This window comes from Mya arenaria, chromosome 17, assembly GCF_026914265.1.
Source record: "Mya arenaria isolate MELC-2E11 chromosome 17, ASM2691426v1".
NCBI lineage: Eukaryota > Metazoa > Mollusca > Bivalvia > Myida > Myidae > Mya > Mya arenaria.
Window position 1 is genome coordinate 8,160,308 of NC_069138.1, and position 72,089 is coordinate 8,232,396.

Sequence of the window (72,089 nt, forward strand, 5' to 3'; positions counted from 1 at the left end):
GATTCCTGGTAATTACAGTTTTGTTAAATAAAACTCGCATCTAAGAGAAAAAAAAGCTCTACTTAAAGCATACATACATTACATATATCTAAAACAATTTTTTTCATTCACGATTAAGTCAGTTATAATTATGTAGAATGACGTTGGTGAAAAAGAAATAATTCATTCTGTTTAAATTCAATATAAGATTTTTGAAAAGCAACCCGATCATGCTGTGTCACTTGGGAGATGAATGAAAATATATAAGCTAAATGGGTATGGAGAACACAGATGATACGCAAATATGCTATTAATATTATATAAGCAATAGTATAGATGGGATAAATAAAAAGACATATTAATTTGATTATGACTGTAGCTGCAACTACAGAAAATATAAGAAATTACGATAATTTAAATGACGATAATAAGAAAGAAGAAATAAAAAAATATAAGAGAAAATGCAAATAATAGTAAAAACTAATCTTAAAATTGTTTTCAGAAATTAGCAATTCATACATTCAATTAAACTAAAAATAGCTATTAAAATTACAATCAAAACATGTCAAAATTTACAATAACAGATCAGTAACTACTATCTCACTATTTTGTATTCGACATTTTTAGTCAATGGGTTATTATAACAAATGAATGATGGTGTGTTTTTGTTTTGATTTTTAAATAATGTTTGACTTTTATAAAGATGAAATAATTTATATTTATGTAAGGGTGAAATGCCAAAAACGGTGCAATATATCAAAAAAGAAGAGTCCGAGGCATGCTGACAAATAGACTGTTTAAAGCGTTTCACTTACATAAAACATGAGAACAACGAGGTCCAAATCATGAATTTCAACTTATTTGACACTGTCCGACCCATTGTAAATATACTAATCCTATAAAATAAGATATGAGGAGTTCCAGTGAACGACGACGTCCAAATAATTTATTTCAAGGCGATATAGTCACCTTTTTGGACACTGTCTGGCTCATTGAAAATATAAGAATCAGAGTGAATAAACTAGGTTAATAAAAATAATTTGCCCTTATGTGTACGGAAAATACTTATATTTGATTTAAAGCAATATGGAATTATAAAATTTTATGTCAGGATGTAAGTTCCATAACAATTGGGTAAAACAACTATAGACCCTTGCCATTGAATACAAACTTCCCTAGATTTGACCTAGTGACCTAGTTTTTTTACCTGAGGTGCCCATATTCACATATGTTTAAGGCATTTTAGAAACGATTTATTTAAAATATATGATAATCTTGGTTATGTATTTGTATGTGGTGATTTGAGATATAAAAAACAATAAAATAAAAAAGGCTATGTTTTTCACGACAAATACAATTGTTACACTGATAGTCACGATTACGAACTTGATTTAACCCCTGACATGGCCTAAATCGAAAGTTCACATTATAACCACGGAAAAAAACTATTAGCAAAGATTCCTTAAATACTATGCTACCCATGTTAAAAAACACCCTACTTACACGCTTTTAGATTGATATTATGTGATCGAAAAACTTATTATAAGAATAATTTCAATTAAAAGAAGAATATTGATGAATAAAAGATATTGAAATATTATAAGTCTAATCTTCCAACAAATCAAAGAAAATACCACTATGTATTTCATGAATATTTTGAAACACTCAGTAATAACACATTTGATAGTACAACTCATGATACAGAAGATTTAATAATACTGATTCAAATGAACTAAAAAAAATATTTTCAAGAACTGGATAAATCTACAAAAAAATATAAATTATGAATGCTGTTAAATCATTGAAACTATGTTAAGCCTATGGCAGTGATAATATGTTGAATGGATATTCTATCGAAACTGTAGATATTTTATCTTCGCATTTATGTGATTTGTTTAAAGATGCACTCTTACTCCCAAGTAAAATTCACCACATTTAATAATATTGTTTTAATTTTCCAAAAAGGATGAATAAATAGCCGAAAACAATAGTTCTAATGAAGGATTTCGAGTTTAATTTGTAAGAAAAGAACATAAAACACGGTATTTCTACCTTATGAGACTATAGTAATATATATGCAAAAAGCTACAGAAACATGCTTAGTAGCAAAAAGTTTAAATATAAACCCGGTTTAGTGGCAATGGGCAAACGCCAAAGACATAGAACACAAATTCACAAACAAGAAACATAGAACAGCACAAAACTCTACAAACAGCACAGTGCATAAATACTTGATATATAATTGGTATGTTTATCAAGAATTGTTAATTACCGCCTTGGATCGGTCAGTTAATTGTAAATTTACTGGGGTTTAAACCAGTTTATGTGCACAAACCTCACTCTTATCCCAACAATTCTTAATAAAGATAAAACGCAAAAGGTAAATCTTATCAAAGTATGCATTAACTTGAGGAAACTTATCAATAAAACGAATAATAATAAAAAACGAAAAGGTAAACCCCAAGTACTTCAATGATTAGAGATCCTAACTCTATCTGCAGACGGAGGGAAACAATTCAGAGCACCTAATGCAAAGACTTTTCAAAGATACGATGCAGTCATCGTTATAAACCAAAAACATCACACACAGTCTGCCTTATAAAATAAAAGGTTTAAAACTGTGTGATCATAGAGTTTCATAATAAAAAGCATCATTGTACTAAAACTGGGAACAAATAAAGAAAAACATTATTAAAATTAAAAGCGACATGTATATGCCGTTCTCTCTTTCCAAATGATTTGAAAACGTAAAATATTTGAAGAATATTAAGTCACAGCCAAAATAATCGGAGTCAGTCAACACGTGTCCGCCAAAAAAGGTTTTAAAGATAACATGGATTAGCAAATTGTTCATAAAAATCAAAGCACTGAAAGTTTAGTTATGAAAGGATGCTATATTCAACCCAATATTTTGTTTCAGGTAATCATCTTCAAAACAAAGAAGGCAAGTGCTCTTCAAAATATTGCCTTTATATCCACGGTTTAAATAAAATCCAAGTAATTCATTAAGTCTATCTGCCCAACTACCTACTGGAAACATTTTAATTTTACGAATTTTCTTTAAAACATCACCATAAAAATCGGGATGAGCAATACTATCAGTAATACTAAACCACAGTAAATCTTTAAAGTGACACTCTTATTCAAAATCAATACATACACATGTAAAACTAACATAAATTTTGAGCGATACATTCTCAACTACTTACTAAATAAAGCATTTATTATAATTATAAATTACTGTTAACAATATTATCGCCATGTATTTAATAGCTGAAAACGCAAAAATATTAAATGATTGGTGAATGCTAAAATATTTACTGCAATCCACTATGGTCTCATAAGGTAGAAATACCGTGTTTTCTGCACATTTCTTTAAAATTAAAAACTGTATCCTTCATAAGCATCATTGTTTTTGACATTTGCTGATCCTTTTTGGTATATTAAAACGATTGTGTTAAATGTGTTAAAAAAAATTTGGGAGTAAAAGTGCATCTTTAAGCATTCACCAATCATTTAATATTTCTGCGCTTTCTGATATTAAATACGCGGTTACAATCTTGTTAGTAGTAGTTAATATTTTCAATAAATGCATTGTTAGTAAGTAATTAAAGGTTTATAAGTCAAAAATAATGTTTGTTACACTAGTTGATGTAGTGTTTTTGAATAAGAGTGTCACTTTAACAATATATTTATTTCACAAATAAATAATTTGCAGTCCTAAAATATTTATGGAATCCCGGGAAAATCTATAATACAGGCGTGTATGGCCTAACATTAAATTAGTAACTGGGACTTGCAATTACACACTGAAAACAAACATATGTTTAATGTGTTTTGAACTGAGATATTTGTTAAGCAGACAAAATAAAGATTCCTTTTAAAATGAATTAAAACTAGAGTAATTGTAGTGGCCGAAAATCAGTTTATCATCAAAAAATAAGTATACTTTACCAGTCACCAAGTTAGTTATCAGAAAGAATGGTTTAATTTACAGAAAATGTTTAAATGAATCCTTATAAAAGTTAAACATGCAGTCATATCATTCTTATCTTGACGATATACCTCAAGATCTACCCGAACCCGCACGTAACAGTCGTACACACCCACATGTCTTTATCAAACAAAAAACATACTCCAATCCACAAAATGTAATTTATCCACATTAGATATCCATTATCACATAAATTAATGTATGTACTGTTCAAATAAGGACATGCACAGTCATACTAAGCTTGCTTATGGTTTCATACTTTTAAAAACTTTTCAAAACTTAGGCAGCAACAAATCTTGCCATGCCTGCAGAATTGAGTGGAAGCTGAAAATACAAAACCCAAACAAAAATGACTGACCAATCAAATTCTTGGAATGAACCATGCCAAATTGGTTATTAGGGCAAATTACATCAATTCGGAAGTGAATACTCACTGTACATCTTGGCTGGCCGGTTTGCGCAATCGTTAGCGCACTCGCTTTTCACCAGGGAAAACCGGGCTGGACTTTTATATCTCAGCAAAAAATGCTAAAAAGAAAAAAAATGACAGTACGAAAAAAATATGCGGCCATTCCAACAAGATCGAAAAGGAATGTTATTAAGGTTTGTTTTCACGATCATTATATGCGGAACTGAAGGAAGTTCGAGGTCAAGCACTATAAACATCGAAACCGCGAGTTCGCCTTCTCTTTTGTATTTGTTAGTAGCCCATATTGATGATATTGAATGTTACAATTTACAAATTGCAAACAACCATTTGTCTAGATCAGAAGTGTTCTCTGCTTCGTGCCCATCGTGTTTATTTAAACACCATGAATCTGGTTATTTACATGCTACTGGTGGCGTGAGTAAAATTAGGTAATGTTATGTATCTAAAATTAGACAGATTTTAACAGTTATTTCTGTCACGCTATTTTTGTGTCGCGAAAGTAGTTCTAAGACTTCACACCGTACTAGCAAGATACAAAATCAGAAAAAACAACACTATGGTGATGAGGAATTTCAATACGGCGTGTTTTTCTGTTGAATATGGAAAAAGGAAAAATTTAGGCATATCATAAATCTAGAATCGTCCGAATCACGAAAATTCTAAAAATAATCAATACTTGAGAGTTTTGCCAAATTGTAATCCCGAAATGGCTATAGAACGTCTTCATTAACAATATCAACTAGGTGTTCAATTATGTCAGAAGATAGTAGTATACATTAGGTACTTTGATATAACTTGTAGTTTACGTCACTTCTTAATTTTTCTATACTATACATAATGTATATCCCTAATAATTTACACCCGGATGAATGCCGAAATGGGGGAAACACTGTTAGAATAAATATTTTTGATTTTCAAGGTATATTACTGTTATAATTATTGATATAAAACATAGCTACCTACAGCGGACAACAATTTGTAGATATTTTGACAGCATTTTTCAGTGTGTATATACCACGTTATAAATTGCGTCATAAATGCTACGTCGAAAGGCAATGTTTTGCTTCGAATGAAGACTCTTAACAAAGATAACTTCACTATTTCTTCACCATTTTAAATGAAACATAGCGCAGTCTACGCAGCTTACTAAACTCTGCCTTTGGTCTTTTACCAGAGTTTGATTGAGAGTTTAGTTTCTTAAAAAACTTCAACAAACCTTTTCTCAATACGGCCGTCTTACGGAGCACTGTCAAAACATTATTTTCGAAACAGGTTTGTCGAAGTGTTTGATAAAACTAATCACCTTATCAAACTTCGGTCATAAAACGGAGCGTAGTAGACTGCCCTTTGTTTCATCTAAAATGGTGTAGTAAGAGAAAAGTTATCTTTGATTTAAGTCTTTATTTAAAGCAAAATGTTGCCTTCCGACGTAGCATATATGACGTAATTGATCACGTGGTATGCACACACTGTTATATATGCCTGCGATAATTTGGTCGATCGGTGTTCTTTCCATCATATATAGAAACATAATTAGGAACTACAGTTTGAAAATTCAGTAGCAAACAGTGCGGTTACCGTTGTATTGTGTGGGAAAATAAACCCAATAAACAGCAGATGTGATTGTCTATCAGCTCTTTTCTCCCGATTCGGACTTTTGCATATTTTGAGATCTGCTAGCATATTAACTGCACTTCGTTGCTTACACACGCTGTAGGAACATTCTCGAATTTCGCACTCGTAACCATACCTTGACTTTGGTGTTTCAATTTCACCACTCTTTGACTGGCTCAGCCAATGGAAGCTTGGAGTTTATACAATACAAGGGTGCTCTTCAAGTGACCTTGTCATTGGTATTAGGTTTAGTAATTTTGCTTAGGTTCACACCTTCAGGATGTCTCAATATTTGAATATGGTTTTAAAATATGTTCATGAACCAAAAACAACTACTTAAACAAATCAAAGGTGCTGATTGCAAGCCCTGTTAACAAATCACTGAAAATGTTCCGACTTAAATCGAATAGATCAATTAAGCAACTTATTCACTTGTTTGTTTTTCGAAGAACAAGTGATAAAGAAACCAAAAAGAATTAGACATTCACGTGAAACTTGGTACACATGTTTCCAGAGACAATACACACATATATAACAAGGTCAATAAATGTACATGTGTTGCTTGTATGCAGATGCTTTGCGATGTGATCAGTGCTAATAATTATACCACCTACAGGAAATCCATGTTAAAACAATGGCCAGTGTGTAGATTGGGTGAATTCATTCATCTGTGACTATGCAGTAACTGGTTACTATGGAGATCGGTGACAGGTGGAGACAGATTACTGTGCGGGTGTTCCATGTCATAACAATGCTACCTGTAGGGATGTTGGACTCATATTTGAGTGCCTGTGTACAGAAGGGTTTACAGATATGGGCGACTCTGAGTTTACTTTACTTTTGTGGTGTTTGCAAGTTTACTCTCATGCTAATAAAGCATTTATTTGACTTACTTTCAATACTGCAATATATTTTCTAATACGGAAATAAAACCATATAAACTCAAGTATACTGAGTGTATCACTGTATAGTCTAATAATGAGTGCATCACTGTATAGTATAATAATGAGTGTATCATTGTATATTCTTATAATGTGTGTATCACTGTATAGTCCGATAATGAGTATATAACTGTATAGTCTTATAATGTGTGTATCACTGTATAGTCCGATAATGAGTATATTACTGTATAGTCTTATAATGAGTGTATCACTGTATAGTCCGATAATGCGTGTATCACTGTATAGTCTGATAATGAGTGTATCACTGTATAGTCTTATAATGCGTGTATCACTGTATAGTCAGATAATGCGTGTATCACTGTATAGTCTAATAATGCGTGTACCACTGTATAGTCTTATAATGAGTGTATCACTGTATAGTCCGATAATGCGTGCATCACTGTATAGTCCGATAATGCGTGTATCACTGTATAGTCTGATAATGCGTGTATCACTGTATAGTCTTATAATGCGTGTATCACTGTATAGTCTTATAATGCGTGTATCACTGTATAGTCCGATAATGCATGTATCACTGTATAGTCTTATAATGCGTGTATCACTGTAATATTGAGTATACTTCTGTATTATCTAATAACGAGTGTATCACTGTATTGTCTAAACATGAGTGTATCACTGATAGTCTAACAATGACTGTATCACTAAATTGTCAAATAACGAGTGTTTTACCGTAAATTCGAATAACGAGTGTATCATTGTTATATTAAATAATGAGCGTTTCACTGTATAGTCTAATAATGAATGTATTACTGAATATTCTAATAATGAGTGTATCAGTGTATAGTCCAATATTGAGTGTATCACTGTATAGTCTAATAATGAGTGTATCAGTGTATAGTCCAATATTGAGTGTACACTGTATAGTCTAATAATGAGTGTATCAGTGTATAGTCCAATATTGAGTGTATCACGCTATAGTCTAATAATGAATGTATCAGTGTATAGACCAATATTGAGTGTACACTGTATAGTCTAATAATGAGTGTATCAGTGTATAGTCCAATATTGAGTGTATCACTGTATAGTCTAATAATGAGTGTATCAGTGTATAGTCCAATATTGAGTGTATCACTGTATAGTCTAATAATGAGTGTATCAGTGTATAGTCCAATATTGAGTGTACACTGTATAGTCTAATAATGAGTGAATCAGTTAATAGTCTTATAATGATTATATCACTGTATAGTCTTATAATTGATATATTACTGTAAAGTCCAATAACGAATGTATCATTGTACAGTCTAATAATGAGCGAATCACTGTATAGTCTTATAATGAGTGTATCACTGTATAGTCTAATAATGAGTGTATCAGTGTATAGTCCAATATTCAGTGTATCACTGTATAGTCTAATAATGAGTGCATCAGTGTATAGTCCAATATTGAGTGTACACTGTATAGTCTAATAATGAGTGTATCAGTGTATAGTCCAATATTGAGTGTATCACTGTATAGTCTAATAATGAATGTATCAGTGTATAGTCCAATATTGAGTGTACACTGTATAGTCTAATAATGAGTGTATCAGTGTATAGTCCAATATTGAGTGTACACTGTATAGTCTAATAATGACTGTATCAGTGTATAGTCCAATATTGAGTGTATCACTGTATAGTCTAACAATGAGTGTATCAGTGTATAGTCCAATATTGAGTGTATCACTAAATAGTCTAATAATGAATGTATTACTGAATATTCTAATAATGAGTGTATCAGTGTATAGTCCAATATTGAGTGTATCACTGTATAGTCTAATAATGAGTGTATCAGTGTATAGTCCAATATTTAGTGTACACTGTATAGTCTAATAATGAGTGTATCAGTGTATAGTCCAATATTGAGTGTACACTGTATAGTCTAATAATGAGTGAATCAGTTAATAGTCTTATAATGATTATATCACTGTATAGTCTTATAATTGATATATTATTGTAAAGTCCAATAACGAATGTATCATTGTACAGTCTAATAATGAGCGAATCACTGTATTGTCTTATAATGAGTGTATCACTGTAGAGTCTAATAATGGGTGTATCACTGTAGAGTCTAATGATGGATATATCACTGTGTAGCCTAATAATGAGTGTATCACTGTGTAGCCTAATAAGGTGTATAACTGTATAGTCTTATTATGAATGTATCACTGTGTAGTCTTATAATGAGTGTATCACTGTATAGTCTTATTATGAGTGTATCACTGTGTAGTCTTATAATGAGTGTATCACTGTATAGTCTTAATATGAGTGTATCACTGTATAGTCTTATTATGAGTGTATCACTGTATAGTCTTATAATGAGTGCATCACTGTAAAGACTTATAATGCGTGTATCACTGTATAGTCTTATTATAAGTGTATCACTGTGTAGTCTTATAATGAGTGTATCACTGTGTAGCCTAATAATGAGTGTATCACTGTATAGTCTTATTATGAGTGTATCACTGTGTAGCCTGATAATGAGTGTATCACTGTATAGTCTTATTATGAGTGTATCACTGTGTAGTCTTATAATGAGTGTATCACTGTATAGTCTTATTATGAGTGTATCACTGTATAGTCTTATAATGAGTGCATCACTGTAAAGACTTATAATGCGTGTATCACAGTATAGTCTTATAATTAGTGTATCACTGTATAGTCTTATAATTAGTGTATCACTGTGTAGTCATATAATGAGTGTATCACTGTATAGTCTTATAATGAGTGTATCACTGTATAGACTTATAATTAGTTTATCACTGTATAGTTTATAATGAGTGTATCACTGTATAGTCTTATAATTAGTCTATCACTGTAAAGTCTATAATGAGTGTATCACTGTATAGTCTTATAATTAGTGTATCACTGTATAGTTTATAATGAGTGTATCACTGTATAGTCTTATAATTAGTGTATCACTGTAAAGTCTATAATGAGTGTATCACTGTATAGTCTATAATTAGTGTATCACTGTGTAGTCATATAATTAGTGTATCACTGTGTAGTCATATAATGAGTGCATCACTGTATAGTCTTATAATGAGTGCATCACTGTATAGTCTGATAATTAGTGTATCACTGTATAGTCTGATAATGAGTGTATCACTCTATAGTCTGATAATGAATGTATCACTGTATAGTCTTATAATTAGTGTATCACTGTATAGTCTATAATAAGTGTATCACTGTATAGTCTGATAATTAGTGTATCACTGTATAGTCTGATAATGAGTGTATCACTGTATAGTCTGATAATGAATGTATCACTGTATAGTCTTATAATTAGTGTATCACTGTATAGTCTATAATGAGTGTATCACTGTATAGTCTTATAATGAGCTTATCACTGTATAGTCTATAATGAGTGTATCACTGTATAGTATATAATGAGTGTATCACTGTATAGACTTATAATGAGTGTATCACTGTATAGTCTATAATGAGTGTATCACTGTATAGTCTATAATGAGTGTATCACTGTATAGTCTTTAATGAGTGTATCACTATAGTCTTATAATTAGTGTATCACTGTATAGTCTATAATGAGTGTATCACTGTATAGTCTGATAATTAGTGTATCACTGTATAGTCTGATAATGAGTGTATCACTGTATAGTCTGATAATGAATGTATCACTGTATAGTCTTATAATTAGTGTATCACTGTATAGTCTATAATGAGTGTATCACTGTATAGTCTTATAATGAGCTTATCACTGTATAGTCTATAATGAGTGTATCACTGTATAGTATATAATGAGTGTATCACTGTATAGTCTTATAATGAGTGTATCACTGTATAGTCTATAATGAGTGTATCACTGTATAGTCTATAATGAGTGTATCACTGTATAGTCTTATAATGAGTGTATCACTGTATAGTCTTATAATTAGTGTATCACTGTATAGACTATAATGAGTGTATCACTGTATAGTCTTATAATGAGTGTATCACTGTATAGTCTGATAATTAGTGTATCACTGTATAGTCTGATAAAGAATGTATCACTGTATAGTCTTATAATGAGTACATCACTGTATAGTCTTATAATGTGTGCATCACTGTATAGTCTTATAATGAGTGTATCACTGTATAGTCTTATAATGAGTGTATCACTGTATAGTCTTATAATGAGTGTATCACTGTGTTGTCTTATAATGAGTGCATCACTGTATAGTCTTATAATAAGTGTATCAATGTATAGCCTTATAATGAGTGTATCACTGTATAGTCTTATCATGAGTGCATCACTGTATAGTCTTATAATGTGTGCATCACTGTGTAGTCTTATAATGAGTGCATCACTGTATAGTCTTATAATGCGTGTATCACTGTATAGTGTTATAATGAGTACATCACTGTGTAGTCTTATAATGAGTGCATCACTGTATAGTCTTATAATGAGTGCATCACTGTGTAGTCTTATAATGAGTGTATCACTGTATAGTCTTATAATGAGTGTATCACTGTGTAGTCTTATAATGAGTGCATCACTGTGTAGTCTTATATTGTGTGCGTCACTGTGTAGTCTTATAATGAGTGCATCAGTGTATAGTCTTATAATGCGTGTATCACTGTATAGTGTTATAATGAGTACATCACTGTGTAGTCTTATAATGAGTGCATCACTGTATAGTCTTATAATGAGTGCATCACTGTGTAGTCTTATAATGAGTGTATCACTGTATAGTCTTATAATTAGTGTATCACTGTATAGTCTTATAATGAGTGTATCACTGTGTAGTCTTATAATGAGTGCATCACTGTATAGTCTTATAATGAGTGCATCACTGTGTAGTCTTATAATGAGTGCATCACTGTATAGTCTTATAATGAGTGCATCACTGTATTGTCTTATAATGAGGGTATCACTGTGTAGTTTTATAATGAGTGTATCACTGTGTAGTCTTATAATGTGTGCATCACTTTATAGTCTTATTATGTGTGCATCACTGTATAGTCTTATAATGAGTGTATCACTGTATAGTCTTATAATGAGTGTATCACTGTATAGTCTTATAATGTGTGCATCACTGTATAGTCTTATAATGAGTGTATCACTGTATAGTCTTATAATGAGTGTATCACTGTATAGTCTTATAATGAGTGTATCACTGTGTAGTCTTATAATGAGTGTATCACTGTGTAGTCTTATAATGGGTACATCACTGTATAGTCTTATAATGAGTGTACCACTGTGTAGTCTTATAATTAGTGTATCACTGTATAGTCTTATAATGAGTGCATCACTGTATAGTCTTATAATGAGTGTATCACTGTGTAGTCTTATAATGAGTGTATCACTGTGTAGTCTTATAATTAGTGTATCACTGTATAGTCTTATAATTAGTGTATCACTGTGTAGTCTTATAATTAGTGTATCACTGTGTAGTCTTATAATTAGTGTATCACTGTATAGTCTTATAATTAGTGTATCACTGTGTAGTCGTATAATTAGTGTATCACTGTGTAGTCTTATAATTAGTGTATCACTGTATAGTCTTATAATGTGTGCATCACTGTATAGTCTTATAATGTGTGCATCACTGTGTAGTCTTATAATGAGTGCATCACTGTATAGTCTTATAATGAGTGCATCACTGTGTAGTCTTATAATGAGTGTATCCCTGTGTAGTCTTATAATGAGTGCATCACTGTGTAGTCTTATAATGAGTGCATCACTGTGTAGTCTTATAATGAGTGCATCACTGTATAGTCTTATAATGAGTGTATCACTGTATAGTCTTATAATGTGTGCATCACTGTATAGTCTTATAATGTGTGCATCACTGTGTAGTCTTATAATGAGTGCATCACTGTATAGTCTTATAATGAGTGCATCACTGTGTAGTCTTATAATGAGTGTATCACTGTGTAGTCTTATAATGAGTGCATCACTGTGTAGTCTTATAATGAGTGTATCACTGTGTAGTCTTATAATGAGTGCATCACTGTATAGTCTTAAAATGAGTACATCACTGTGTAGTCTTATAATGTGTGCATCACTGTGTAGTCTTATAATGAGTGCATCACTGTATAGTCTTATAATGAGTGTATCACTGTATAGTCTTATAATGAGTGCATCACTGTATAGTCTTATAATTAGTGTATCACTGTATAGTCTTATAATGAGTACATCACTGTGTAGTTTTATAATGTGTATCACTGTATAGTCTTATAATTAGTGTATCACTGTATAGTCTTATAATGAGTACATCACTGTGTAGTCTTATAATGAATGTATCACTGTATAGTCTTATAATTAGTGTATCACTGTATAGTCTTATAATGAGTGCATCACCGTGTAGTATTATAATGTGTGCATCACTGTATAGTCTTATAATGAAAGCATCACTGTATAGTCTTATAATGAGTGCATCACTGTAAAGACTTATAATGCATGTATCACTGTATAGTCTTATTATGAGTGTATCACTGTGTAGTCTTATAATGAGTGTATCACTGTGTAGTCTTATAATTAGTGTATCACTGTATAGACTTATAATGAGTGTATCACTGTATAGTCTTATAATGAGTGTATCCCTGTATAGTCATATAATGAGTGCATCACTGTATAGTCTTATAATGAGTGCATCACTGTATAGTCTTATAATGAGTGTATCACTGTATAGTCTTATAATGAGTGTATCACTGTGTAGTCTTATAATGAGTGCATCACTGTATAGTCTTATAATGAGTGTATCACTGTATAGTCTTATAATGAGTGTATCACTGTATAGTCTTATAATGAGTGTATCACTGTATAGTCTTATAATTAGTGTATCACTGTATAGTCTTATAATGAGTGTATCACTGTATAGTCTTATAATGAGTGCATCACTGTATAGTCTTATAATGAGTGCATCACTGTATATTCTTATAATGAGTGTATCACTGTATAGTCTTATAATTAGTGTATCACTGTATAGTCTTATAATGAGTGTATCACTGCATAGTTTTATAATGAGTGAATCAATGTATAGTCTTATAATGAGCGTATCACTGTGTAGTCTTATAATGAGTGCATCACTGTATAGTCTTATAATGAGTGTATCACGTTATAGTCTAATAATGAGCGTATGACGTTATAATCTAATAATGAGTGTATCACGGTATAGTCTAATAATGAGTGTATCAGTGTATAGTCTAATAATGAGTGTTTCACGTTATAGTCCAATAATGAGTGTATCACGGTATAGTCTAATAATGATTGTATCAGTGTACAGTCTAATAATGTGTGTATAGTCTAATAATGAGTGTATCACTGTATAGTCCAATAATGAGTATATCACTGTATAATCTAGTAATGAGTGTATCACGTTATAGTCTAATAATGAGTGTATCACGGTATAGTCTAGTAATGCGTGTATCACTGTATAGTCCAATAATGAGTATATCCCTGTATAGTCTAATAATGAGTGTATCACGTTATAGTCTAATTATGAGTGTATCACGGTATAGTCTAATAATGAGTGTATCACTGATAGTCTAATAATGAGCTTATTACTGTATAGTCTAATAATGAGAACAGAACAGAACAAAGTTTATTTCGTATAAAAGAGTTCAAATTATAATGACAATGATATAAATCAAAGAGTACCCTTGGTCATTGATAAATTGAATATTCTGCATATATACATGGCGTTCGGTAATACAATTAATAAAAGCCTGAAAAAAAAAGAACAAAGAAACAATTAAATAAACACTGTTTAAGCTATATTTCTTTAAGTTGTCTTGTGTATATATATCAACGTGATGGTGTTCGTACATATGTCATTCATAAACAATAACATATTATATTCAACGAAGTACATTTAAATATTCAATATTTTGAATCTATACATTATGAAAAAAGTGCAGTTCACGAAATGACAGGTAAGGGAATAACAATTAGTGTTACAGTTGAGCATTTCTATTCATCAATTCAAAAGCCTTGTACACAACATGGATACGTTACGTAGTAAATGTTTATTTTCTGAATGTAAAAGTAAGATAGCTTTTAACATAAAGGGTCGTTGACGATAATATCTAGGTATGTAATTATTTCTTTTCTCAACATTCATCTGGCATTCATAAATAAAATGGAACTCGTCTTCAAGTACATTGCATATAGGGCAAAGCCTTTCATTCAAGGGAGTTTAATTACATCTACCCACTTCTAAATTCAATCTATGTGCGCTCATTCTTAATTTACAAAGTGCAATTCTATTTTTTGGGATATTGACGCAGTTCAAATAGGGTTGGAAATTATAATTAACGAAAGACTGTAAAATCTTCCTTTTGAAGGGTCATGGATCCTACTTACAAGGTTATGAATAAAAATATCTATGTTAAGTGTATCAATGTATAGTCCAATAATGTGTGTATCACTCCAACCCAATTTCTCGAATTTATAAGGCTTTACAGGCTTAGGTAGCGTATTTCAATAAGCGAAAATACATAGAGGATATTTTTTTATTTCAGTGTAAGATCGCATTTTATTTCACGAGTGTCATAGAAAATCATATTTTCACGAGTGGCGAAGCCACGAGTGAAAATGTAGTTTTTTTATGATCACGAGTGAAATTAAATACGATCTTACACTGAAATAAACAAATTTTCTGTTTCTTTTATGCTTATTTTCGGAGTTTTATTTGTTTTTTATTTATTTCTGAATTACCCCCTTTTTTGAAGAGGGTGGGCTTTACGCCGCTACCGGTGGTGCGCCCCTCATGCATAATTATAGCTGTCAACTTTTCTACTTTCGGTTTGCTGAGAAATAGTTCTCTGCTATTCATTCCTATAGCTTAATATTCGCTCGTTTTTTATTGCAAAGCTTAATAAACAGTAAACAATGAAGTATTATTGGTGCACATATGTTCCAAAAAATAATGAAAACACTTTTTATTTTAAGATGGGCATGAATACATAACCAAATTACTACGCCGATATTTAAAGAATGAAAATTTGGAAGGTCAAATGTGTTAGTAAAACAAATGTGGATACACATTGGATTTTAACCATTCTTCTTAGTTTAAGACTGCATGTACACGTGTTTTTATAGTAAGTTAATATTCAGTCATCTTACTGTAACGGTCCGCTGTAAGCGGCCGAAGGTGCGTTCATAATAATATTCCGTATAAAACAGAAGTACGTTCATACCGGATGTAAACTTGGTTGGTAATATGCAAATTAGCAAAGCCCGGTCTATGTGAGAATAGAGAAGTTAGTGTATATAAAGACCAGTGGACCCCTTCAGGGTCGAGCATACTTTTCCCTGAAGGGATCTGTTGGTGTTTGTTTGGCTCGCACGTTACATTACTGTCAGAGACCAGTCTGTTTCGCTTTTAAATGTTTGTTTTCCAGATAAAAAGTAAATGCCACGCTAGTTTGTTGACACATTTTGAGGTGTGGGTGGGGTAAAAAAATATCGGATCTATCTGTAAATTGATGTGTGAATTCTCCAGGAAGCTCATTTACGTACTACAACGGTTAACAGTTCAAAATACATTTGAACGATGATATAAAATTTTATTTATGTTCGAACAGTTGTTTTTGACTGTAATTTGTTTGGTATGAAAGCAAATGTTCGAACATTCAGCTTCAAAGATCAGTAAAATGTTTGATAAACGGGATAACCGGTAATAAACGGTAAGTTGTTAATTTCCAATATATATTTTTTTAAATTTATAAAATATTTCTTTATTTATTTTTTTAACATTTGATAACATAATTTACTGAAGTCCAGTGTTCTGTTTTGATCAAGGCAAGTACATGTTACAACAAAGCAATTTATAAGTAGTTCTGAAAGTTGATATTTTCACTCCTTATTTTGCAGTGAAAATATCAAATTGATATTTTCACTGTTGTTATTTCACTGTTAAAACCCCATATTTCATCGTAAAGCATGAAAGAAATACTTTTATTGATTTTTTTTAAATGAAATATTTATCATAAAGATAATTCCTATCTTAAGTGTAAAAAATCTTAAACACTAAATTTTACGCAAATTATTGAAACAAAAAAGCGAGCTTATCGTTATCCTCTTATACGGGATAATAAAATGTTTCCAGAAAATAGGGGCATGAGGTGTACGAAAATAAAAAAAAAACAGTTAAAAAAAAACAACTAAATGAATATGGTGCGGACTATTTTTTCCGAAAAGGAAATGTTTATATCTCCATGCCCTGGCTGAAAGTTTAAAGGAGATTACTCCAAATACTAGGAAGAAACTCGTACTTATAATAACATGGTTGTCGCAAACGCGTACGTCAAGCATATCAAGAAAAATATGTCAGTAATGAATATTTCAATAAAAATCTACAGGGACACACCCAGTAGTCAAACATTAAAAAACAAACCCTATTTAGAGGCATAATGCAATTCCATACACGATAATGAACTAGAGACTCAAACGAATAAAGACCGTTTAATTTATACCAGCTTCTACATACATATGTCGCTTTTTCATTCGTGTATTTATCAACAGATTGCATTTTAAAATGTGTTGTATTATGTAGATCCATTATCATCATTTCAGTCTGATATATTTATAGAATATATACATGGATGGTATCAAATCACATTGAAAGTACAACATTAATGATGAATCATTTATTTCTTCAATAACTCATTTTTATTTTATTGTATTGATCGTTTGTAAATATATAATCACTAAAACACAAATAAAAACAGCTCGTGTAGTATTTGTTTGAAATCAACAAAAACGACATGGAGTACAACTTTAAATGTGAAACTTCTTTGTTTGTTTGGAATTTTGTCTGAATAAGCAATGTCACGATATTATTCTTATCGGGTACACACGGATTATGATACAACATAATCTTGTGAACCGCACTTACAATTTAACAAACACTTTTTGCTAGCATCATCAAAGCATTATAAATAACCATTCTATAGAATGTTTCATTATTCTATTTTGAACACTTTAATGGTACTGCTGAACGGCATCCCAACATACAGACAGCGTGTTTTATCACACACCGCCACACTTTGCGGGTTGCATATACCATTCTCCTTCCCCACCAGCCTAGTGACAGAGCCGGTCTCCGGTGACACTAGACACACAGTGTCGGAACGATAATTACACACGTAAACACAACCTTGGGCATCCACAGTTAATCCGCATGGAGACATTAGATTGTCTTCATCCTGTAGAACACCGAGCACATGACCATCCCGCGTCAGGGCAGCCACCGTGTTCGTCTCCTGGTCAGATACGTATATTGTGTTGTGATCAGGGCTAACGGCCACGTACTGAGGATTACTGGGCACACTCTTGTCGTAATAGTTAGTCTGGAGCAACTGCTGCACGTTGGCCTCCATGTCCAGTATTTGTACTTTATTGGGTATATAACCCATATATGATACTATGAGTTTGTCATCACTGTACACTATTCCAATACATCTTGAATCAACGTTTATCTTTTTAATAAACAAAAACTCTCCAGACTGAGATTTCACCTCGAAGAAATGAATTTCACCATCGTACGGAAATGTCACAGCTACTCGACTACCAGGTAGTGTTGTTATATCATATGGCCCGTTTACTTGTTTATCATACCTCGATATCTGCGTACTCGTGCTCAAATCAAAACAACGCAAACAATTATAATCATCGTCCACCGCCACCAGTAATCTGTCCTCCACCACGGTCATTCCGGTTATGGAACCTTGCTCATCGTCACCGTCTGATTGCACCAGCTCTATGTCGGCCACGTGCCTCAGGATGAGGTCAGTCTGGATGCTGTAACGGTAAATGCATACGTCGATAATAAGAGGAATGTGATAAAAGTGTGTACAAAGAGTAATATTAGGATGTAAAATAAAAGCAAGCCATAATCAATGTTTTGATAGTTAAAAAATATTATGAAATATAAAAATAAATGAATATGAATATCCATTAAAGCGAATTGTTGTAATGTATCCCAACTATGTATTGGCTTAAACCTTTACAGTGATGTTAAAGGCACATATTACATTAATATTATATTTTGACGTTGGCGAACAAAGTGAGAGCGAAAATATGTATGAGAGTTTTTAATGAAATTAATGCATGCAAATGAAATCTGATAACATAAGAATATCGATGAAATGTTCTGTCTGCTTTCCTTTTCCCCGGACTTTATTTACAGATGCTTGTATTCTTTACTATAAAAAGATCGATTTCACGCACTGAGCTTTGAATGTATCATTATATTTTAGATATTTGGGCGATTCCACAGAATGGTGAACTTGTTTTTTCATAGCTCATAATGATAAAATTTAACCTAAAATGCACATGATGCATAATTTGACATAGCCGTGGTGGTAGCGTGCTGGACTTCTAATTTAGTGCATAATTTGACATAGCCGTGGTGGTAGCGTGCTGGACTTCTAATTTAGTGCATAATTTGACATAGCCGTGGTGGTAGCGTGCTGGACTTCTAATTTAGTGCATAATTTGACATAGCCGTGGTGGTAGCGTGCTGGACTTCTGATTTAGTGCATAATTTGTCATAGCCGTGGTGGTAGCGTGCTGGACTTCTGATTTAGGGAATAAGGGACGTGCGTTCGAAACTCATTATTTTTCTCTATCTTTTAATGTTCTAATTTAAAAACATTCATGTACAACACACTAATTGTTTTTTTAGTTTTCATCAAACATATTATGACAATTTGATTACAGCTCAAATTATAATTACTATGATGCTGCGATTTTAAATTATATATATTTAAGTTCGATGAAAAGCATTGTTTCATATATTGAATGGAAATGGAAAATGAAATGAAATTAAGAAAAAGGATGGAAGATATGTTCAGAATAATACAAAGGAAAATAATAAAATTGTAATGGACTTAAGTCAAATAATGGAAAGCGAAGATAATACAAAAATATATAACATTAAAATGTATCACTCTTAACGGCTTCGTACTCGCAACCTTAAGCTTTACAGCCTAGCACGTTAACTTTTGCCATTGTTATATGCGTTCCGGTTGTTTATATAAAGAATTTATTTTTAATAAAATTATTATTTACCACTGTTTTGAAATTTTAGCCCGTTATCACTTTCAAACCAAACGTCTGTGCGCACAGGATTTGGACACAATATAAAAGACATAATTTCCGAAATAACGTTACGTGCGCATATAATTTGCGAGTTTTTCTAAAAAGGATGTTGATGTTTCGCTACCGGCCTGCCTGCATGTTTTATAACGCTTGATGGTTGATGTTCGAATACGGGCCGGACTACATGTATTATAGTGTCTGATGGTTGATGTTTTGCTACCGGCCTGCCTGCATGTTTTATAATGTTTGATGGTTGATGTTTGAATACAGGCCTGACTACATGTATTATAGTGTCTGATGGTTGATGTTTTGCTACCGGCCTGCCTGCATGTTTTATAATGTTTGTTGGTTGATGTTTGGCTACCGGTCTGAATACATTCATTAATGTTTGGCCACGGGCCTGTCGTACATGTATTGTAGTGTATGTTGTTTGATGTTTGGCTAAGGGCCGGCCTACATGTATTATAGTGTATGTTGTTTGATGTTTGGCTAAGGGCCGGCCTACATGTATTATAGTGTCTGTTGTTTGATGTTTGGCTACGGGCCTGTATACATGTATTATTGTGTCTGTTGGTTGATGTTTGGCTACGGGTCTGTCTACATGTATTATAGTGTCTGTTGGTTGATATTTGGCTACGGGCTTGCCTACATGTATTATAGTGTCTGTTGGTTGATATTTGGCTACGGGCTTGCCTACATGTATTATAGTGTCTGTTGGTTGATATTTCGCTACGGGCTTGCCTACATGTATTATAGTGTCTGTTGTTTGGAATTTGGCTACGGGCCTGTATACATGTATTATAGTGTATGTTGGTTGGTGTTTGGCTAAGGGCCTGTATACATGTATTATAGTGTCTATTGGTTGGTGTTTGGCAACGGGCCTGTAAACATGTATTGTAGTGTATGTTGTTTGATGTTTGGCTACGGGCCTGTATACATGTATTATACTGTCTCTTAGTTGGTGTTTGGCAATATGCCTGTAAACATGTATTATAGAGTTTGTTGGTTGATGTTTGGCTACGAGTCTGTATACATGCTTTATAGTGTATGTTGGTTGATGTTTGGCTACGGGTCTGTCTACATGTTTTATTGTGTCACTTTGTTGATGTTTGACTTCGGGCCAGTACACATTTATTTCAGTGTCTATTGATGGTGTTTGGCAACGGGCCTGTCTACTTGTATTGAAGTGTATGTTGTTCAAGTTTTGACTAATGCCGTGCCTACATATATTGTGGTGGCTGTTGTTTGATCTTTTACCTCGAGCTTGCTTACATATATTATAGCGTATGTTGTTTGATGTTTGACTTCGAGCCTGCCTTCATATATTAAAGTGTATATTGTTTGATATTTACCTCAAGTCTGCCTACATATATTATAGTGTATGTTGTTTGATGTTTTAACTCGAGCCTTCCTGCATATATTTTAGTGTATGTTGTTTGATGTTTAACTCGAGCCTTCCTGCATATATTTTAGTGAATGTCGTTTGATGTTTGACTCGAGCCTTCCTGCATATATTTTAGTGTATGTCGTTTGATGTTTGACTCGAGCCTTCCTGCATATATTTTAGTGTATGTTGTTTGATGTTTAACTCGAGCCTTCCTGCATATATTATAGTGTATGTCGTTTGATGTTTGACTCGAGCCTTCCTGCATATATTTTAGTGTATGTCGTTTGATGTTTGACTCGAGCCTTCCTGCATATATTTTAGTGTATGTCGTTTGATGTTTGACTCGAGCCTTCCTGCATATATTTTAGTGTATGTTGTTTGATGTTTAACTCGAGCCTTCCTGCATATATTTTAGTGTATGTTGTTTGATGTTTAACTCGAGCCTTCCTGCATATATTTTAGTGTATGTCGTTTGATGTTTGACTCGAGCCTTCCTGCATATATTTTAGTGTATGTTGTTTGATGTTTAACTCGAGCCTTCCTGCATATATTTTAGTGTATGTCGTTTGATGTTTGACTCGAGCCTTCCTGCATATATTTTAGTGTATGTCGTTTGATGTTTGACTCGAGCCTTCCTGCATATATTTTAGTGTATGTTGTTTGATGTTTAACTCGAGCCTGCCTACATATATTTTAGTGTATGTTGTTTGATGTTTAACTCGAGTCTGCCTGCATATATTTTAGTGTATGTTGTTTGATGTTTTAACTCGAGCCTGCCTGCATATATTTTAGTGTATGTTGTTTGATACACTGCAGACGGACGCTTTACTGCGCTGCTATGACAGCTAGCTTAAAAGCGAGACAGTGTAACACGCGCTTGTCTTCCGTTTTACTACTAAATCGCTGAAAACGGAAATAAAAGGTGAGTGTATCAGTTGTTGTTGTTTTTTTGTAAATAGCTATGTTTTCTAAGATGACAAAGATTGATATTTTTTATTATTTTATTTGAGTCAGTAATATTATGTTTTTATAAGAACTATTTTGAAACAATCCGTGTTTTGCCTGGGTGCAAATACGTAACCGCCCTAGTCCGCTCGTTTTATACCTGTTCTGTTTGAGTAGTTGAATCCGTTAACCACACATTTTTAAAACTTAAAATAGTGTTCATTGCGAAAAAATGGCATATGAAAAAGCGTCCGGTAATTTGTACGAACGCCCTGGATTTCGTTAGCCAATAGGCCTTTTGAAGAGCCTAAGGTAACGTAGAGGTGACAGGAGTGTACCTTTGTTATCTCGTGACCACGATATACTATCTTATTCTCATGACTTATTTATCTCTTGGCCAGTACGTGTCATCGCTATGCCATCGTTAGCAACAGTGAACATATGTGTTTGATAACATCTCCGAGTAAGCCCAATACCATACCGTCCAGATTCCGTACATACGGAAATAGCCGATATATGATGAAAAAAATACGATTGTCGGTTGACGGAATTCAAACTAGAAAAGATCCGTAAGTTTTCTTAGTACGTAACATCTGAGTCTTACTTCTAGATAAGATAACATTTTTAATATTCAACTTGTACACTCCATAGACGACAATCCTAACACGCTGTTATTACATAAACTGATAGGTATCTTACATTGCATGCTAAAGGTTCAAATGAATAATATCTCAGCAGATGTTGCGAAGGCCATCTGGCAATTCGAGTAGTTCAAACCGGTTTTTCGTGCAAAGATTATATAAAGCAATGTTTTAATAGTTATTTCATATTTGAAAGATCATAATACCTGACGCTGTTTGTTATCACAACTTCGTTAAGGATAATTTTCTGGGCGTCAACTTCGACAATATCTGCAAACAATATGTAAATACAAAACTCTTTCGTCTTCACATGTGAACAATTGAAATATTGGATTCATTTGTTTGGGAGAAAACAAACTGAATCCTTCCGAACAACTTACATTTTTTGAAACGTTAAATGATTTATTATAGTATACCTTGGAAAAGTGTTTCAACAAGTGGACGCATCCATGTTTTAAATTCTTAATATCTACGTAAAGCATTATATTAAGTTCAAGACAACAAAAATATTGATTGAGTAACTGTATACATACACCCTGATGGAAACATTTCCAAGACGTTTTGAAAAATCCAATGCATTCCTGTTTTCCGAAGGCACTCATGCAGCCTCGTCTTGTCCATCACGACCGCAATGTTTGGTTTCCCATTTTGCACCATCGGCTTCATAAAGTCGAAGGTCTCCAACCATTGGTTGGATCTCAACATGTCGTATACATATTTCCCCGCCATGTCAACTACTACAACTACGCCCGTGCTGTCGAGTTTTGCGTGCATGAGATCGTCCCTGTGGGACACATTCAGAAAGGTCGGGAAAGCCTCTGTCAAGTAGGCAATGCATTTTGAAAGGCCCTCACTATCTGTAGCCGACAAAACCACACAGTGTTTATCGTTGAGTTTGGATAAAATCGTTCTATAATTTGTATCACTTGTCTTGGGTGTTGTTTTCTGAAGATCTTCTGCATAATATTTACTCATCTCTGCAATGATGATTGGCTTATATACAGATATTTGAAATTGGCAAAAAGAAATGCCTTAACTGATCATTAGTTTATAGTTTAGAGGTTGCGTACGTATATAAATAACCTCAGTAAAAGTGGTACAAAGTGTTTAAACGCATTGCGCATAAAACTACGAATCTTATATACAGGAGTACATTGCCCTCTTTATGTCGAAGTCGTTTGGACCTCGGAAAATAAAAAAATGATTGAAACACTTTGCAAAAAATGTATAACTAAACGCTACACATTAAAAAAACACATAACCAGAACATCGATATACCAGAGTTTTGACTGAATCTTTGAGCTTTCAAGTTGAAAGTTAAAGGGAAACCTATCGTTGTATCTCTTTAACCATCACAGTAAGATTAATCTCATAATACGAAAAAAACTTCTATCCGTAAATTGAGGTCCGAAAGTTTAAATATAAACCACGTTTAATGGCACAGGGTAAACGCCAAAGACATAAAACACAAAACAAAACAAGCACAAACCAGAAACATGGAACAACAGCACAAAACTCCACAAACCACACAATATCTACTCACGAGAAACATTTCTTGAATATACAGGAGGATCATTTTTCTCTTTTATTAATGTCGTTTGCTCTGAAAAATATAAATACATTATAAACCTCCTTTAAATTTGTCAACTTATATATTTTGTTGAAAATACAATTCGAAATCGTTATTCAAAATATTAACTTAAAATTGTTCCATACCTATCAGACTTGATGGCGTTGGTGCACTACCTCCTTTGTAAACTACTATCTTGTCATCAAAGACATCGGGCCTCTGCTCTATCACTCGCATTGCCTCGTCAAGGATTTCTCCTTTAGAAGCAATTACAACATCAAGCTTAGAGTCCTCACATGAGTTCTTTATATCTTCTAGTTTGTTGAACATAGTAGTAGCTTTGTTTTGATCAAATACAACGCTTCCAAATGGATTTTTGAAAACAACAATATGCACATCATCTGGGTCGACATGAATCCAGTCGGAAGGATCTGTTAGTAAAGCGGATCGATTTGGTTCATACTCAATTTCTTTGATTGCATGGAACACAGTTGAAAGATACGCACTCTCTCCATATCCGACCACAATAGCAAGGTGATCATCTTCTAGCTTTTGTTGAATTGTTCCAACTTGTTCGGGCGGAATAAAATCTCCTTGTATACACCGTGTCATAGCTCGTTTGAAATCACCTGGTTTAAACCAGTAAATAAATGACTTATGGCATATCGACGTATATGCATTTATTGTATACGTATTTACCCTTCATAAATCCACACTCAATACTTGTCGTAAAATACGGCAGTCCGTATTTCACTCTGGACAGTGTCATACGGCCGTATTCCACTCTTGTGACAAGCCATCATAACAAGTATCGTTGTGCGAGGTTAAAATGACGTCATACAACCAAATATTGCATCGTTAAAATGACATTTATTATGAGAACATGTGGCTTTTAAATGATCTAACCAGTAATGTATATAATAAAAGGGTTATAAGTACTTCTTGCGCCACGTGAAATCCGAATCTGCAAAAATTCCATTCGGGTCGAATACAACTTCCCGGATCAACACGCAGTACTAATAACCCTATTTTATTTTTGAATTACAAATTATTTAGAAAATGGTCTGAATCTATTTAAACTTTTATTGTTTATCAGTTCCACCTGTTTCAGTTTTCTATGTGTTTACTTACCTTTAAATCCTTCTAAGCATGTACTCAAAGTCTTCATTCTCTTTGACGGTATACCTGGCAAAAAGAAAAAAAAGAAATCGCTTATCATTACATCAAACATATCGTAACCGATGCAAACCGTTACAAAATATTCTTAAGATCGGCAACAATTTGGAACTATAATATAACTTTAAACATACCAGATCTGCCTTTCCGTTTGACTGTAGTATTCTGTATTACACGAGAAGTAAAGGAGGTATTGTTTCCAACTTCCTCTAATTTCTGCTTCATTTCCCCTACTTCTTCTCTAAGAGATCGTATCTCGGCAGCATTTTCCAAGCCGACACCCAGATACCATGTGTTTATGATTTCAAGTGTTTTGGAAGGGTCTAGGGTGCGAGTTTTAAGACTCTTAATATCCTTTCGCACATTCTGTTCGTCTTTTGAACTCTTGAAAAAAGCAATAACTGCGATGGTCGAAACATCAATATCTGTCCATAAAGTGTTGTATTCAGATTCTATCATGTTTGTGTCTGACCTGTGTGATAGTTTATTCCGCATATCTCTTATGAGCTGTATTTCATTTTTCACAGGAGCTGTTGTCTGTCCGAACATGCTTATGAGAAGTGATGACAATAAGGACATGTCCCACTTGGTTTCGTCAAACGTTCCCGATGTGGGAAATACAATATTGTATTGATCTTTACGAAGTACTCTTGATCTGACTAATGCATCGACCACATTCTTACGGCTGTTCATGTATCCCTCAAGTGTGGTGAATGTAACATTTGTGTCATTCTGGGCACAATGTACAAACAGATCCCTCAGAGCTGGGAGACTAATGTCAAGGAGCATGGTCACCAGGCGATAGTACCGGTCTGACATCGTGGGCCTGCAAGTAAACAGCGAGTTGATATGTACCATTATACTTGCTACAACATGTATGCACTGTTTATATTCTCACTTTAACAGAAAAAAAATAACCAGTCCATATTAAACAAAACAAAATCTGGCAAACTAAACACAGGTTCATGAATCGACTACGCCTTACACGAACAAGCAAAATGGCGACGAGACATGATGACGTAAGTTTTATCTAAATATCTTAATGTATTAGTGCACTATTTATGCATCACAAGAATAGCGATAAAGCGCATAAATGATGATTAGTTTGCAAACATTGGACAATTAAGCAGATTGCCCTGCAAGTTTTTACCGGAGATTAAATCGATTCTATTTTCAGATAAGAACACGGCATTTTTTACAATAAAATTAACACAGGCTCATACTAGACTGTTAAAAATATGATATTTAAAACAAACTTATTTCATTCTGTCTTTATCATTTTGTTTGTTTGGGTAAGGTGCTTACAGGGATGAGAATCGACTGCACCTTACCCATACATGATTAATAATTTCAAAGCATTCTCTCTATTAGATTAAAAATTAAAAAGGAGATACGGAAGACGGAAGTTCAAACTATTTAGTTTTTTGTCTATCATCTTTCTTTTCTGGTTCAAAAAAAACAACCATAGTTCTGATAAATCCGTTTGTTTTTACTGTCGATTTCTGATTCCGTATCATGCTATTGTCCTTTTCTGATCGTGTAGCATGCTATTGTCTTTTTTTATCCCGTATTATGCTACTTTTGTTTTTTGATCCCGTATCATGCTACTATCGTTTTCTTATCCCGTATCATGCTAGTGTCGTTTTCTGATCCCGTAAAATGCTAGTGTCGTTTTCTGCTCCCGTATCATGCTTGTGTCGTTTTCTGCTCCCGTATCATGCTAGTGTCGTGTTCTGCTCCCGTATCATGCTAGTGTCGTTTTCTGATCCCGTATTATGCAAGTGTCGTTTTCTGCTCCCGTATCATGCTACTGTCGTTTTCTTATCCCGTATCATGCAAGTGTCGTTTTCTGATCCCGTATTATGCAAGTGTCGTTTTCTGCTCCCGTATCATGCTACTGTCGTTTTTTTATCCCGTATCATGCAAGTGTCGTTTAATGATCCCTTATCATGCTAGTGTCATTTTCTGATCCCGTATTATGGTATGGTCTTTTCTGTTCCCGTATCACACTAGTGTCTTTTTCTGATCCCGTATCAAGCTAGTGTCGTTTTCTGATCCCGTAGCATGCTATTGTCGTTTTCTGATCCAAAAGCATGCTATTGTCGTTTTCTGATCCTGTATCAAGCTAGTGTCGTTTTCTGATCCCGTAGCATGCTATTGTCGTTTTTTGATCCAAAAGCATGCTATTGTCGTTTTCTGATCCCGTAGCATGCTATTGTCGTTTTCTGATCCAAAAGCATTCTATTGTCGTTTTCTGCTCCTGTAGCATGCTATTGTCGTTTTCTGATCTTGTATCATGCTAGTATCTATTTCTTATCCCGTATCATGCAAATGTCGTTTTCTGATCCCGTATCATGCTAGTGTCGTTTTCTGACCCCGTGTCATGGTACTGTCGTTTTCTGATCCGGTATCTTGCTATTGTCGTTTTCTAATCCTGTATCATGCTAGTGTCGTTTCTCTGACCCCGTATCATGCTCCTGTCGTTTTCAGATCCCATATTATGCTAGTGTCGTTTTCTTATCTCGTATCATGCTACTGTCCTTTTCTGATTCCGTATCATGCTAGTGTCGTTTTCTGATCATGTAGCATGCTATTGTCGTTTTCTGATCATATATCATGCTATTGTCGTTTTCTGATCCTGTATCGTGCTATTGTCGTTTTCTGATACCGTATCATGCTAGTGTCGTTTTCTGCTCTCGTATCATGTTACTGTCGTTTTCTGATCCCGTATCATGCAAGTGTCGTTTTCTGCTCCTGTATCATGCTATTGTCGTTTTATGATCCTGTATTATGCTATTGTCGTTTTCTGATACCGTATTATGCTATTGTCGTTTTCTTATCCCGTATCATGCAAGTGTCGTTTTTTATCCCGTATCATGCAAGTGTCGTTTTTTATCCCGTATCATGCAAGTGTCGTTTTTTATCCCGTATCATGCAAGTGTCGTTTTTTATCCCGTATCATGCAAGTGTCGTTTTTTTATCCCGTATGATGCTGCTGCAGTTTTTTTATCTTGTATGATGCTAGTGTCGTTTTCTGATCCTGTAGCATGCTAGTGTCGTTTTCTGAGCCTGAGGCATCCTAGTGTCTTTTTTTTATCCTAAATCATGATATTGTCGTTTTCTGATCCTGTATAATGCTAGTATCTTTTTCTGATTCCCTATCATGCAAGTGTCGCTTTCTGATTCCCTATCATGCTATTGTCGTTTTCTGGTCCTGTATCATGCTAGTGTCGTTTTTTAATCCAGTATCATGCTACAGTTATTTTCTGGTCCCGTATCATGCTAGTGTCGTTTTCTGATCCCGTATCATGCCACTGGTATTACTGTCGTTTTCTGATCCTGTATCATGCTACTGATGTTTTCTGATCACGTATCACACTAGTAGTGTGTGTTGAGTGCTGCTTTTTACTTACTCATGATTATTTAAGATTTTACAGTATTAACTTATGACTCAATAGCATATTTTCAAGAATGTTCTGTATTCCAAAAGAAAGTTTTTCAAAAGATTTTAACTTCTGATGTTGATATTTAACAATGCACGAGATAATTGATGCGATTTATGTATGGCTTCAGTTCCGAAATGTAAATTACGGAAAATATGGTTTCAAAGCTTTGTGCGATTTTGTTTCCGGTTAATCATGTCGAGTAACCGAGGTTATCAACAAATGAAATGTTAGTTGTTATTAACCGAAGGTCAACGTAGGGTCAATTCGCTTGAGTTGTTTATTGCTCTTCTTAATTTATATTGGTCAAGTAAATTCTCGCTTTACAAGTATTAATCCTTTGTGGTAAAGCTTTCTTTCGAATCAAGCCATCGCTAATACAAGGTGTGTTAAAAGTTATGGAATTAATTTCATCGTCATTTAAAAAAAACTACCCTACCCCCTGCATATTTAAGGCAGCCGAGCTGTACGCTTTATACATAAACATTAGCATGAAACGCATTATATTTTCATTTTTTGATGTAAATAGTTGCTCTCTTCTGTTGTGTTGTTCGAATATTTCAGTTTTGCCATTACCATCGGTCTATTGAATGACGTAAACCCGGGGAAGATGGCGACCCAGTGCAGAATGTTCAATGTGCGCAACGGCCATTAGAAGTCAGGTGAGGCTCCCATAGTCTATATGAAAATATGCAGTTTTGTGTCTCCTAAGCAGAATATGTAAATTATCATGATACTTTGCTTTTGTTCAAAGGGTTTTGTACGTTGAACACCGCGTCAATACCCGTTGTACTAAATACGCCATACTTCTATTGGTTAGCACTTGGCAGCACCTTTCTTTCCAAATCTTATGCAAGTTTATCATTAACCATTTTTAAGAGCTTTCCGAACATTGTTTTTCCGTGACGGAATTCACTTACATTTGCTAAAGAATGAATACTCGTAATTGATATTTGATACTGATTTACATATTTGCTGAGCTGAACTAAAGTGTATTGTTTAACTGCTGCAATAAGTGATTGTAGTGCAATAATTGATTGCTTATTTATAACCCCGAGGCTTTGGGGTAGGTCGCCATGGAAGACGCGAAAGTTTGGCAGGTGAACAGTTGCCTTTAATTATATTTATTAGATATTAATTAGATATTTATATATGTGAAAGGGGAGTCTCGCCAAACATTCCAAACCGTTTAAATGTAAATAAACAAAAATAAATATAATGAAATGAACAGCTAAGTTTGTTTTTTTTTCGTTTAAGAAATTTAATGTGTAACATGGAAATAAAGTAAAGAAAGCGTCGCCTTATTCAGGTTTAGGAAGAGTATGGTGTCAAGATTAAGTTGGTTTTGGTCAACTTTGTTGATAATAGTTAATTATTTGAACAGTGCGCTAAATATGTGCGTGTAAATATCATGTCTCGTTCGATGTATAATCATGCATAAACGGCTATGCAGACACGAGGGATACGTTTTCTACACACTTAACTCGACGTGATAAAAGCGTCCTATTAGTATATAACCAATGCATTCGTTAAACATCTAATCCAGTGTGTGTATACCACGTGATAAATTGCGTCATAAATGCTACGTCGGAAGGCAATATTTTGGTTTGAAAAAAGACTTTAAACGATGATAACTTCACTATTTTTTCACCATATTAAATGAAACAAAGCGCAGTCTACACCGCTTACGGAGGGAGCCCTGCCTTCAGTATTTATTAGAGTTTGATTGAGTGTTTAGTTTCTTAAAACACACTTCGACAATCCTTTTCACAATACGGCCGTCTGACGGAGGAGATTCAAAACTTTATTTTGGAAACATATTTGTCGAAGTGTTTGATGAAACTAATGACTTTATCAAAATTCGGTAATAAAACACTTGTGGTGGTCTTTAAGCGGCATAGACTGCCCTTTGTTTTATTTAAAATGGTGTTGTAAAGAAAAGTTATCTTTGATTTAAGTCTTCATTTTAAGCAAAATATTGCCATCCGACGCAACATTTATGACGTAATTTATCACTTGGTATACACATACTGTAATCCATTCGATAGAACATTCATTCAGAGCCACTCAGTCATGGCGAATATACTCATTGAATTCAGGTATTGTCTCTTACCTAATCACATTCTTTTCAGGTTATTTCTAATGCAAAACAATATATTGTAATTGATAGTTTACTGAAGCGGAAATCTGTTTTTAAGTAATATGTAAAGAAAACCTAGCGAGATATTATTTTTAAAAGGAACCTCAAACACTTGTTGAATACAATACCAAAATCATTATTTTATTACTTTTTTAGTAAGATATTTAATATAGAGGGTATATTTATTGAATCATATTACTTTAACTATCTGGCTTGTGAATTTTGTATAAATTTGTATTTTCGGCAATAATACGGCATTTTTCAACTTAAATCATAAAACATTAAATGTTGAATTGTCTGTTTGTTCTTGCTTTCGCAACAGTTTCATTTATTGTGCAGATTTAGTTTGGATTAATAATTGAACGGGAACACTCTGTTTCATGTAAAGTATCTCTTTCCTAAATGTTAATGCTTACTATAAATAAATAATAACTTGTAATTTATAAAACAAAATCAAAACACAAAAACATAAGATACTGACGATTATACTGACTATGATACCGACTATTATACCGACTATTATACTGATTATTATACTGATTATTATACTGATTATTATACTGATTATTATACCGACTATTATACCGACAATTATACTGACTATTATACCGACTATTATACTGATTATTATACTGATTATTATACTGATTATTATACTGATTATTATACCGACTATTATACCGACTATTATACTGACTATTATACTGACTATTATACTAACTGTTATACCGACTAATATACTGACTATTATACTGACTATTATACTGACTATTATACCGACTAATATAACGACTATTATACCGACTATTATACTGACTATTATACTGACTATTATACCGACTATTATACTGACTATTATACTGACTAGTATACTGACTATTATACTGACTGTTATACTGATTATTACACCGACTATTATACCGACTGTTATACTGATTATTACACCGACTATTATACCGACTATTATACCGACTGTTATACTGATTATTACACCGACTATTATACCGACTACTATACCGACTATTATACTGACTATTATACTGACTATCATACTGACTGTTATACTGATTATTACACCGACTATTATACCGACTTTTATACTGATTATTACACCGACTATTATACCGACTATTATACCGACTGTTATACTGATTATTACACCGACTATTATACCGACTACTATACCGACTATTATACTGATTATGAAACCGACTAGTATACCGAATATTATACCGACTATTATACTGACTATCATGCTGACTGTTATACTGATTATTACATCGACTATTACACCGACTATTACACTGACTATTTTACTGACTAGTATACCGATTATTACACCGACTATTATACCGACTATTATACTGACTATTATACCGACTATTATACTGACTATTATACCGACTAGTATACCGAATATTATACCGACTAGTATACCGAATATTATACCGACTATTATACTGACAATTATACTGACTATTTTACCGACTAATATAACGACTATTATACTGACTATTATACTGACTATTATACTGACTATAACACTGACTATTACACTGACTATTATACCGACTAGTATACCGAATATTATACCGACTAGTATACCGAATATTATACCGACTATTATACTGACAATTATACTGACTATTATACCGACTAATATAACGACTATTATACTGACTATTATACTGACTATTACACTGACTATTATACTGACTATTATACCGACTATTATACTGACTATTATACCAACTAGTATACCGAATATTATACAGACTATTATACCGACTATTATACTGACTATTATACTGACTATTATACTGACTATTATACCGACTATTATACTGATTTTATTACCGACTATTATACCGACTATTATACTGACTATTATACTGACTATTATACCGACTATTATACCGACTATTATACTGACTATTATACTGACTATTATACCGACTATTATACTGACTATTATACCAACTAGTATACCGAATATTATACTGACTATTATACCGACTATTATACTGACTATTATACTGACTATTATACTGACTGTTATACTGATTATTACATCGACTATTATACCGACTATTATACTGACTATTATACTGACTATTATACCGACTATTATACCGACTATTATACTGACTATTATACTGACTATTATACTGACTATTATACTGACTATTATACTGACTATTATACTGACTATTATACCGACTATTATACTGACTATTATACTGACTATTATACTGACTATTATACTGACTATTATACCGACTATTATACTGACTATTATACTGACTATTATACTGACTATTATACTGACTATTATACCGACTATTATACTGACTATTATACCGACTATTATACCGACTATTATACTGACTATTATACCGACTATTATACTGACTATTATACCGACTATTATACCGACTATTATACTGACTATTATACCGACTATTATACTGACTATTATACCGACTATTATACTGACTATTATACCGACTATTATACCGACTATTATACTGACTATTATACCGACTATTATACTGACTATTATACTGACTATTATACTGACTATTATACCGACTATTATACTGACTATTATACCGACTATTATACTGACTATTATACCGACTATTATACCGACTATTATACCGACTATTATACCGACTATTATACTGACTATTATACCGACTATTATACTGACTATTATACCGACTATTATACCGACTATTATACTGACTATTATACCGACTATTATACTGACTATTATACTGACTATTATACTGACTATTATACCGACTATTATACTGACTATTATACCATCTGATCATTGATACTGTTACGACCTAGCCCTTGTGGTTAGACGACGCTATGTAAGTGGGCCTGTCCGAGTTACCACTCGCTCTGGCCAGGTTGCATCGTGACTCAGGTGATAGAATACAGGTTTATTATGCGGCCGTACTAACCTCTCCCCTTATCGTTGGGGATTCTCAGTCGTTTCGAGAGTGAATTGTTTTAGGTGTTGCCGTTTCCGCAAAAAGATGACGCCAATGAACGTTTTACGTTTAATTTTGATTTAATGCAAATAAACAAAGGCAGCAAAACGTCAGCTATATATATATATATGGCCAATGCCTACAGGGCAACGCCACATCAGGCGACTAAACTTAGTCCAAACATGCTGGCCCTCGGCAGGGAGATTAGACTTACAGCGGACCTTCAGTATATACATATTTTGTATAGTGGTAATTTGAAATAATCATCTTTAAAATGACTTAAACTTCAATGGATATATAATGAGTGCAAAATGTGTTATCATTGTGCATTATTGTCTTCGTGTTTGTTTTCTACTCTATAAATGGGCATACAATATAAATTATAAACCTTTTTCTTTTCTTTTACCACACCCTCAGTCACATTTTCAATTGACATTTATTAGAATCGAAATTTCAAAAAAATAATAAATAAACAAATAAATAATTGTTTATAAGATGCCTGGTGACAGCATTTTATTCTGTCACACTCAGTCTAAATATCGTGAGCATCGGAGCTTATGTGATACAGTTATGATTGTTTACTTATGCACAATATGAAACAGAACCTTTCAGACATGACGTGTGTACTCATTTCACTCAGCCATCATTATTAACCTAATAATGGATTTACTTCATGCTATTACCTAAGGTAATCGGTACATGATAGTATTCTTAAGCTTAAATCTATTTGAGGTAATACGTAAAGACAACCTAGTGTGGTATCATATTTCAATGCACTTCATAAATATAGAACACTTAATAAATAAATTTCAAAAGTTCACTCATGTATGACGTCGTTATTTGGATATTAAATAAAGATAAGTATTTATGGGATCCCATTTATTTGACGATCTGGACAATGGAACATGTTAGTCAATTGTCTGTACTGCAATTAAACTGCACTTTTCAACATAAATCATAAAACATGTCAAGAAGATATGCTAGATTGTTTTGTTTTCGCAATCGAACCTTAAGGAATGTTTGGCATTATAATCCCCTGCTGTGCATCTCCTGTTTATTGCACTGGTGTCACAGTAGGGGCTATATTCTGTGTATTTGTTTATTGGCTCAGGGCCATTTAGGGTTGACACTTTTCAAGTTGAAAACCACATTGTCTCATTAATGCATATAAAAAATATGTATTGCTAATATATTTATCAATTTAACCGATTGGGCATCAATTATATGAGAGTGATAAGTTTTTAAATAGTTATATAACATATAAGTTTAAATGCATGGTCACCATTGTTATATACAAATTGAAAAGCATACCTGCTAAGACAAAGCAACGGGCTATTATATATAACTTAACTCTTATTCTCGTTCAAAGACTTTGTATAAATAATTTTATTATCATTTGAAAACAACAACAACTAAACGACAAGATGCATTGTCCATTTCTTTAATAAAAACTGGACACTCAGATCGGATATTTGGTAAGTAATACATGGCAATTAAGATTAAGATCAATACACAGAAGTTCTGTACTATACTCGTTCACGGATTTGGGGGGGGGGGGGTCAATTATAGAAGGCTTTAACTAGGCCTTTAAGAGCAATTTAACGAGAACACAGTTACATTTATTATAGTATATATATAGGTTAATTTAATGTTTGCTATATATAGATAATAACAAGTACTTTTGAAAGCTTTGTAAAAAGTTTTTTGTAAACATAAGGTTCTCTGGCCCTTATTCCAAACACATTCTCCATGAAAACTGTTAAAACGAAAGTGTTTTCTTTAAACATAAAACTAATAAGGAATTTTCGTTAACGTCAATAGATAATTAATAAAGAGGTGTATTCCTGGGATCCCACTCGGTTTACGATCTAGCTAATGAACATGTTAAACAATTGTATGTGCGCCAATTATTCCAACTTAAATCATGATACACATCCAAGAAAAAAATTAGATTACCTATTTATGTAAATAATAACTAGCACTTTTGACAATTTTATTAAAAGTAATTTGTTAACAAAAGGTGCTAAACTGACCCTTTTCCAATATTCCAAACACGTCCTCCTTTAAATCTGTTGAATCGGCAATGTACGATTTCTTTAAACTTCAAACGAAGAGTGGAATTTCCGTCAAAGTAAATAGATATATTGACTATTTATAGAATAAAGTTGGAAATTACCCGGGGAATTTTTATTTGGAATACCATGGGGTGATTAATGCTAAAGAGCTGCACATTGCATTATCAAAGCACTGAAAGGGATGAATGCGACAATGCCTTGATTATATCAATGGTTTGTTTCAGTGAAAATAATATTGTCTTGAAACTAAAATCTTTGTAAAACCATCGGTTCAAATGGCAATATCGAAATTTTAAAGTTACGATAAAATATAAATAAAATAAAAAAAAAACATATTTGTTCAGAACATTTGGTCAGATAATGTTAAAGAATTTTAAGAAAGGGACAAAATGCAAAATTTACAATCTCGCCATTAACACATATTAGTCTAAAATAATAGACGTGTTATACGGGATTCTTCCAATCCCTAACGTCTAAACGGGTTAGTGCAAAAACCGGGGATGTTTTAAAAAATATTGAAAAGGTTTTAAGTGAAGTATTTTATGGTTGAAATTGATCATAAAGGTTTATATTCATACTTTACCATGTAAGTGAAAAGTTATTTTGCACTAAACAAGCATTTAATGTATTAAAACACGTTGTTTACCTTTCCAATAAAACGAAAGTTGACTGACACAGACAACAATTATGCCAAGGGGAACAACTCGATCCAATCGTAATAACTCGGCCTCCTCCGACAAGCTCCGAGATAGACCTCGTTAATACAATCGTAACAACTTGGCCATGGCCGAAATGTTCCGAGAAATTGTGCCCTGAAGCCTTGCAGGTGCCTTTCATGTATATATCGTTTTGACAGAATGAAATGAAGCAAACCCGTCAAACTCATAATTATAAGTTGGATATTTATTTTTTGTGTACGGAACTTATATGAAATAACATTATCTGGTAATATGTCTTGTTTTTATGATATTTTATAGACGCAATATGCTTTAACCCTGAATCCCGATCGGAATAACTACCCACTTTTGATACTAAACAAAGTGTACGTGAAGGATTTGCCATATAAAAAATAAAAATAAATCCGTCAACGTACAATTATTTGGACTAAAACACATATCCAGTATACTGGATATAAATGTTGTATTTTCAACATTGTTTCAACATTCCATGCAGAGACAAAGTTTTATTCTGATTCTGAAATATCGTCTGTCGTGCCAGCTCGCCTTTCTTATACATGTACCAAAAACAAGAGCGACAAAATGTCCCTATATCCCTCACCTGATATAAATTATCAATACTTCAATGGCTAATAGGGTTGTCCTTGCTTGCCTAGGAATTAAGTGGTTGCCGATAAGTTCATCATTGATATGGTATATTAGTGTATACTAAGGAAGTAAGTAGGCGCTATGTCATTTTCTGGTTGCTAAGGAATTCACTGGTTGCTAAGGATGACATTTGTTGCTATCAATGTCGACGATATCAGTATTGCCTACAGTAATGGTTGGTTGCTGTGAATGTAGCTGCAATGGAAGTAAGTGGTTGCTCAGAATGTCTTTGGGTTTTAAGTAAGTCAATGGTTGTCTAGGAGGTCATTAGATGCTAAGTGGTTGCTTAAATAGTTTTAAGTTGCTAAGGAGGCCGTTGGTTGCTAAGTAAGAAGGTGGTAGCTAATAAAGTGATTGGTTGCTTAGAAAATTATTGGTTGCTTAGTAAGAAAATGATTGATAAGGAAGTGATTGGTTGGTAAGGATGTCATTGGTTACTAATGAGGTCACTAGTTACTAAAGAAAAAGTGGTTGCTTAGGAAGAATTTGGCCGCTAAAAAAATCATTGGATGCTTTTTAAGTTGTGGTTCATACGAAAGCCAATCATTGCTAATGAGGTAACTGGTTGCTAAGAAAGACATTGGTTGATTTGGTTGTAGAAAGTCACTAAGCAAAACATGAGGCTATATACCAATATTAAGGCCTACTTTAAGGAATGTTTGGCATCATAATCCAATTTCCTGTGTATTTGTTTATTAGCTCAGGGCCATTTAGGGTCCATTTCTATCATAAAATATCCCAAACTGCACAGCAGGATACTCTGATCGTAGATCTGATAAGACAATTAGGCAATTTGATTAAGATCAATTAACAGTGGTTGTTAACAAATACTCTTGGTTATTTTATCTATTTATTTTTTTTATTTTTTTTTGGGGGGGTGTCACTTATAAAAGGCTTAAACTAGGACTTTAAGGTGTTGGCCTTGTGATTTTAGATAAGATATTTGGCATCCCTGTGTGTTATTCATAAAACCTCTTCAGTCATTTCCACACATAATCATTTCCAAGTTAAGTATATTACTGGTAACTACATGACGCTGGACTGGGCTGGGGAATGAAGTTTAAGAGAAAAGAATCAAAATTAGGCTATACAAATGTATGGCAAACCTTGTACCATGGACAGCACTGGCAGTATAAAGGAAACCAGGGACAGCTTGGGGAGGGTCACTTTTCACCACAGAGCCATTATTGTATTCTTATTGTGCCATTTGTCACTGAAAAGGTAAAAGAACATTGACACGCGGAAAGGGGAACAGCGCCTCCCGCATCCTTCCCAACCAATACTTGCGCATGAAATGTCTTCTGGGGAAGACCCTGATCTTAGTGAAGGACCACTACATGAAGCTTCATTTGTTTTCGGTCATCGAGTCGAACAATGAGTTTTCCCCACAACATAATACCACATTCACGTACAACATCATGCCAATGAGCATATCTTAGTGTTTATTTTACAACCATAATCAGGGGCGTAGCTAGCCATTGATTCATGTGGATTCATAATTGCGCTTAGGGTGTTTGGGGGCATGCCCCCTCGGATAATATGAAAACCATGGTGCAATCTGGTGCATTCTGATGTGCTTAATTTAGTACTGGAAAATGGACAGTTTTAGGATCATGTAGTCAAGTATGCATACTTCAACTTTGGCTGATATTTTGGATTTTTTTAGTCAGAATCATGTGGATTCAGCCGTGAACTCGCGTATAGTCAACTACGCGCCTGAATTAGTCCATTTAAATCTAAACTCAACCAACCTGAAACGGAAATCGACAAACTTTGGAATCCAAAAACAAGATGCTGGTAGAAAAAAATATGTAATAAACCAACAACGATGAACATGGTTGTGTAATGGGAGATTGAAGGTGTGTACAAGGTAATATATATATGCCCACAAATTGCTTGGTTAGGTAGTGTAAGAATCAAATTCAAGCATACTTTATGTCTTAACTTCCATGTAAAGATATACACCTTTGTAAAAGAATGGTTTTTATTGGCTTGACTGTTAAATAAAGTGCAAAATGTATTGTTGATACAATCATGTCACAGATGGTGAATTTGGTCGTCACATTTTGAGAATGAAAGGATTTCACATCTCATTCCTGCACTTATTATTCCAGGTTTGTTTTTCCGATGATTCAAACCAGCTACTGCTAAATAAATTTGGTACATGTGCGGATGTGTTTACTGTTACATTGTAAAACATAATATATGCATACCGTTAATGTCCTATTAATTGTGCATGTCCTAATTAAACTTGCTTGTTGTCTTTTTAGGGTATATTAGTCAATTATGTGACATAAACAATGATGACCTTAGCCCTAAAATAAAACCAAATGATGTAAAGCATTTATAAGGCCGCTTTTTAGAAGCACCTGCTCATCCATGCGTTTATTGAAAAATACACTGTTGAATACATTTGATGAGATCAATTAAAATTGCGTAACGTTGTGTATTGATTCATTGAAGCAAATGCGTGTATTCAGTTGGCCATTTATTTTTACTTACACAGCAGGTGGTGTTTACAGCTATGCTACTGCATCATTATTTCATAATTCTACTTGAAATTAGAGGAGTTTTAAAAAAGGTACTTTAATGGGTCTTTTGAAGCATGTTGAAGTCTGAAAAAAGACACGAGTCAAACTCATTTAATATGACATATATGATAATTTCCTGTTTGAAACTGATGATGATGTTATTAGGATAGCAGACATCACATGATTTAGTAGCAGATTGTTTTCCATAATGGTATGCACAGACATGTTTTTATTCGCCACATGGCTTGAAATATCAAAACTTAGAGTCTCTGATGTTCTGCTGATCCAGTGTTGAATACACTTTTGGGAAGAATTAATATTACAATTAATATAATAATGATTGATAAGTTAATTTAACAGTGTCACAATCATTGTCAAGTAAATAAAACTCAGCTATTAAACAGTGGAACCGAAATTTATGGATTTCCAAACATCTTTTAAAGAAGCGCAATGTATTGTGCTTTTGGTTCCTTTGAAGAAATAATTTCAGCAAACTTATATACCAATTCAGAACACTACCAGGCGGTCTAGCTTTAAGCTAGCCTTTGCATTAGCCAGACAGGACTGTCAATCAACTAGTTAGTAATGACATCTGATCAGGCGTCATTAAGTAAATGACAACTACTGCTGATCTGGAAAAACAAAGATTCCTTGATCCCATTGCCGACAATACCTACATAAGTTACTTCTTAGTATGCTAACATATTATCCATGGTTTCTACAGTTCACACAAATTATTCTGTTTTCACAATCAGTTCTGTTCATGCAGCACGAAACAGCACACAAAGCTATGAAAACATGTATTGTTTGTAGTAAATGTATGTTCTTACCATAATGGCGCTAAACCATGTTTAGTAATGCCAGCATCACTTTGTGCTTTTGCATATAAGTAATTATACATTTGACCTCATTGAGTAAGAAACCGTATGCATAAGTATGTGCACATGCTAAGTTTAATTCTGTTTTATTCCAGTTGACTTCCATTTGCAATGACATGCCACGAAATTTTATTGCATGTACCAAAGACATCTGGCTCATTGTTTGTGTCTAAAATGTTGATTTATATCATTTTGGGTACATGTTATGTGATAAATAACGACCTCTTATAAAATGGTGTGAAAAATGGATTTAATTAAATGTCATTGTATATGATCAATTATAGACTTCAAAGAGACATTGATGATAAGATGTAAGTTAATTAGAGACGATCGAGATTTCAAGATTTTAGCAAGTCAAGTCATGTCAACCAACGTTTCCTTTACAAACAGCTTTACTCAATTATGGCTAATAGTTAAATAGTCTTAAAGGCCTAGTTTAAGAAATGTTTGGCATGATAATCCCCTGTTGTGCATCTCCAGTTTATCTCCGTGTAGTGGTCATTTCTGTATATTTTTTTATTGGCTCAGGGACAAATAGGATTTACACTTTTCGAGTAGATAATCTCATTTTCCCACTAATAAAAATAAACAATATGCATAGCTAATGTATTTATTAATTAAACCGATTGGACCTGCTAACATAATACAAACAATAACAAGATAACTAATTTCCATGTACATTGTTACACGATAATTCGCGATCCAAACATATCCGAGGATGTTGCGCTCATCGGATGATAACCACAATTGCCGAAAGGCAGTTCATTTTAGGATTGGAAGTTGATGTGTAAATATAACATTCTTACGTGTAAGGTATGAAGAATTATAACTCATAGCACACTTACGTGTATGGATGGTATGAAGAAGTATAACTCTTAGCATACTTACGTGAATGGTATGAAGAATTATAACTCTTAGCATACATGTACTTACGTGAATGGTATGATGCATTATTACACAAAGCATACTTACGTGAATATTCAGAAGCATTATAATTCATAGCATACTTACGTGTATGGTATGAAGAATTATAACTCATAGCATACTTACGTGAATGGTTTGATGCATTATGACACATAGCATACTTACGAGTATGGTATGAATAATTATAACTCATAGCATACTTACGTGAATGGTATGATGCATGATGACACATAGCATACTTACGTGTATGGTATGAAGCATTATAACTCATATCATACTTACGTGTATGGTATGAAGCATTATAAATCATAGCATACTTTCGTGTATGGTATGAAGCATTATAACTCACAGCATACTTACCTGTATGGTATGTCTTATTATAATTCAAAGCATGCCATAAAGTATACACGTGATATACATTTTATGCAAGCTACAATACAAAGTCTACACCTTGTATACAATGTGTCCACGTTGACCACAAACTGTGCACGTTAAAAACAATGAATTATGTTGGTAATATGCAAATAAGTAAAGCCCGGGTTCCGTGGATTGAGAATTTACTGTATATAAAGACCAGTATACCCCTTAAAGGTCGAGCATGCTTTTCCCTGAAGGGATCTGTTGGTGTTTGTTATGTTTGCACGTTACAGTATATAGGCTTGATAAGGTAATTACTTAACATGTGTTTTATGTATGTGTATTACAGAATCGGTACGTTGCTGGTTAATAATCTAGTTATATTGTTAGATTATATAGATTCATCAAAGTAAACTATGGTTTTAAGTATGATAATTTTAGAATTCGTTTATCAGAAAATGTTTAGAATGATATAGTGTTGTTGTTTTCCATTTGTAAAGGTTTAACAGCAACCAAGATTCTTTTAAAATTTCAAAGAGAAAGTTCTTCAGGATTGTCGTAAAAACATTCTGAAACCTTTTCTTCTTCTTTTTTTAAGGGGGGGGGGGGGCGATGAATTTAATGTGTGAGTATTGCATCTCAACCTTTTATTGATTAGATTCTGAAAGCACTGTTGGATTTAGAATTGAATTTTACTCTCCGAACATTGCATTTAAAACTGAAATGAAATACACCGAAAATAAGCGTATTGTTTTGATATAATTGATAAATCTTTTGTAGCGAATGCTGAAAACGTTGAATCTTGGATCTTGGAGGATATATAATCTTCCCCGACATTGATGCGCCTTTAGACAAGGCCACCAGAACCTCATTCATACGTTCAGCAAAATGGTCGGCCTTAGGGTTTGTAAGATATCGTTTGCGTATATTAGGGTCCGTTAGATCAATGATTCTGGCAGTTTTCGGTAACTTGGATACATCTATCTTTACTATCCCTCCATTTGGACTCGTGTGGTACCACCTCAGTGCGCATTGGAGTTCGGTTGTTGTCGAAATGTATTGGGAAATGTATTTCTTTTTGGATCCACAACGAACATGCGACTGAACACTTTTTGTACTTCCCGCATCCTTTGCCACTATTCTTGCGGGGATTTCTGTTTTACGCAACAACCGGTATAATTCTTTTGGTATACCCGAAGTAGTGTCTGCTTTAACAAAATCATAGGTTTCACTTTGACTGTCTAAATTTCCAATTATGTCCCCATTACATGGCACCGCATCAAATATTGAGGGACAAAGTGATTTGCAGCCCAATTTTTCACAACAAAACGTGTGCTTCTCATCGCAACAAGATCTATGACCCAAACTATCTTTACAGCTTTTGTCACCCCTATTACAACACGCGTTTGTTCCACAGCAAGCCTGATCATAGGTACAGCAATTGGACACGCAACAATTCGTATTCTTCTTGCAGCAGGTTGTCCCACCACACACTTTAGAAAACCCTTTTTGGCAACAGTATCGGTCTGCAATACAAACTGGATGGCTATATGGGCAACATTTGCTTTTCGGGCTCCCGGGTGTACAGCAAACACCATTGTGACAAGCATACGTGGTGCAACTCCACCAGCTGCATATCTTTGCACAAACGTTATCCCAAGCAAAGCGTGGTGAGACGTTCAAGACAGATTCCAGGAGCACAGAGTTATCTGCATCATTCTTTTTTGTTTCCGAACAGAAACCAAGCGGCTGAATTGGCGTACATTTGCTCCTGATGAACAGATATATCAGTATTAGCGCAGTTCGTCCCGGAACAGAAGACCAGAGATAATGGCGGCGTAAACTGAGACACAAATTGTTTTTTGTTTGCAGAACCATCGACACCAATGCGCCATGTCCCAGTTACAGCAAGAACATATATCAGAAATAGTATCTTCGTGCCTGAAGAGTAGTAAAAATAATGCATATGCTTTATTAATATAAGATCAAAGGCAAGCAATTACGTTTTGACAATTTCTTAAATAAATAAAATTCAAGTTTGTCTTTTACCTATAACTTTTGTCCTTTTAGATGTGAAACTTTTTTCTCAACACGCTAACCCTGTATGCGCCCACTCCATGTATGGACGTAATAAAAAGTGATGTATAAAATGTATTACTTGAAAAGGCCAAACATAAGAATTTGGATGAATGTTCAACAGAACCAAGACACTTTTTATTGATTTCGTAGACAGGTACATGTTCAATATTAGAAGTATGAATAAAGGTCATCTATACATTTGCACATGTTTGTTTGATCAATAATGTAGTCTTTACCTTTGCAATGGTTGTTTTGTATACGTTTTTGTTCGATAATGTAATCTGTTTATTTGCGCGTTCTTATTTTCGACAGTGTCTTCTATTCTTTTACAAGCGTTTGTATGTTTGACAGTGTAATCTGTTTTGTTTTGTTTTGTGTGTGTTTTTGCACTAAAATGAAGTACATGTGTTAGTAGTAAACGTTCCAATCAGAATTATTCTGAATTTTGGAGAAAAAAGTACTAAAGCCGCTTTACTATTTTTGATGAGTAGCTGTACGTTTTCGTTCATTACTAAATTTGCATTTCCTAATGGTTGAGAGTACGCAAAACAAATATCTTGTTGAAAACTAACACCGCAATTTCAATATACGCACTTGACAATATGGTATACAAATGCTACTTCACTACCTGAAATCATTATTTAAACTTAACCCTCGTGCACTGCACTCGGTATGTCTAATATCAAACTATCGGGACAATAGGCCGTCGATACTACTTTAGTCTGAATCGTATCATGTTAAATCTACTTCAATGTGTGGAAAATGAATAAGTTATGCAAAATATAGCTTATGCCATACGAGTGCCTTTTGTATATCTAGACAAGACAAACAATCTAAATTATTTTCAATATTCTTCAATTGAATTGCTCTTGAGTAAATTTTAACTTGAAATAAAAGTACAGAGTGAGGCACTGGTCTTCATTTCAAATAATTTTTAAATCACCGTTCTAGCTAAAGTATTAGTAATAGAAGTAGTAGTAGTAGTAGTAGTAGTAGTAGTAGTAGTAGTAGTAGTAGTAGTAGTAGTAGTAGTAGTAGTAGTAGTAGTAGTAGTAGTAGTAGTAGTAGTAGAAGTAGCAGCAGCAGCAGCAGCAGCAGCAGCAGCAGCAGCAGCAGCAGTAGTAGTAGTAGTAGTAGTAGTAGTAGTAGTAGTAGTAGTAGTAGTAGTAGTAGTAGTAGTAGTAGTAGTAGTAGTAGTAGTAGTAGTAGTAGTAGTAGTAGTAGTAGTAGTAGTAGTAGTAGTAGTAGTAGTAGTAGTAGAAGTAGTAGTAGTAGTAGTATCTCTTAAAATCATTTTTACGATTATTTAATTTTAATTTTAATTGATAGTCTTGCATACTTATATATTTGATTGCGCTTATTGAAATGGCATAATATACTTTCATAAATCATACAATAAAATAATTAAGAAGTGGCGCGTTGTTGCGTTCTTGCATGAGGGGGGTGGGGGTTGTTGCCAGCACTGGTCACATGACCGGAAACACACGTCCAGTAGGCAAGCATATGTAAGCGCTTTTATTGTAAAGTTAATAGCTCAGCGGGCTCTGATTGCAAAATCCTGAGTGAAACAACAATTTGTTTATCGTTTCATTTGATGATGAGTTTGACTACTGACAGTAACCGCTTTACTGTGAAAGGTTTGACCATTTAACTAATCGGAACTATTTGTAAGATTGTTATACTTATTAAAAGATATAAATCGATAATATTTTAAACTGAATTATTTGATGAAATGACACAAGTCGAATTTGTCCCAGTTGAGCGGATGTGAAACAAATCACGTTGTAAAACACATATTTTTTCCTTCTTGTCCCTACTTATGTGTCTTTTTGTCCTTTATGCAGGATAATTGTAAACAGTTATGCCGGTAGTTGTAAATGTTTAACTTATAATATATATTTAATTGTATTATTTACACTGTTATTGTCTCCTGTAACTATTCGTCAGAAAAAAAAATTGTTCTGCTATTCCTGATTTTACCATTGTCGGTCATAATAAAACAATATTGATTTCATATTTGACTTATCTACACACCGTCTAGTTGAACACAAAAAAAAACACGCAAAAACGAATGAATCATAAACAAAACATGTGGCCTAAATTGATTTTATCTTCCGTTATCTTTCGGTTTTCAAACGTATTTAACACTTTAATAAATCAAAATAATCCCTATCATCCCGTATCAGTACTAGTCAGGTTTGTGATTAAGGCTTAACAATGCAAACAAGGATAGAATATATTCAATAAAATACCCTCATATCATTGTATTTGTTTAAGTGATGTATTTTTTAAGTGTATCTTTATATACAGTTAAAACAAGAGGGACATGATGGCCTATAACCGAATATTGTCAAATGGTGTAGTGGTTAAGGTCATACAGGAAAACATTGCTATTTGTTTGCAAAACTGCACACCTTCTTTAAATTTCATTGGCGTAGGTTCAAAAATTAGAAACATAGTCAAAAGATCACAGTCAACGTCATCAAAGGACAACATTGATTAGTGTTTTTTAAAAGTGTACAAATGGTCCAAATTTTATTGCTGAAGCTTCATAAATAAGAATACAGGTCAAAAGAAGTGGGGCCAGCTTTGACCAAAGGGGTATAATTTTAACATACTATGGTGCTTTATAACAAATATCAAAGGTCTTGGCCTAGCGGTTTCAGAAAGGAAAGTGTTCCTTATATAAGTCTATAGTAATATTGTATATCTAGACAAGACAAAAAATCTAAATTATTTTCAATATTCTTCAATTGAATTGCTCTTGACTAAATTTTAACTAAAGAATTTTCAAACAGAATGAAAATAAAATGTATTGAAATTTATTGTAAAAGGAAGGCTTATTATTGCAATTTAATTTGAAATAAAAGTACAGAGTGAGGCACAGGTCTTCATTTCAAATAATTTTTAAATCACCGTTCTAGCTAAAGTATTAGTATTAGTAGTTGTTGTTGTAGTAGTAGTAGTAGTTGTAGTAGTAGTAGTAGTAGTAGTAGTAGTAGTAGTAGTAGTAGTAGTAGTAGTAGTAGTTGTAGTAGTAGTAGTAGTAGTAGTAGTAGCAGCAGCAGCAGCAGCAGCAGCAGCAGCAGCAGTAGCAGAAGTAGCAGTAGCAGTACTAGTAGCAGTAGTAGTAGCAGCAGCAGTAGTAGTAGTAGTAGTAGCAGTAGTAGTAGTAGTAGTAGTAGCAGTAGTAGTAGAAGTAGAAGTAGTAGTAGCAGTAGTAGTAGTAGTAGTAGTAGTAGTAGTAGTAGTAGTAGTAGTAGTAGTAGTAGTAGTAGTAGTAGTAGTAGTAGTAGTAGTAGTAGTAGTAGTAGCAGTAGTAGTAGCAGTAGTAGTAATAGTAGTAGTAGTAGAACTAGTAGTAGTAGTTGTTGTGGTGGTGTTGTTGGTGGTGTTGGATGTGGTGGTGGTAGTGGTAGTAGTAGATTTGCAGAGTAGCAGTAGCAGAAGCAGTAGCAATAGCAGTAGTAGCAGTCACGAACACTAGAAGCACGAAGATATTTGTCTTACAGAAGGGAGTTATTCTGAAAACAATTAAAACAAATAACTGTTAAGGTATAAAACACAGACATAAAAATTCATTTGTTACGTTAATGAACATGGTATGATCAATATTAGAGTAAACAATCATTTCACACACAAAACATACTTTCCAGCTTTGTTTTATTCTGACTAGATCTATCTGTTTTGCATGGTTCTGCATTGTTGCAAGTTATGACACTGAAGGTTGAGCAGTGCTGGTTCTGTTTTACATAGATATGCAGTGTTGCCAATTATTACACTGAAACCAATTGATATGTTTAACATGGACCAGTATTGTGGTTAGTTATGACACTGAATTTGGCTCAGAGCTGAACCTGTTAACATGTAACTGCAGTGTGAGTAGTTATGACACTGAAGCCAATTTAGAGCTGGATCAGTTTTACATGGACTAGAATTGCTGCTAGTTATGACACTGAATGTAGCTAAGAGCTGAACCTGTGTACATGAATCAGCAGTGTGAGACGTTTTGATATCAAAGCCAATTTAAAGCTGGATCTGCATCGTTAATTGTAATAACCCTTAACGTGAATCAACGTTTGAGCTGTTCTACATGCATAGGTGGATTGGCAAGTGACGACAATGAAGCCAATGTAGAGCTGTGTTTGTTATTCATGAAGTAACATGGTGGCAAGTAAAGACACTAAAGGTGGCCTACAGCTGTGTTCGTTTTACTTCGATCCGTAGTGTGGCTAGTTATGAGACGGAAGGTAGATCAGATCTGTGTCTCTTTTACATAAATCAGTAGTGTGGCCAGTCATGCCACTGAAGGTGGACTACAGCTGTGTCTGTTCTACATAGATCAGTAGTGTGGCAAGTTATGACAATTAAGAGTGATCATACCTGTTTCTCTTTCACATGGATCAGTAGTGCTGCTAATTATGACACTAAAGGAGGAATGAAGCAGTGTCTATTTTACATGTATAAATAGTGTTCGTACTATAAATAGTGTTCAGGACACTGAAGGAGGATCAGAGCTGTGTCTGTTTCACATGAATCAGTAGTTTGGCTAGTCATGTCACTAAAGGCGGACTAGAGCTGTCTGATTTACATGGATCAGTAGAGCGGCTAGTCATGCCACTGAAGGAGGAACAGGGTTGTGTCTGTTTAACATGGATCAGTAGTGTGGCTAGCCATGTTCCTGAAGGAGGATCAGAGCTGTGTCTGTTTTACATAGATCAGTAGTGTTGCTAGACATGTCACTAAAGGAGTATCAGAGCTGTGGCTGATTTACATGGATCAGTAGTGTGGCTAGTCATGTCCCTTAAGGTGGACTAGAGCTGTGTCTGTTTTACATGGATCAGTAGTGCGGCTAGTCATGTCACTGAAGGAGGATCAGAGCTGTGTCTGTTTCACATGGATCAGTAGTGCAGCTAGTCATGTCACTGAAGGAGGATCAGAGCTGTGTCTGTTTTACATGGATCAGTAGTGCAGCTAGTCATGTCACTGGAGGTGGACTAGAGATATGTCTGTTTTACATGGATCAGTAGTGTGGCTAGTCATAACACTGAAGTTGTTTTAGGGCTGTGTCTGTTTTCACATGGATCAGTAGTGTGGCTAGTCTTGTCACTAAAGGAGGATCAGAGCTGTGTCTGTTTTACATGGATCAGTATTGTGGCTAGTCATGTCACTGGAGGAGGAACAGGTCTGTGTCTGTTTAACATGTATAAGTAGTTAGGCTAGTTATGATACTAAAGGAGGATCAGAGCTGTGCCTCTTGACATGGATAATTATTGTGGCTAGCTATGACACCGAAGGTGGATCAGAGCTGTGTCTTTTTCCCATGTATAAGTAGTTAGGCAAGTTATGATACTAAAGGAGGATCAGAGCTGTGTCTGTTTTACATGGATCAGTAGTATGGCTAGTTATGACATTACCGGAGGAGCAAAACCAGTGTCTGTTTTACATGGATAAGTAGTGTGGTAAGTAATGACAATGAAGGTGGATCAGAGCTGTGTCTCTGTTACATGGATCAGTAGTGTTGTTACTTATGACACTGAAGGTTGATCAGAGCTCTCTGTTTTACATGGAACAGTAATGTGACTATTCATGACACTGAAGGAGGATCAGAGCTGTGTTTATTGTGCATGGATCAGTAGTTGGGGTAGTTATGACACTGAAGAAGATAACGATTTGCACGGACTCCAAGATATCGCGTAATGGACATTTAATATCCTTCAAAGTATCACGATATGTTATACGAATCTGCTAAAGGAACATGTTCGTGTACAGAAATTAAATTATGCCATAATTATCTGTATATAATTTTTATACGATTTTATGCGTTTTCATTGACCGCAAGTATATTTAGGTACGACTAATGGAACCTTGAAAAAATACCGGTTTGAAAGTACGTTTCAAATAAATATTATGAATCATATATCTAAATTGTTTCATTATAGACAATGAACTTGACAACTATGCTTCAGGTGTTTAAGCTTTATTTTTTTTTGTTCTAAATAATTATAATAGATTACTCCCGATGCTCACATGACATTAAAATGCATGTCATTTAGTCACTTTTTAGCGTGGAGTTATGTTAAAACAAAATACACGAGTATACTCAATATCCCTTTGTCAGCTTTGCAAACATGAACTTGCTTCTTCTGCTTTGTTTAAATGAACAGTTTTGTACGCTTTGTCAAAATAGGTATGCTTTTTTCCGTTTTGTCGAAATAAGCTTGCTTTGTCCGCTTTGCCAAAAATACACTAGCCTCTTCCACTCTGCCAAAATGTACTTGCTTCGTCTGCTTTGATAAACTGTATCTTGTTTGTCCACTTTGCCAAAATGGACTTGCTTTGTCCGCTTTGGCAAAATACACTTGGATGTTTTATGTTCATCAACATCGCACCACGACTAAAATGATCGGTATAATTCGTGCAAATTCGCTATTGGGTATTCGTCTGTTCAACTTCAACTTCAAAGGCAATCGTTTTATCTTTTTTATATTTGATACAGTAGGTGAGCTGATTGTCGTGAGTTCAGCACCTTGGCGAGGTCGTTTTCCGTAGAACAGTCACACATTGTAAGATAATTTAGTGATACTTAATATCAATATAAGACATTAATCAGCAGTTGTACACAATTGAAAGGTGATCTTCGAAATGTGTATGACACTTTGCTCATTGGCGATATTTTAAACAATTTAAATGAAATATTTTGAATTTCCAGTCGATACAGAAACGATCAGGCATTTTATATATTTTAAAAGGACTTGCAGCAAATTGCGCTTACTCATGACAGAATCAAGACGAAAACAGTTTTACATACTATTATGGGCTTGGGATGTTTCAAGAGAAGATTTTCAGATACGTCAATTATTTTCAAATTATTTTTATTTCAAATGATTTGTGAAAATGGATTGATTCATAATAGATACCTCACTTAAAGAACGTATTGTATTTAAAATCAATTCGTATGCATGTACACGAAAAATAAGGGTTGAGTGATAAATCATTACCTACTTACTAAATTATGCATCAATAAAATATTAATTAGTGACAACAAGATAGTAACCGAGTTACGTAATATCCAGCGGCGACTCTTAGCAACAACAACATAACCAACACAACATCACTATTTTATGCATTTGCAATAACTTATCGCAACATTAATGAGGTTTATACTCAAACTTTACATTTTAACAAAAATTCTAATGAATCTCAATGATCATGCAGTTTAAACGTTTCATTTGCTTAGGCAGACTGTGTGTGATGCTCATAGTTTCAAACATAGTTTGAAAACAACAACAACTAAATGTATTGTCCATTTCTATAATAAAACCTCTTTAACAGCGCAGCTTGACACTCAGATCGGATTAAGATTAAGGTCAATACTCAGAAGTTGTATACTATACTCGGAAGGGGGGGGGGGTCACTTATAAAAAGATTAAACTAGGCCTTTAAGAACAATTTAACGTGAACACTGATACATTTATTTATGTATATCTTCGTGAATTTAATGTTTGCTATATATAAATAATAACAAGTACTTTTGAACGTTTTTTAAAATGTTTTTTTGTAAACATAAGGCGCTATAATGGTCCTGATTCCAAACACATTCTCCATGAAAACTGTTAAAACGAAAGTGTTTTCTTTAAACATAAAACTAAAGAGGAATTTTCGTCAACGTCAATTGATAATTAATAAAGAGGTGTATTCCTGGGATCCCACTCGGTTTACAATCTAGATAATGAACATGTTAAACAATTGTTTGTGCCACAATTATTCCAACTTAAATCATGAAACATATCCAAACAAAACTGGATCACCTATTTATGTAAATAATAACTAGTACTTTTGAAAGCTTTATTAAAAGTAATGTGTTAACAAAATGTGCTAAACTGACCCTTTTCCAATATTCCAAACACGTTCTCCTTTAAAACTGTTGAATCGGCAATGTACGCTTTGTTTAAACTTCAAACGAAAAGTGGAGTTTCCGTCAACGCAAATAGATATATTGACTATTTATAGAATAAAGTTGGAAATTATCCTTGAATTTTTGCATATTGCATTATCAAAGCACTGAAAGGGATGAATGCGACAATGCCTTGATTATATCAATGGTTTGTTTAAGTGAAAATAATATTGCCTTGAAACTAAAATCCTTGCAAAACCATAGGTTCAAATGGCAATATCGAAATTTTAATAAAACGAAAGTTGACTGACACAGACAACAATTATGCCAAGGGGAACAACTCGATCCAATCGTAATAACTCGGCCTCCTCCGACAAGCTTCGAGATAGACCTCGTAAATACAATAGTAACAACTCGGCCATGGCCGAAATGTTCCAAGTGTTTTAAAATTGTACCCTGAAGCCTTGCAGGTGCCCTTCATGTATATATCGTTATGTTTTGACAGAATGAAATGAAGCAAACCCATCAAACTCATAATTATAAGTTGAATATTTATTTTTTGTGTTCGGAACTAATATAAAATAACATTATCTGGTAATATTTTTTTTTTTTTATATTTTATAGACGCAATATGCTTTAACCCTGAATCGCGATCGGAATAACTATCCATATTTGATACTAAACAAAGTGTACGTGAAGGATTTGCCATATAAAAAATCAAAAACAAATCCGTCAACGTACAATTATTTGGACTATAACACATATCCAGTATACTGGATATAAACGTTGTATTTTCAACATTGTTTCAACATTCCATGCAGAGACAAAGTTTTATTCTGATTCTGAAATATCGTCTGTCGTGCCAGCTTGACTTTCTTATACATGTACCAAAAACAAGAGCGACAAAATGTCCCTATATTCCTCACATAATAGAAATTATCAAAATGGCTCACCTGATAAAAATGACCAACACTTCGATGGCTAATAAGGTTGTCCTTGCTTGCCTAGGAATTAAGTGATTGCCGATAAGTTCATCAATGATATGGTATAATTAGTGTAAACTAAGGAAGTAAGTAGGCGCTATGTCATTTTCTGGTTGCTAAGGAATTCACTGGTTGCTAAGGATGTCATTGTGTCGATAGTTGCGACGATATCAGTTTTGCCTACAGTAATGGTTGGTTGCTGTGAATATAGCTGCAATGGAAGTAAGTGGTTGCTCAGAAAGTCTTTGGGTTTTAAGTAAGTCAATGGTTGTCTAGGAGGTCATTAGATGCTAAGTGGTTGCTTAAATAGTTTTAAGTTGCTAAGGAGGCCGTTGGTTGCTAAGTAAGAAGGTGGTAGCTAATGAAGTGATTGGTTGCTTAGAAAATTATTGGTTGCTTAGTTAGTAAATGATTGATAAGGAAGTGATTGGTTGGTAAGGATGTCATTGGTTACTATGGAGGTCATTAGTTACTAAAGAAGAAAGTGGTTGCTTAGGAAGAATTTGGCCGCTAAAAAATCATTGGATGCTTTTTAAGTTGTGGTTAATACGGAAGTCAATCACTGCTAATGAGGTTACTGGTTGCTAAGAAAGACATTGGTTAATATGGTTGTAGTAAGTTACTAAGCAAAACATGAGGCTATATACCAATATTAAAGGCCTACTTTAAGGAATGTTTGGCATCATAATCCAATTTCCTGTGTATTTGTTTATTAGCTCAGGGTCATTTAGGGTCCATTTCTATCATAAAATATCCCAAACTGCACAGCAGGATACTCTGATCGGAGATCTGATAAGACAATTAGGCAATTTGATTAAGATGATATACAGTGGTTGTTAACAAATACTCCTGTTTTTTTTTGTGTTTTTGTTTGTTTGTTTTTTTGTTGTTGTTGTTTTTTTTTTTTTTTTTTGGGGGGGTGTCACTTATAAAAGGCTTAAACTAGGACTTTAAGGTGTTGGCCTTGTGATTTTAGATGAGATATAATTGGCATCCCTGTGTGCTATTCATAAAACCTCTTCAGTCATTTCCACACATAATCATTTCCAAGTTAAGTATATAACTGGTAACTACATGACGCTGGACTGGGCTGGGGAATGAAGTTTAAGAGAAAAGAATCAAAATTAGGCTATAAAAATATATGGCAAACCTTGTACCATTGACAGCACTGACAATATAAAGGAATCCAGGGACGGCTTGGGGAGAGCCACTTTTCACCACAGAGCCATTATTGTATTCTTATTGTGCCATTTGTCACTGAAAAGGTAAAAGAACATTGACACGCGGAAAGGGGAACAGCGCCTCCCGCATCCTCCCCAACCAATACTTGCGCATGAAATGTCTTCTGGGGAAGACCCTGATCTTATTGAAGGACCACTACATGAAGCTTCATTTGTTTTCGGTCACCGAGTCGAACAATGAATTTTCCCCACAACATAATACCACATTCACATACAACATCATGCCAATGAGCATATCTTAGTGTTTATTTTACAACCATAATCAGGGGCGTAGCTAGCCATTGATTCATGTGGATTCATAATTGCGCTTAGGGTGTTCGGGAGCATGCCCCCTCGGATAATATGAAAACCATTGTGCAATCTGGTGCATTCTGGGCATTCTGCTGTGCTTAATTTAGTACTGAAAACTGGACAGTTTTAGGATCATGTAGTCAAGTATGCATACTTCAACTTTGGCTGATATTTTGGATTTTTTTAGTCAGAATCATGTGGATTCAGCCGTGAACTCGCGTAAAGTCAACTACGCGCCTGAATTAGTCCATTTAAGTCTAAACTCAACCAACCTGAAACGGAAATCAACAAACTTTGGAATCCTAAAACAAGGTGCTAGTAGATAAAAATTATGTAATAGACCTACAACGGTGAATTGGTTGTGTAAGGGGAGATTGAAGGTGTGTACAAAGTAATATATATGATGCCCACAAATTGTTTGGTTAGGTAGTGTAAGAATCAAATTCAAGCATAGTTTATGTCTTAACTTCCATGTAAAGATATACACCTTTGTAAAATAATGGTTATTATGGGCTTGACTGTTAAAAAAGTGCAAACTGTATTGTTGATACAATCATGTCACAGATAGTGAATTTGGTCGTCACATTTTGAGAATGAATGGACTTCACGGCACATTCCTGCACTTGTTATTCCAGGTTTGTTTTCCCGTAGATTCAAACCAGCTACTGCTAAATAAATTTGTTACATGTGCGAAACTTGATTTAGCCAGACAAATACATTTTGTAGTTCATCCCTTTATTTACCACACATTTGTGCTTTACACATGTAGAATAGGCCAATTTCAACTATAACTCCACCCCAACTGTCCTGTTTGTTATTGTCACTTGTTTGTCCATGTGATTCTCATGTTTATGTAAATGAGTGTATGAGGTTATGTATGAAAGTGGTCAAACGGGTATATTTATATTACCTAACAGTTTCATTGGCTCTCCTATTTTTATCCCACCGCCCTTACTAATTTTCTAGGTTTCTCTAATCATTCCCAACCTAAACGCACAACTGCAAAGTTGTCCGTATATAGTTAATACATTCAGTTTCAACATAACTGTCTGAATCTTATTTAAATGATTGTATCGTTTCACAGCCTGGTGAGTTATTATATATAATTACATAGATTACTATTAGTCGTTCGTTTGTATTAATTAATATCTAAATAATAATTAAACCCGTTTTGTATTTGCTTCTATTTTGTTCAAACACGTGGCCATTGTATTGTACCTTGTATAATGTATTTTAAACATTTGCTTATTGTATTATATTATATTTACGTATATGTTATATTTATAGGTTCTTTCTACATACTGTTTTTTCTACATACTGGTTATTTCTACATACTGGTAATAAACAGTAGAACCCTGAGAAGTGTTGAGTTTACCACCACCTTCTACAAATGGCTCCCCGACGCGGAACAGTGAGCCAGGCTCCTGTCAATCCGAGACATGGTGTAGTGGGAAAGTTGTAAGGCTCTGTCGCCAGAAGAGCAGCCAGACGTCGTCCAACGCCGCGCGGCACTCTACCACTATTGGAGCGATATACCCCCCATCCAAATCCCCCACCCTGCCCAGCCCTTGTGTATTTATAACTGTATTTGCTCTAGAGCGCCCATTTTCACCCTTTCATTTTTTGCCCTTGTCCCTATATTTTAACTCTATTTTAATACTCGAGTCGAGCAATTGAACTTTGACTGTGTCGTGTTGTGTGGTTGGCTGTTCCTGTGTTTCGTCGTTGGATCTTCGCGGATGGATTAGTGTTAATAATTAAGTGTATTTTTCTGTGTTAATTTTTATTTACAAGTACTTTATATAAATATTGGATTTTTGGAGTGAACCAAGTACCACATTATTTGTTTCATTTTTGGTAAATTTTGCTATATTTTTGTCAACTACTTTCAGTTTCGTTTTATTTAATCTAGGTCATTTAACAGCTGTTTAACATCTTCAGTGACATTTACGTGTTTTTTTATCAGTTTAAGGTAAATTTTTCATTAAGCAAGTAGATTTTTGTTTGTTTTTTCATTCCATTTCATAGCGTTTTGACCAAGCATATTGTAAATTTTCGTTGACGTAGTATATTTTTCAAGTAATTGCCATTTTATATCATTGTCATACATTTTCGCGACTGTGTAATTTGGAAATAGTTTCATAGGAATATCAGTTATCTTCATTTTCTCAATAATTTATTGTGGTTCACACCAGTTACTATTTTTACCATAATTTAAGTGCCAATTTGTGTCCATCTATCCATTTTTTTTCTAAATATTGTGTTTGTTTACACTTTTACACAAACATTTTTGGACATTTTTTGAAAATAGTGAATATCAAGTGTATATAAGGTTACTTTCTGTGCCATTAACATTCTTCTAGATATTGAGTTTATTTAGTTATTTCATAGCGCTATATTTTTGCTGTGGTTATTTAGTGTTTATTTGACATTTTCACATTGGTTGCATTTTCATGACATTTAGAAACATGTACACATATATTTAGACTTATAAAAGTGCCATTATCATAGTTAGCAATATTATATAGCTAAGTTGCGAACTGTTATTTTCTTAGTTATAGTGCTATATTAGTTCTGGTTAATTTTTCACATATAAGTTCATTGATTTCGCATATATCCCTTTTCTAGCATTTTCTTTTTGCATGTCATTTTGCGCATAAATAAATTGCACTTATCAGTATATATTAACTCATATTTCCAGGTGCCAGAGAGAGTTGTGTGTGTGATTGAGACATATTTGTTTGCGTGTACATGTCCTGTTATGTTCCCGTGTTTATTTGTACTATGACATAGTTTTATCCATTTTCAGCATTTTCACTGAGCCATATATCAGTCAGTGATATATACATGTAGATTTGACAGTTTCCGGTGTCATAACATATTTTCAATTTTTTAGCTCCAGAGACAACTTTTGCAGTAGTCATATACTGTGTACATTGTAGATTTCCCTATTACCACATATTTTACAATTTGTTGACAAATATTTTTTTCCCCATTTCAGTGCAGCTTATTTTTGTTTACATGTACATTGCCATTTTCTAATAACACATTTTTTCCAGATTACACACTGTATTCCAGATTGTTATCAGTATTCCGGTTGTCAGTATTTGCGTGTAAACAATGCATTCCTTCATTTACTTTTTAGATAGCTGTCATTGTGTATTGATCACCTCAATTTAGTGACCTACATTGTGTTCACACAGCCAGCTGTTTACTATACATGGGAATTTCATTGACCATTCAATAAACTACTATTCATTGTTTACATAACAGATCTTCATCCCAGGTGTGACATTCCATGTGATGTGTATTGGTTGCTGATTTCAACTTGAGACATTTTATAGTTGTTTCATTTATTATTTGGGTATTTTATACTTAGATAATTATTAGTTGAATAGTTAATTATTTAACTTAGTGTGATTTTCAGTTATTGACTTTGTGAAATAAAGTTATTGTATGCTGTTGTTCATTTATTTGTGTTCATATAATTGATAAAATATTTTTGCCCTCTCAATTCAAAAATAAAAACTTTAATTTTCAGGTTACAATTTATCACATTGTAAATCACTTTGAAATATTAAATCCCGATTAATTCACAAATTAATTCAAATAAATTAAATAAAATTCAATTCAATCCAACTTTGATTTTTTCTGGTTTGATTAAAATTTAATTAAACTTAGTTCATATTACACACTTCATTCATTTTATTTTACACATTTGAAGTCATTGTCTTTCATTTCATTTTGTGCTTTTAATTGATTTTTTTTATTTTTCCCCATTTGATTGTTGTTGTTGCTATTGTTGTGGTTGTTGTTGTTGTCCACCATGTCTGATCATGATGATCCAGATCCAGAAATGCAGGCCACTGGTGGTGAAGAACCTTTTCATCAGATGACGGAAGAGGCCATGTTGGAAATTTTATCCAAGAAGTACACATTCTCACCCAAGACTGACACAGGTGCTAAGCCTAAGACATTTTTTCCAACTTTAACTGACCATAAGCCCCCATCCACCCCTTTCTTTCAGAATGTCACTGCAACTTCTACCCCTTCTCTGTTCACATACCACCCTGCTGTTGCTGGTACTGCTCGAACACCAAAGATCCCTCTCTTCTCTGGTGATGATCCCGTCCCAAAGAATGAGATCAGCTACTATGAATGGCAGCATGAAGTCCGGTGTCTCCGACGTGATTCGTCTTTGCCAGATTCTCAAGTAATGCAAGCCATCAGAGCTTCTCTTCGTGGCACTGCCAGACGCCTTGTCGTATCACTTGGTGATAATGCCAATGCTGATGATATTTTCAGGAAACTTGAGGTCAATTTTGCGGATCCAGCTAGACAGGGTGTGTCTATGCGTGAGTTTTTTAACGCTACGCAGAAGCCAGAGGAGTCTGTTACCGCTTTTGGTTGTCGCATTGAAGCAATACTAGAATTAGCTTTTGCAGGTGGTCATGTCCCTAGTTCTGGGCGCAATGAACTTCTGTGTGAACGGCTTTGGTCAGGTCTATATTCTGAGTCTCTCAAGAGAAGTACTCGTCATAAGTTGGATGCTTCCACAGGTTATGATAATTTTCTGCGGGATGTTCGGCAAGTGGAAAGGGAGATAATACCTCCCAATCCCAAGTCCAAACCCCAGTCCAATCTTCAGCATATTTCTACTTCTCACTCTCCTAATACTCAACAACAGATGGTTGATTTAGAGCACCGTATCAACCCTAAGATGAGCAGCCTCCAGTCTAGCGTCGACAAGAAGTTCAACATTCTCTTGCAACGACTTGACAGTTTATCTGTGTCATCCACACCAGAGGTCTCTTACCCGCACTCACTTTTCAGTACGCCCCCACCCTCATTTCAATCCCCGCCCTTTCAGTCCAATACTTCGTCACAGAACCAGCCGGCTCGTGGCAACAGACGACAATGGCGTGGACATGGAAATGGGTGTTAACCAGAGTGCGAACCACCCAAACTACTAACTGCCTCTGCAACTGGCCAACCAGAGGTGGTGCCCCCCAAAGGCCACCATAGCTCTTTATTTGATAGAGTTGTTGGAGATTCCAACATTTGTTCTGTGATCTTTCACAAAGTTCATACAACAGGATTGCTGGATACTGGATCCATGGTCTCAACAGTTTCCAATTCTTTTTACCAGTCTTTACCTGATAAGCCATCACTGCTTAATTTAAAAGACTTTGGTGTTGATTTGAATGTCTTTGTTGCCAGTGGTCATTCACTTGATATACTTGGTTACATTGAAGTATCTGCTGTTATTCCAGAATTCAACATTGAACTACCAGTTCCTGTTCTTGTTGTTCCTGATACACAGAGCAATCAACATTGTCCAATTATTTTAGGAACAAACATCATTCGGTGTTGTAAGTCGGTGGCGGCCGCCTCCGCAAACAAGTTTGGCAATTTGTTTTTAACACACTTGTCTGCAATCCCATTCCTGTAAAGTCTACAAATGAACACAGCATCGAGATAGCTCTCATATGAGACTGTGACCATCAATGGTATTGCTAGAGGCTTAGACAAGGCCCAGAAGGTTGTGACAGAGAATTCTGGTGCATTTTCATCATATCTCGTTCGCCCTCAGGTGGTCTCTATTCCTCAGCAAGGCAAGTATGCCAAGATCCCAGTTCGTGTGTGTAACATGACTGCTAAGCCCATTTTCATTCGGCCCAAGTCTGATATTTGTGTTGTCAATGAAGTGAATGTCTTAGATAATCTCTCATCTTCTTTCCTTCTCCTTCATCTAAACCTTCTGACAGTTCTGTTGATGATTTTAGTGTGAAGATTGACACGGAGAACTTGTCCTCAGATCAGCTCCTTCGTGTTCGCCAGGTCCTTGGGAACTAGAAAACATTTTTTCAACTGGTCCTGTAGACATTGGCTGCACCAACATCAATCGTCATAAGATTGTCCTTTCAGACGACACGCCATTTAAGCAGCCTTACCGAAAGATCCCTCCAGGGATGTATGAAGAGGTCCGGCAACATCTCAGAGATATGTTGGATTGTGGTGCTATTCGTAAAAGCCAAAGTCCCTTTTCTTCCAATGTTGTGCTTGTCCGTAAGAAAGATGGTTCCCTTTGATTCTGCATTGACTTCCGCATGCTTAACTCCCGTACTAGGAAATACGCATATATGCTTCCTAGATTTGATGATACGGTGGATCTACTTGTCGGTTCTATGTTCTTTTCTAAACTTGATCTTCGGTCCGGATACTGGCAAGTGGAGATGGAAGAGGATTCGAAGCAGTTTACGGCTTTCTCCGTTGTAAACCTCGGCTTTTACGAGTGCAATCGCATGGCTTTCGGTTTAGTTAACTCGGGTGCTAGTTTTCAGCGTGTGATGGAGATAACTATGGGCGATTTACTTCTCCGGGAATGTTTAGTTTTTGTAGACGACATTTTGATTTTTTCCGAGACTTTCGAGGAGCATTTGACCAGGTTGGAGAATGTTTTTCAACGGCTTTCTTTTCATAGTCTGAAGCTAAAAGGTTCTAAGTGTGAGCTTTTCAAATCCTCCGTCTCCTATCTAGGTCACATCATTTCCCAACAAGGCATTGCTACTGATCCCGAGAAGACTTCTGCCATTACTGATTGGCCTGTTCCCGAGAATATCTCACAACTTCGTACCTTTTTAGGAACAGCTGGTTTTTACCGCCGTTTTATCAAAGACTATTCAAAAATAGCCCAACCCTTAAACTCACTTCTTGAAGGTCATGGTCAAACACACTCAAAATCTAAATCCAAATCAAAACGTAAAAATCCTGTTGTATGGGTCTGGAGTGACGCCCAGCAGTCTTCTTTTGATCTTCTTAAGGAGAAACTCTCTTCTCCTCCTGTTCTTGCTTTTGCTGATTTCTCTAAACCCTTAAAAGTCCATACTGACGCAAGTGGGTCTGGTTTAGGAGCAGATTTGGAAAACAAATTTGAAGTCACGACTGACAACAACCCCTTGACCTACATATTGTCATCTGCAAAGTTAGACGCTACAGGTCATCGTTGGGTTGCAGCTTTGTCTGCATATGATTTTGATATCGTATATAAGTCAGGCAAACTTAATTCAGATTGTGACGGATTAAGTCGTAAGCCCCATCTGTTCTCAGAAGAGATCAAAGCTGTTTGTCTTGGCGTTTCTGTTTCAGTTTCTCCGGTTGAATGTTTGTCTGGTGTAACGGCTCCTCACCTGGCCAGTGAAGATGTTGTTCCTCCTGTTCCAGCAATCAATCCTGTAGATTGGAAGGCAGAACAGTCCAACGACCCTGACATTTCCAAGGTCATTTCCATCCTACGTTCCGGTTCTCGTCCGAGGGGGGAGGAGACGTCGAAAGATGTCAAATCCCTACTTCGTGACTTGTCGCGTCTTTCACTAGATAATGGTGTCTTAGTTAGAACCGCCTCTTTGGATGGTGATGAAGTCCAGCAGCTTGTCATTCCTTCTTTTCACAGAACTTTAGCTTTTCGTGGTGTTAACGATGACGTTGGTCATCCTGGCAAGGAGAACTCTCTTTGGCTCGCTCGTCAGCGTTTCTACTGGCCTGGCATGGATTCTGATTTCGACCGTCGTATTTCTTTCTGTCGTGCATGTGTTTGTCGTAAGACCCCAGTTGTTCCGAGGGCTAACCTTGTTCCCATTGAAACCTCGAGACCGATGCAGCTTGTCTGTATTGACTTTCTAAAGCTGGATAGGTCGAAAGGTGGATATGAAGATGTTCTGGTCATTACCAATCACTTTACTCTGTATGCCAAAGCTATTCCCTGCAAAAACCAGAAAGCTGTCACCACTGCGCGGGCTCTTTACGAGCAATTCATTGTTCATTACTCTTTTCCCAAACAGCTACATTCAGATCAAGGTCGCAATTTCGAGAGCCGGGTCATCAAAGAGCTGTGTCGCATCGAAGGTGTCCGGAAGACCCGTACTACTCCCTTTCATACCATGGGTAATCCATCTGCGGAACGCTTTAACCGCACGCTCATGCGGATGCTAGGGACACAGAGCGATGACCATCAGGGTAATTGGAAGGAGTTTGTTCCCGCTTTGGTTCAGGCATACAACGCCACCAAATCCAGTTCTACGGGCTATTCCCCTCACTTTCTCATGTTTGGGTGGCATCCCCGTCTTTCTGTCGATGCTTTTCTAGGTACTTCTCCTGGCAATGAAGGTGCCAAGTCCCATACGTCATATGTTTCTCGCCTCCAAGAGCGTCTCCAATACGCCTACCGTGTTGCTGGTGAAGCGGCGAAGAAACGTGCCAATCAGAACAAGGTCCAGTATGACAAGCGAGTTCGGGAGAATAAACTTTCTGTCGGTGATGTAGTTCTTGTCCGGAAAGTCAATTTGCAAGGTCGCCAGAAGTTGGCAGACAAATGGGAGAAGGATCCATACTCCATAATTGTTATCCCCTTTCCAGATCAGCCGGTCTTCAAGGTCCAGTTGGAAACCGGAAAAGGTCCCATACGTACCCTACATCGAAACATGTTGTTGCCGTTTATCTCCATTCCGGAACCGGAAGACGTCACCGTCACTCCTGTCCCCAAGAAGCGGACTAGAACATCCCGTCCTCCACCGTCCCCATCATCTGAGTATGACGCAGATTCAAGCTCATCTGAGACTTCCGTCTACATCATTCCACAACGAAGAGGCCATCAACCCGCTCCTGAACCACCCACAAGCGTCAGTTATGGCAATACCCCATCTTCTGCTTCTTTTCTATCACGTCGCTCCATTCAATCCCCCATAAACTCACTAAATAGTCCCAATGCCCCCTCTCTTGTCCCCTCTTCTATTTCAGTGACCCCGCCGGTGCCTACTCCCAGGCCGAGGCGTACCAGGCGTCCACCAGAGCGGTACGGAGAGTGGGTATCTTCACAGATAGCGGAAGACGTGGTTATATATATTTAGTGTTTTCTACTGTTCTAATTCTGAACACAGTGGTATGTTTTTATTTCTTTGCAGTGTTGAAGCCATTGATATTTCATTGCTGCAATTCTGTTTATTTTGTCTTGATACTGTTTTTATCTTTCTTGCTTTGTGCTAAGTTACATACGGTTTTCACATATATATGTATTTCTTGGCAGATACTGGGCAGTGGTGCTGATCGTAGGCCTGACAACCCTACGATGGGATCATTATCATTTATTATGTTTTGTATGTGTTTATTGTTGCAAAATAATTTTCACCTATACATCTTTTTCAGTGAGGAATGATTTTCTCATTATTGTTTTCATATATTTTTCACTTGACGTGATTTCACTTTCATGTCATATTAGATGTTCATCTTTTAGAAATATTATGTTTAACATTGATAGATTATTTTTCAGTGTGAAGCCCTTTTTATGAATTTTCAGGTAACACCAGGTTCATCAACTTTTAACTTTATGTTAACACTCATCTTAATAAAAAATTTCATTTAAGAATGTCGGAGACATTTTCAACTAAGAGGGGGAGTGTGTAGAATAGGCCAATTTCAACTATAACTCCACCCCAACTGTCCTGTTTGTTATTGTCACTTGTTTGTCCATGTGATTCTCATGTTTATGTAAATGAGTGTATGAGGTTATGTATGAAAGTGGTCAAACGGGTATATTTATATTTAACTAACAGTTTCATTGGCTCTCCTATTTTTATCCCACCGCCCTTACTAATTTTCTAGGTTTCTCTAATCATTCCCAACCTAAACGCACAACTGCAAAGTTGTCCGTATATAGTTAATACATTCAGTTTCAACATAACTGTCTGAATCTTATTTAAATGATTGTATCGTTTCACAGCCTGGTGAGTTATTATATATAATTACATAGATTACTATTAGTCGTTCGTTTGTATTAATTAATATCTAAATAATAATTAAACCCGTTTTGTATTTGCTTCTATTTTGTTCAAACACGTGGCCATTGTATTGTACCTTGTATAATGTATTTTAAACATTTGCTTATTGTATTATATTATATTTACGTATATATTATATTTATAGGTTCTTTCTACATACTGTTTTTTTCTACATACTGGTTATTTCTACATACTGGTAATAAACAGTAGAACCCTGAGAAGTGTTGAGTTTACCACCACCTTCTACAAATAAATGTAACAGACTGCACAAATTGCTATGTGCACCTGTCGGGGTTCGAACCCACGACATCTCGCTCTGCAGGCGGACACTCTACCGCGTCGCTATAAAAGCTAGCTCTATAGCGAGACAGTATAAGTGCCGCTATATACATCGTATACCCGGTTACACACACTTGTTCATCAGAATTTCATGCGGATGTGTTTACTGTTACATTGTTAAACATATTATATGCATACCTTAAATGTCCTATTAATTGTGCATGTCCTAATTAAAATTGCTTGTTGTCTTTTTAGGGTATATTTGTCAACAGTGTGACATAAACAATGGGCCTTAGCCCTCAACTAAAAACAAATGATGTAAAGCATTTATAAAGCCGCTTTTTAGATGCACCTGCTCATCCAAGCGTTTACTGAAAAAATACACTTTTGAATACATTTGGTGAGATCAATTAAAATTGCGGAACGTTGTTTATTGATACATTGAAGTAAATGCGTGTATTCAGTTGGGCATTTTTTTACTTACACAGCAGGTGGTGTTTACAGCTATGCTACAGCATCATTATTTCATAATTCTACTTGAAATTAGAGGAGTTTTAAAAAAGGTACTTAAATGGGTCTTTTGAAGCATGTTGAAGTCTGAAAAAGACACGAGTCAAACTCATTTAATATGACATATATGGTAATTTCCTGTTTAAAACTGATGATGATGTTATTAGGATAGCAGACTTCACATGATTTAGTGCAACATGGTGATATTTTATAGTATAATGCTACCTTAGTTAGTTTTACTTTGGGTTCATTAGAAGAACCCCTTTTTTCTGTTTCATTTAAAAAGTACAGATTAATATTTACAGTAGTCGAAAGGATCGAGCTATATCAGCTCTTTAGAAGCTTTTGCATCATAGATTTATATTGCAATAGATTGCTAAGACATTTATCTGGATGTAGAGATAATATTAGTAGGATGTAGCGTTTGTGTGTTGTTGTATTTAGGTCTTTTTTCGTGATGAATAATTTAGGTTTCGTCTTTGACATTTTTGCGGGCTGTTTGAATATCGTTTTAACATTATCATTAACATTCATTCATTCTTGACAGTTTCACATCATCTTTATTGTCACTTTAACAAATCCATGGTTCTTTACAGCTACAGTTTAACATTTCACAGAGGTCACGGAGAGAGGTGTAGCGAGTGTGTTGGAAGGTGAAGTCTAGAGTACCAAATACTTTGTAAGTATTGTATTAGTATTGTTTATTGTTTTGGTTTATTCTATTATTTAGAATATACGCAATGCAGTCACTCACCCTGGGCATATTCATTATTTAAATGTATATTTCACACCATGATAGTTCTAACGTTGTCGTCATTGTTTACAATACATCATGTAAGAAAATATGTGATTCGATAATATATATCATATTCTGAGACATTGTTATTTGTTAATTGCAGGACGTTTCATCTTTCATCGTCCTTCACATCTGTACAGCTATATTCGAGTTGATAATTGTGTGTGCAATTATGCAGGAATAAACATATCGAACTTACCAACTTTTGTCTACACCCAATCATTATTTAAAATGAAGTAGGCGCAAAGTTACATTAGCAGCAGATTTTTTTCCATAATGGTGAGCACAGACATGTTTTTATGCGCCACATGGCTTGAAATACTCTGATGTTCTGCTGACCCAGTGTTGAATGGACTATTGGGAAGAATTAATATTACAATTAATATAATAATGACTGATAAGTTTATTTAACAGTGTCACAATCATTGTCAAATAAGTAAAACTCAGCTATAAAGCAGTGGAACCAAAATTTATGGATTTCCAAACATCGCAATGTATTGTGCTTTTGGTTCCTTTAAAGAAATAATTTCAGCAAACTTATACCAATTGAGAACACTACCAGGCGGTCTAGCTTTAAGCTAGCCTTTGCATTAGCTAGAAAGGACTGTCGCAATGTATTGTGCTTTTGGTTCCTTTAAAGAAATAATTTCAGCAAACTTATACCAATTCAGAACACTACCAGGCGGTCTAGCTTTAAGCTAGCCTTTGCATTAGCTAGAAAGGACTGTCAATCAACTAGTTAGTAATGCCATCTGATCAGGCGTCATTAAGTTAATGTCAACTTTTGGTGATCTGAAAAAAAAACAAAGACTCCTTGATCCCATTGCCGACAATACCTACATAAGTTACATCTTAGTATGCTAACATATTATCCATGGTTTCTACATGTTCACACAAATTGTTCTGTTTTCACAATCAGTTCTGTTCATGCAGCACAAAACAGCACACAAGGCTATGAAAACATGTATTGTTTGTAGTAAATGTATGTTTTTACCATGATGGCACTTAATCATGTTTAGTAATGCCAGCATCACTTTGTGCTTTTGCATATAATTATACATTTGGCTTCATTGAGTAAGAAACCGTATGCATAAGTATGTGCACAATCTAAGTTTAATTATGTTTCATTCCAGTTGACTTCCATTTGCAATGACATGGCACGAAATTGTATAGCATGTTCCAAAGGCATCTGGCTCATTGTTTGTGTCTAAAATGTTAATTTATATCATTTTGGGTACATGTTATGTGATAAATAACGACTTCTTATAAAATGGTGTGAAAAATGGATTTAATTAATTGTCATTGTATATGAAAAATTATAGACTTCAAAGAGACATTGATGATAAGATGTAAGTTAATTAGAGACGATCGAGATTTCAAGATTTTAGGAAGTCAAGTCATGTCAACCAACGTTTCCTTTACAAACAGCTTTACTCAAGTATGGCTAATAATTAAATAGTCTTAAAGGCATAGTTTAAGAAATGTTTGGCATGATAATCCCCTGTTGTGCATCTCCTGTTTATCTCCGTGTAGGGGTCATTTCCTGTATATGTTTTTATTGGCTCAGGGACAAATAGGATTTACACTTTTCGAGTAGGTAATCTCATTTTCCCACTAATACAAATAAACAATATGCATAGCTAATGTATGTATTAATTAAACCGATTGGACCTGCTGACACAATACAAACAATAACAAGATAACCAATTTCCATGTACATTGTAACACGATAATTCGCGATCCGAACATATCCGAGGATGTTGCGCTCATCAAGTTGATGTGTAAATATAGCATAATAAAGTGTATGGTATGAAGCATTCTAACTCATAGCATTCTAACGTGTAAGGTATGAACAATTATAACTTACAACACACTTACGTGTATGGTATAAAGAATTATAACTCTTAGCATACTTACGTGAATGGTATGATGCATTATTACACAAAGCATACTAACGTGAATATTCTGAAGCATTATAACTCACTGCACACTTATGCGTATGGTATGAAGCATTATAACTCATAGCATACTTACGTGAATGGTATGATGTATTATGACACCTAGCATATTTACGTGTATGGTATGATGAATTATAAATAATAGTATACTGGCGTGATTATTCTGAAGCATTATAATTCATAGCATACGTACGTGTATGGTATGAAGCGTTATTACTCATAGCATACTGACGGGTATGGTATGAAGCATTATAACTCATAGCATACATTCGCGTATGGTATGAAGCATTATAACTCATAGCATACATACGCGTATGGTATGAAGCATTATAACTCACAGCATACTTACGTGTATGGTATGAAATATCATAATTCAAAGAATACCATAAAGTATACATGTGGTTTACATAATATGCAAGCTACACTACAAAGTTTACACCTTGTCTACAATGTATTCACGTTAACCACAAACTGTACACGTAGCATTCAAACTCCTTACACGCAAGTGTGCACGTCGTGTACGAAGTATGTACGCTAAATGTGTATGCTCGCTGTGTACAAGACATGACGATTGCATACGCAGTGTTCACATAAAATACAAATTATGCACTTTATATACAATGAATGAACGCCATAAACAAAGTATGAACAAAAGATAATGGATGTTTGTTTACAGAAGTCAGTCATATCCGAGAAATGGCCCAGCAGATTGATAACGTCTTTTGAATTTATCTGGAAATAAAGACTGAGTTCAATAAGTAGCTGTAAGCGTGGAGTTGTCATCGTCGGTGCGGTATGTCTGATATCGGATTTCTTTCATCTAATTATGTTTCAAACCTTCCGACAGCAGCTGTTGATATATGATTATGTTATGACTGAAATATAATTGTTGCCGAGCCTTCATGCGGTGACCATGACATACTGGTATTTATCACAATGACGGTTCGTCATATGTGCGGGCGACCTTCCGTCAGTCTGTCGCTTATCAGCATTGGAGGGGTTTTAAATGATATGGTCATCAATATTGGACGGCGTTTCATTATAACGGTCCGCTTGTTCGGCGGATGTTCCTTCATAGTATAACGTACCGTTATAGACGTTTATAGTACGTATGTTTACTTGGTTGGTAATATGCAAATTAGCAAAGCCCGGGCTCTGTCTGGATTGATAATTAATTGTATATAAAGACCAGTGGACGGACCCCTTCAGGGTCGAGCGGTTTTCTCTGAATGGATCTGTTGGGCTTCTTTAACGTCGCACGTTACAAATGGTGGCAGTGGTGGGATAAAGAAAACTGCCGGATCGGAGTTGCCTTACCCACGTGTCTCCAAGACCAAGACTCGGGACGAGTCTTCTCGGAGGGGAAAGTAATGTAACTGATCGTTGTATGCGGCGGATGTGCGTTCATAGTCTAACATTTCGTTATAGACGGAAGTACGTTCTTATGTTCGTATGTATGTTAACTTGGTTGGTAATATGCAAATTAGCAAAGCCCGGGTTCAGTGTGGATCTAATATTTACTGTATATAAAGACCAGTAGACCCCTTCAGGGTCGAGTATGCCTTTCCCTGAAGGGATCCGTTGGTGTTTGTTATGTCGCACGTTACAGTATATAGGAATGGTAAGGTAATTACTTAACATGTGTTTCATATATGTGTATTACAGAATCGGTACGTCACTGTTTAATAATCTAGTTATATTGTTAGATTATATATATTTATCAAAGTAAACTATTGTAAACTATGGTTTTAACTATGATAATTTTAGAATTCGTTTATCAGAAAATGTTTAGAATGATCTAGTGTTGTCGTTTTCCATTTGTAACGGTTTAAGAGCAACCAAAATTTTTTTTAAATTTCAGAGAGAAAGATCTTCAGGATTTTCGTAAAAACATTCTGAATCCTTATTTCTTCTTTTTTGTGGGGGTTAGTTGGGGGGGGGGGGGCGTGATGAATTTAATGTGTGAGAATTGCATCTCAACCTTTTATTGATTAGATTCTGAAAGCGCTGTTGGATTTAATAAATGCTCATAGTATGTGTTCACTATTTCGTAGGGATTTAGTTATGTGGTGTATCAGTGAAGATATGTTGTGACCCTTTGTACTTTGGTTATAATTCTTTATTCTAGGCATATAAATTTAGCATTACTTATCTGAATATTCCTTTTGTAAAATATGCAAATTACACAAACTTAATTATATATGGAATTATTAAAATAAAATTAAGGAATGCACCTTGAACGTAGTTTAAATAAGCATCAAACTTGCATTGGTTAAATTAGTATCTATTAGTTTATATTGGTTATTTTAGTTATCTAATTTTGTCATTCTCCAAAAAATTGTAAGCCCAAGCCTACAAAGCCTATATGTAGCTACGCCACTAAAAGCGTGAAATGAAGCATTACACCAGCAATACACATACAGGTGAGTAAGCACGATAAAGGACAGATTTTTGTTTTGATGTTTAAAATCACTGTCGTTGGCGTAGCTCAAGTTAGGAACTATTGGTCCGAGCCTGCACATTATGCCATAAATGGTATTATCAAACAGTTACAGAAAGCGTTTAAAATTGAAGGGTAGTCGGCATATGCTAAAGATGTGTAACGTGCGAGGTCAACAAAAACCAACAGATCTCTTCAGAGAAAAGCATGCTCGACCATGACGGGGTCCACTGGTCTTTATATGCACTAAATTCTCTATCAACACGGATGTGGGAAATCCGGGCCTGCATATTCTGGTCTAGCAACGCTCCTGACTGTCATCATAGCCATTACATTCCGTTTATTTACATTTCAGGCCAAAGAACAAGCTTTGTCAGAATTGATTCATTATTGTGACAATGGCGAGCTATATTATGTTAGGTTTTAGTCAATAAACATGTTTTTTTTAAATTATAAAAAGCATATTTGGATTTATTGCAAAATCAATATGTCACTCGTCGTTAAAGGGGAGTCAAAGATAAAATAAAAGATAATCGAGATGTTCTGGAACGCTAGTTGTACTGTTACGTGTACCACGTGTTCTACGTCATATTCGGTATCAAGATAGATGCGAACTATATGATCTACATATACCTCGTACAGGTACAATATGCTCGTGCAAGGTAAACGGGGGCGGGGGAAGGCGGGGTAGTAACTTATGCGAGAGTCATTCACCCTAACTATAAAGGTAAATTTTACGAACAGATTTGATAAATTGCCGCTAACTTCACTTTTACCTTGTGCGGGTACCTACATGTTCAAGAGCACCTACAAGAAGATTTTCACAACCTTAATTAATCAAGATTTTGACATATGAACAAATGTATTTAATAAATGAACATTATTTTTCTGCGTTTCATCGATGAATTTTCTGAAAAATTACACCTAATTTGCTTACACACCGAAGGAAATACATATATCAAATGCGCTAACTAATGTAAACAAACTCCCACTATGACTTGACATCATAGGTTTTAAAAAGAAAGTAGTACGGTTATGAATATAAATAAGCTGTTTTGATTACACGAATGCTTCATGGAGAAATGAATGAATGGCACATAGGTTGTTTTATCCAATAGGATTTAAACATTTACTCGCACCTGCTCAAATACAGCAAAACAATAGTGTACACAAGTTTATTCACACAAAGAATGAATTTTACAAGTTTGGTTAATTTCATTCAGGTAAATCCATTGGTATTGTTAAAGATCATAGATGGCAGAAGCAGTGTCAAGTTTCGTGAACAAAATTCACATAAACCAATGAGATTTATTAACTGTGTTTGAACCCTCCATATTATGCTCATAATATTTTAACCATCCCTGACCCATTCTGCGTATC

The 72,089-nt window shown here is 34.7% G+C and overlaps 3 protein-coding genes across 3 annotated transcripts in view; all 3 read right to left on the bottom strand.

Annotated features, from left to right (window-relative positions):
* Positions 1-17,535: 17,535 nt before the first annotated feature.
* LOC128224304 (uncharacterized) lies at positions 17,536-52,431 on the bottom strand. Its single transcript, XM_052934115.1, has 8 exons — positions 52,370-52,431; positions 25,859-26,550; positions 25,680-25,733; positions 24,695-25,177; positions 24,522-24,581; positions 23,512-23,955; positions 23,185-23,248; positions 17,536-18,703 (listed from the first exon to the last, which is right to left on the bottom strand). The coding sequence occupies exons 2-8, from the start codon at positions 26,541-26,543 to the stop codon at positions 17,866-17,868; spliced, it is 2,628 nt and encodes an 875-aa protein (XP_052790075.1). The 5' UTR covers positions 26,544-26,550; positions 52,370-52,431; the 3' UTR covers positions 17,536-17,865.
* Positions 43,008-48,006, bottom strand: LOC128224305 (uncharacterized). Its single transcript, XM_052934116.1, has 2 exons — positions 47,992-48,006; positions 43,008-44,343 (listed from the first exon to the last, which is right to left on the bottom strand). Exon 2 carries the CDS (start codon positions 44,278-44,280, stop codon positions 43,057-43,059), a length of 1,224 nt encoding a protein of 407 aa, XP_052790076.1. The 5' UTR covers positions 44,281-44,343; positions 47,992-48,006; the 3' UTR covers positions 43,008-43,056.
* Positions 52,432-71,870: 19,439 nt separating the features above from the next.
* Positions 71,871-72,089, bottom strand: part of LOC128224232 (keratin-associated protein 10-10-like) — a 1,888-nt gene continuing 1,669 nt past the window's right edge. The window contains exon 2 of the mRNA XM_052934024.1: positions 71,871-72,089. This exon is cut by the window's right edge and continues 1,487 nt beyond it. The gene's annotated coding sequence lies outside the window, so the exon portion shown is untranslated.

Excerpts from the sequence above, each read along its gene's own strand:
- LOC128224304 (XM_052934115.1), bottom strand. The coding sequence starts at position 26,543 with ATGTCAGACCGGTACTATCGCCTGGTGACCATGCTCCTTGACATTAGT. Across the intron at positions 23,956-24,521 it reads ATATTCAAGAAATGTTTCTC|AGATGAGTAAATATTATGCA; the intron begins GTGAGTAGATAT and ends TCATCATTGCAG. Across the intron at positions 18,704-23,184 it reads GTGATAACAAACAGCGTCAG|CATCCAGACTGACCTCATCC; the intron begins GTATTATGATCT and ends TTACCGTTACAG.
- LOC128224305 (XM_052934116.1), bottom strand. The coding sequence starts at position 44,280 with ATGGTTCTGCAAACAAAAAACAATTTGTGTCTCAGTTTACGCCGCCAT.